The 72089-nt window shown below is 46.8% G+C and overlaps 2 protein-coding genes across 3 annotated transcripts in view; one reads left to right on the forward strand and one right to left on the reverse strand.

Moving 5' to 3' along the window:
* Positions 1-30491: 30491 nt before the first annotated feature.
* Positions 30492-50015, reverse strand: LOC146197335 (peptidyl-prolyl cis-trans isomerase NIMA-interacting 1-like). 2 transcript variants are annotated; one of them, XM_084599162.1, is made up of 2 exons: positions 49308-50015; positions 30492-30821 (listed from the first exon to the last, which is right to left on the reverse strand). In XM_084599162.1, exons 1-2 carry the CDS (start codon positions 49752-49754, stop codon positions 30675-30677), a joined length of 594 nt encoding a protein of 197 aa, XP_084455288.1. In that variant the 5' UTR covers positions 49755-50015; the 3' UTR covers positions 30492-30674. The 2 variants fall into 2 exon arrangements, with proteins under 2 accessions (XP_084455288.1, XP_084455289.1); XM_084599163.1 differs by lacking the exon at positions 30492-30821 and having other exon boundaries at positions 47917-49829.
* Positions 50016-67068: 17053 nt separating this feature from the next.
* The window catches only part of LOC146197336 (kelch-like protein 20), a 6183-nt gene continuing 1162 nt past the window's right edge, over positions 67069-72089 (forward strand). Inside the window, exons 1-2 of the mRNA XM_084597168.1 lie at positions 67069-67299; positions 70710-70916. Of these exons, the coding sequence (XP_084453294.1) occupies positions 67069-67299; positions 70710-70916 (438 nt within the window). The remainder of the gene's footprint in view (positions 67300-70709; positions 70917-72089) is intronic.

The following is a 72089-nucleotide window of genomic DNA, read 5'->3' on the forward strand; positions in this document are numbered from 1 at the left end:
GGTGAGTCAACTTCGCACTCTAAGGCGACAGCGAAGTGGTATCAGCATTCGCTTCTGGAGCATGGTACTCCAAGAAAGGAGCTATACGTTCGGGAGGTCATCCTTACTGTCTGAAGAGACCGCTGTGGCTGCATGGTGCGCGGTAGAATCAGCATGGAAATGAGAGTGGCCAGGAAAAGCAATCGTGTCAGCCATGGTAGTTCGAGCAACTGTCAGGCCTAACCAGGCTGCCAGCTGAGCCCTGAAGGCTGCAAAGTATCGCTTCAGAGTGATAGGACACCAATAGAAGTTCCCCGGAGGGTCTCTGATAGAATCCAGGAGTCCTCCGAGCAAACTTTATTGAGAAAGGACCCTGGGGATGCGAAAAAAAAAAAAAAAAAAAGATTCAGCGGCACCAAAAGCTGCTTCCTTCTTCTTTTGTCTTCTCGCGTTTTTCGCTATCTGAAAAACGTCCCCAGGGCAGCTGGGAATAGAATATCGTGATTTGGAGCGGGGTTGGTCATTATCAAGTTGCCTGCCAATTGGCCGATCTATGGTACCTGGCCAGACACAAGGAAACTTTCCATAGAAGTCATAAGCAATCACAAGGCCGCGGTTCCCCTATTGTTGTACAAAAGCAGTTGACTAAACCTGTTGCATGAGGGTATGGCATCTGTTAATATGAAGAATTTCTTGTGCCCTAGAATATCTACAAGCACCCTGCAGAGAACAAAAATCTCATCTCCGGAAAGCGCAAATACATCACTTCGCGAAATCTCCGTGTAAAGTTGCCAATTACATTGCTACTATACAAATGAAGGGTTGTATTTGGCGCTAGCAACGTAGGAAATATTTTACTTCCAGTAAACCGAGGGAGCTAGCGGTTACTATTGAATTCTGACGCTTTGTTTCCCGAAGGAGGCGCTCGACAAAAGAAGCAGCCTATAAAGTCGAACCGTCTCTTACGCATCTTCATCCGTAGCCAGTCCAGCATGAATTCTAGCAAGAAATACAAAGCAGAGCACTTCATTCGCGCTCAAATGAGTTTTCCTCAAGATTCTTTTCAAATGCCCTCTTCTGAACCGCTTTCACTTCGTTTGTCCCCCTTTCTTTTCTTTTTTTTGGTGCTTCTTTTTTTTTTTTTTTTTTTTTGTGAGCACCACATAGACGATTCTGCACGACATTAAACCAGTCATGCCGGTCGAGAGATAGAAGATATACGTGACCGCCAGCCTTCATTATAACCGCCGAGAGTAAAACTATTAATAGAGAGAATCGACAGAAATGACAATGCGAGTGCAAGCATTGTCCCGAGTCATTAATGTAGTTGCATAACTACAGGGTACATTTTTGCCCTTTTTCGGTTCTTACACTTTTCGAGGGCGCGACTGTGGTTAATACGAAAAATGACAACGCACTTATCATCTCTAGTAGAATAAAACGTGCCCCAAGAGAGAACTACTTCACGGTTCTTGCACAGTAGATGCCCCCCAGTAATGTAGATTTGTTGAAAAGCATCTATGGAAAGGATTTTGTTTTGTTCTTGATGATACTGGGAGCTAATAAAGAAGCTCCCTGCCATAGAAAGTAATAGCGTGGGTAGGGACCTTCTATTTAGTATTATTTTGCCTCCAAATTCAACGTGTGGCTTTAATAGAGCTTTCTAGTCAGAAAATGCAGGTTTTATCTTGCAGCTGTATTCATTTGCTCATTTTCCGTAAATTAGTCAATGTTTTCGCGCAATACCGTGTGTGTAGTAAGGACATTAAAAGAAAGAAAATGGAGACACAACCACTACTAGTCTAGTGAAACAAAGCCTTCAGATTAAGAGTGTTAAAATTGGGGTGTTTCATCAAGATTTCGGCGATTATTGCATGCTTCAGACTGTTCAGCTTGCTGAAGCTTCTTCTTTGGCATATATTTCGCACGGCGTCGAAATAGCGCTGGTGACAGGAAGCAAAACGACAAGAAAGGGCTCAATTTAGTGCCTCCTCCCTTATTTCTTCTGATTGCATTCCCGACTCATCACCCTAATTGTTGAACCGCCATCATATAATTCCAGATTAGCACGACTTCAACTGCCGCTTTAGCGTTCCGTACGGAACCATTATTGAGTTACACAAAGGAAGAAAGGGAACATCTACTGACATCCTAATGGTGCCTTGGCGAAAGGTCGAATAATGCGAGGGACTGCATTAGCTGCAATCGAATTAATGGAAGCTCAGATCTCTTCTCATTGTATTTGTTCTTCTCCTCCTTGTGATGTGAGTGGCGGGCCCGTTCTTGTGCACGAGCGAGCTTCGTAGTACGAAAATCGTGGCTCACCGGTAGCACAGGAACAGCAAACGAGGAACGGTCGAACGTGCAGGCGACCGGACGTGCTCTCACGGCCGCTAACCAGGTACCCGGTGTATACGATGTTGTTCGATACGAATCTCTTGGGCTTCTGAAGCAGTGACTCCTTCAGAAACGTGCAACTGTCGCAGAGGAATCACTTGCGATATATTAGTGATGCTGATAAGGTTTTCTTCTGTATCTACAACTACCGTATTTGTCATACGCGGGAACATCCTAGTGGTTCGCCTTGCCTCCGTCGTACTGAATTGTCGCTGTTATAGCTATTGTTATCAATACAGCACTTGCGCGACTACGGTCGATCATCTATTAGAACATGCCCCGCCCTTTCCAAATATGTTCGCATTACCGAAACCAAAATGATTCATTCTTGTTGTGCTGGCTTGTCTCCACAGTAAGCACGGAGACGGGCCGACAACCTCATTCTGGCTCTTACTGTCTCTACCTGAAGAAACGATGTTCTGGAAGAATATTTGTTTGCTCTAGGTATTCTTTTTCTATTAGATTATTGCGTGGACGCAAACAACGAATGAGATATATATAAACCAAAGCTTGTGCGAAGCTAGCGAATAAACTCTACAAGGGAACGCTTTAGGGGTTCCTCAACAGTGGATGTATCGCTATCCACCCAGGCAAACGTTGTTCCTGAATTCCGGATCATAACACAGTTCATCGCAATGCGCCACAAAGTTACAGAAGACTATGATTTTTATCGTACTACTGTAATTTATTTATATGGACTTGAAGATAAATTTAGCGCTACCGTTTATTTTTATTCCATGCAGCATGAATTACCAGCACTATTAAACGACGCATGTCTTTTCTCCCTCCAATCAACGAATCGCGCATTTGGAACAATCGCCCACTGTCGCTCGAAAACGGTCGCCAAGCGTTTTCTGACCTACATGCTCTCACTTCTCGATAACGTCAAAGCGAGCATCAGTTGCTTCTCATTAGTCCCGTACGCAATTATTTCTCCGAAATACAATTGAGCAACTATTGGCCAATTTTTGTGCATATTATTGACTAATGCTAATGTGTATTTATCCTATTTTAACTACCCTTATGTTAATGAATTTTCACTAATGTGATCGATGTAAACTGCCATTGCTTGCCTTCAATGGTGACCACTCACTTTCTAGATTTGTAGCTCGAGTCAACGCAAAGTCCGTCATGACGATGTGTCTGACATCTTGCAAAGGCACGGCTCTGACCAGTAGTAGTTGGCAGGTGACCTCGTCAAGCGCTAATCTGTCGATGGGCTATGTGACTTAGCGATACCACGTGCTGTTACAAAGTTGACAGGAGCTCCGAACTCGGGTAGTTATACTATTTATTTTGGCTGATGACATAGCTATCAACCTTGATTACAGGCTCCTTTGATGCCTAGCAAGGCATTTTACTTCTATGCCATGCAGGCACGTTCGCACACCTTGGCTGAAGTGAGCACCTTTGTGTCGACTGGATACACTCGATTGGTTGTGAGACTTTATCCTCTATAACAGGTGGACAATAAAAGTTTAAGCCAAGTCCTCACTGTTGCGTAGTCTTTTCCGCCGTGGCATCACTACCATCAACACCATCTATATTAAAAGCATTTTCCAGTTCTCAAGGCAACTGTCTCACCCCCTTACACAACATATCTCAAGGATAAGGTGTGTGATATAGCGATACCACATACTGTTACAAAGTCGGGAGAGGTTATACAACTGAGATTCTCGTTTAAGTAGAATTATAGGATAAAAAGCATTCATTCACATCCCATTGTTCTCAGGTAAGGCAAGCTGTACCTAAGCCATGCATTCACGTTCTTATGTATTGATTAAAAGGCGATTATATATCTATGGCGGGTATTTCAGCATAGCGACTGGCAGCTGAATAACGTGGTAGCATAGGACTGTATGCCGAAAAAAATGTGGGAGGTGTTCTAGGCAAAAGTCAGATGGTCGGTTACTAGTAGAGTTGGAACTACATGTTCGTTAACGAGAAAATTTTAAACCGTTAGCGTCGCCAACGCTGCTGTGAGCAACAGCTGATAAAACTAGATTTAGGCATTAGTTAAACCTTTTTATTTTTTGCAGCTTCTGATAGCAAGAAAAATATTTTTTCCCTATATATTTTTCGAACTTCCTCTTTTTACTTCATTCGAATTTCTCCTTCCGTCTAATTTCAATTGCTTTCATACTAACACAAAGCAAGCCAGAATGAGCAGCAAGGATGAAAAAACAAGCGAGAGCCTGTGAGATTTACGCATGCGAAAAGGTTTCTCTCTTTACGGCTAAGTGATAAGCATTCTCTTGGTAAACATTCATTCATTGCCTATTTTTCCCAGGTTAAGCAGTGACCTAGGAAGAGCGACGACTGATGTCATCTAAGGTCTGCTTCTAATATTCCTTCCTGTGCATGAAAAATGAGAAAAGACGGAAAAGATCCATCTGAAGACTTATGCGTGCTATGGAACTGTCAGCTTTAATAATGGAAAGTTCACGCGAAAATAAAGAGGCGGTGCAAGATGGCACTCACCTATATGTTTATAAAAAAATAAGAACAATTGGGAAGAACTGGAGCACATAAACGGTATACAAAGCCTGGAATAACACAATGAAGCAGGTCTTGTGGTTTTGAAAAGAAAAAAAAATGGTTATTCGCGTAAAATGCGGAAGGTAGTGCGGAGCTCTCGGAAGTTCGAAATGAAAAAGTGCTTCAAGCGATGGGGCAGCTGTTGTCAAAATATTTGCTGAAGAAATCAGTCTTTTCTTCTTAATAGCTAAAAGTGGGGCGGCGTAAGCCATGCGTAAATTTTGTTCTTGCTGAGAAAATAATCGATTTCCACTTTGGAGAAAGCGAGGCCGTAAAGAACTACGGAAGAAACAAAGTGTGATGCGTACGTGGTGGATTCGCGGGAAAGAGATTGTAAGAAGCACACACCAAAGCAAGATAAATTATGTGAGGGAAAAGTAAACACCAATCATACAACGCATGTCGGAGCAGCGGAAACGTAAAAGAGGGGTACGTGAATGGAAAAATCTGTCTTGGCAAGACTCTTTTACCCTGCTCAAACCGAAATTGCTCGCGCGTGAGGAGGTTGATTGCACTAGAACACGGCGAAACCACCTTTTGAGCAGTCAGAGAAACCAGTCACACGCACACACATGAACACAGACATCCACAAACGCGCGCGCGCGCACACGGACACACGCGCGAACGTGCGAACGTACGTACGTACGTACGTACATACATACATACATACATACATACATACATACATACATACATACATACATACATACATACATACATACATACATACATACATACATACATACATACATACATACATACATACATACATACATACATACATACATACATACATACATACATACATACATACATACATACATACATACATACATACATACATACATACATACATACATACATACATACATACATACATACATACATACATACATACATACATACATACATACATACATACATACATACATACATACATACATACATACATACATACATACATACATACATACATACATACATACATACATACATACATACATACATACATACATACATACATACATACATACATACATACATACTGTTTCCAAGAAAGGCTGAATGCATGGTTCCGCAATGGGTCAAATGTGGAGATCTTTCAGAAGCGGAAAGAAAACACAATTTTGGTACGAGAAATGTTCATACAGCCTTTTTGTAAGGAAAAAAATAAAGAGCAAGGACTTAAATAACAGAATTCTGAAGTCGTACAACCAAATATTAAGGATTACATCTCCAACCCGCGAGTACCGAGAAATCAGGAACTTTTTCGCGTTGGAGTTCGATGTGGGGGATATATACTCTGCCCAATGGTCTTTTACATATATATATATATGACCTACTCCTTTTCACAAATTCATAGAAACCACTTTGTCTTACCATATACAGTTCAACAAAATGTAGCATATGCGCTACTACATAACATTGAACAAACAGAAACATAACAACAAAGTACAAGCATCAGGAAACGTAACATTGATGAGCGATATAAACTCTGTAAATGTGTGCAGATGTGCGTCAGTGTATAACTCTGTGGCGATCAGTACGTAATGCAATATACGTAAGAGATCAGAATAAAAGAAAAAAAGAATAAAAAATAAGCTCTTTCGCAGTATGCGCAGCAAAATAAATCACAAAGCATATCTAAGAGCTCTGTGATTGACTATGCCACATCAACTGAGTTGGTAGTTCCCAAGGATTTCATTGTCCTCCAGGAATGTTACAAATGCCCCAAGTGCTCGTTTCTGCAGTGCATACGTCGGCTATGGGCCTAATAGCTTTTCTAGAGTTAAACGTCTTCTGTCAAGAGCGCTCAACTCTCTCTTCAATCACGACCTAAAGTTGTCATGCGCCCGGAAATCCAATAATAATTGAGCCACAGACTCATTTTCATGACCACACACACACACACACACACACACACACACACACACACACACACACACACACACACACACACACACACACACACACACACACACACACACACACACACACACACACACACACACACACACACACACACACACACACACACACACACACACACACACACACACACACACACACACACACACACACACACACACACACACACACACACACACACACACACACACACACACACACACACACACACACACACACACACACACACACACACACACACACACACACACACACACACACACACACACACACACACACACACACACACACACACACACACACACACACACACACACACACACACACACACACACACACACACACACACACACACACACACACACACACACACACACACACACACACACACACACACACACACACACACACACACACACACACACACACACACACACACACACACACACACACACACACACACACACACACACACACACACACACACACACACTCACACGCACACACAGTGCTGTGTGCGTGGCCAATTCTTTGACGAAAGTGCTTCTTGTAAGCCGGCCAAACCCAATATAAACCGTAGCAGCGGATCGATGCAATGTAGATCAAAACTTTTATCGTTTGGCTCAAACCACATGTTTTCATTTCATTATTAATCGACGTAAAAATGCACCGCAATAAACGTCTCAATCACTGAAGGCCAGAAGTGAGGGCATTGGACCGCGCTTGCACAGCCGCCGCATCCGCCTCTATATTTGAAGGAATAAGGCAATGTGCGGGTATCCACTGCAAAACTATACTGTGCTTCTTTTTGGAAGCCTTGGAACAATTTTTTCAGAACCTCTTACCGCAGTCTAGCCTTCCATGGTATGCAACTAGCGCTGACAAGAAATTTCACTGCGGACTGAGTCGCTAAAATTACCCACATACGAGGTTCACGGACTGGCGTGATGAACTGGAGAGCCAAATGAATAGAGTAAATGAAATGGTCTTTTTTACGTGATAGCTTATAAAACTCCATCGGTCGAAAAGGCACCGCAGTCGGCTTAGTCATAAGCTGCAATTGAGAAAAACGTCTCGGAAAAATGTGAACGTGATTTCTTACCCCAATTGTGGCGCACGTGTTCTTTGTGCAGAGTTCAGGGTGGCTTCATACCATTTCGTTTTCATTTGGCATCCATTTTGTAATAGTTGGAGGCTAGTTCTGTCATACGAATTCGAACTCGCAACATGTGTGCATCCAACTGTAGGCTGGTAATTGTAAGTCTCCACCGAGAAGTGTAACAGGTCTCCACCGAGAAGTGTAACCTTCTCGGATAGACATGCGCACAATCGCGTCAACGCCTATATAGGGTTCGGTGCCTAATCGTATCCCAAGATGTTTTTTTGCGTTGCTGATTTTATCCCAAGCTGTTTTTTGCAGAAATGAGGCCTAGAGATGCATAAACGGTTGTCTCGACTTGACAGCGCCCTCTCCTTGTCAGCTTCTGCAGCCTCTCGTTGAAAAGCGTGGCGCATGAAATAACGTGCAATTTTTTTATTTTAGAAATATTTTTTTTTTTTTTACGCTGCCGAGGTGTTGCATAAGTCTTGCCAAAAATAGCTGTGAGGTTACAGTTGAAGAACAAACCTTATATCTGGTATTTGAATCTTCGTTGATTTTTGCACTAAGCGAGAAGAAGGAATTCTCCCAGGGTTCAAGATGCTGCATTTCATGCATTGTCCTCGTCCGTTTTCAAACACTGAAGACGACATCGAGCCTAGTTACCGTTGTTTACAAGGGCCACACTTAAGCGCGAATGGAGCTCCTAAAAACCAGTCCGTTTTTTTTTGTTGTTTTTTCAAAGGGGGTATTTTCCCAGAAGTGAAATTGAAAACCACACGCCTTAGTTTGCTCCTTGCAGCTTTGTTTTCAACCTCCGCTTGCTTTTAAGCCTAAAAATCAAGTGGACGCTTTGGCAGCGCAAAATATTCTTCTTTAGCTCTTAATAGTTCTTAAAATTTCTTTAAAGAAATTCAGTTTGGGATCACCCATAATATTTGTTGTTTACCATCATCAGCCGTGAGGCTGCTCTTTCTGTGGCATGCAAGTGGCAGCCTTCAACAGAGTGTTCCTGCGATACCGACGTGGTGTATTCCATTCCCCTCTCATGCGGAATGAAGTATGTCGGCCAAACGGGCCATTGGGTAAACAAAAGGCTAAGTGAGCACGCCAAAACCTTCACTCCATCACGCATCCAAAAAGGCTAGTGACGCATTGTCAGCACTGCAAATGCCAGCCTCAGTTCGAAAAAACCGCAATAATCTCGCATTCTAACAAAACAAATTTCACAAGCGTTTAAAATCAAATCCGCCGGTGCCGATATGTGCATGTACCGCTGTCATCTGTGAAAGAAGACCTGCATAGGCTCTCGCGATGTGTATCCAGCAGTATGCCTTTAATGCCTACGATAATTGATTTCCTCACGTTTCCTTGTGTCTATGTTGCTCTGAGGACGATCACGTTTCTGTGTTAAAATGACTTCCGTTTCTTTAATTAAAGACCAGTTGTAAGTTCGCGCTCTGTGTGTGTTTTTGTCATTCTAGGTGTTAGTGCGGTGAACCAGCACTTGTAGTTAGTAGCCGTTATTAGGCAAATCTGCCTGACCGCTTTATAGGACCATCTAAAATAAATTCTCCTTTGCGGCTATGAGTAGAGCGGAGGAACGCGTATTTTTTCGCCTCCTTACGAATATCATGATGCGCCCGGCGTAACTTAAACACTTTGACAGTGCCTTCTCCGGGGAGTGCCCGCACTGCGGGGAAATGTCCTCGGACCTTTTCCACATGGTGTGGGCGTGCCCCTCCAACCCTGCCTTCGCAGCTAACGCAAACACCACCCGGGAGGACTGGGAGGCGACCCTACTCGCCTGCTCCGACCTGAAAGCCCAAAAGGCCTTGGTCAAACGAGCAATGGAGGCAGCGGAAGCCACTGGGGTCCTGTACTAGGAACTCCACCTAGTGTTTGTGAGGGGAAGGGCACTAAGCCTGACGCCAGAGCAACCTTCACGTAACTCTATATTTTATTAAGCGTTTTCACCACCACCACCATCGCCAATAATGTATAAATGCTCCCCTTTTTCCCCGGAGATAATCAGTTTAATAAAATCGACATTAGCAGCGATAAAATAATGCCGTCAATAGACGGCCGAAGAAGAGCAGAGCGGTATCATCTCCGCTCGCTGAAGATGACACTCCATACTCCAGGAGATCCAACAAGAGCTCCAAGGATCTGTACAGACTGCAGCTCAACACAGCATGAGTGGTGATCCAGTCATGCCAGTCCTCGTGGATGCAGCGGGAGAACCAGCTGACTTCCCTAAGGGCAGCGATCGTGGAGGAGATCGTGGAGCGTGCTCCACGATCTCGAACGACGGCACCTGGACATTGCAGCCTCTCCCGGCATTCCACCTCTTTATCTGCAACAGCAAAAGAGAGGAAAACATGTGGTTTACTTTACAGAGAATGACGCATCCAGTGGAAAAGCAAGCCTTTCCACGCGCTGCGAATAATTTGTTTGCATTTATTTCATTATATTGAGCCTTGAGATACGGTATTTGGTAATCTGGTATCCTTTATTGTTAAATGGGTCTCCCCGAAGTAAAAGAAATTCTTGTGTCATTTGAGAAGTTAAAGCACATATGTGGCTCGGAGGTCACATGAGAATTTATGACATAATTAACCTGCAACCAGCTTTGAGAACATGGAAAGTGAGAGCTAAAAACTGAGCACACAAGCCTTGTCAGTGGCGACTGGATCCGTGGAAAGGTTATAGGGGACACTAAAACTCGGTATTGTAAATACGTGAGAGACCTGTGTTTGTGGGTACTATCTGCGGCTTTTCTTTCGGTTCATCATTCAAGTGCAATATTCTCAGCTCACTTGATTACCAATCATCTACTTGTGCCTCTGATATCTCAGGTATTTCTATAAGCATAGATTCCGAAACTTCTATGTTATCCAGCTACGGGGCGTAAGCGACTACCATTACGGCGCTCTATACTATAGTGTGCGCCTGCATGGCCTAGGGTTCCCGACACTGCATCCAAGAGCCCTGGGAAGTGATTCCTATCTACAAATGAGTCTCAAATGAGCAACCTGTATTGGTAGCTCCGCCGAACTTTGAGACTGCGTGAAGTTGTTACGTCACACAACCCTCTGATGGATCAGTGCTCGACCGTATCACCTCCCAACTACCACATGCCAAAGCCATTCATTTCCGTGATTTTTCGCTCGCGACGTCGACAACCCCAACGCCATATTTTCTGCAGAACGGGGGCTTTAATGCTGTGCCGTTTATAGAAACAGCCAGTGCTGATCACGTGTTGCCTCCTTTTCAAATTGCTGCCTTTGCACTGATGCTACCACGAATGAATGCGTGACGATGACTGTGCCTTTGCTGAGCTACAACGAGCGCTTTATATTGTGAGAAAACTTTGGTATAATTTCTTTTATTATTTTGACGTTCTAAGGTGGCTCGGGCAAGAAGCGGCGCAGCGGTGGGCAGTGCAATACTTTCGACCACTTCAGTATCTTTACTATACACTGACATCGCACAGCACACGGGGGCCTTTTGGTTTAGATATCGAAACGCGGCCGCCGTGATTGTGTTCCAGCCCGCGCCCTCCGGATCGTTAGCCTAGGGGCCTAACCACTGACCCACCGCGGCAGATTACGAGAAACGTTTTGCCAGAGACATGAGCATCATATCGTAAGGCAGTAAGGTTGCATTCGTACACTCACCACGAAGATAGAAAATTACCCTAACTCGGCGCACGCTTAGGGTTGCGCGCTCCCGCATGCGCGCCTCAACTGCATTCATGAATATTTCCCGCGCGACTGGCAGTTCACAGAACCACCGGCAGCTTTGTATAAAAACTGCAGCGGCTCGTACCGCACAGGCCCGCATGATGCCTCGCCATCTAGTCACTATGACGGGGAATTTATTATCAGTCGTGGGGTGCTGAATACGTCATCATAACCCACATTTCTGGCGCTCGGTTCCGCTCAATCCTACGGAGCACTTATCAGCAATGGCCTAACGAATGTGTCTCTAACCTTTTATTTTATAATGTCAACCGAAAATTGTATCTTGTGCGTGCTTTCTGTAGAATGACATTTCAGGTTTCATGGAGCCCTCATAAATCATGAAATTAGTAGATGAAAACGCATATCTACTGTGCCAAATCTTACAATGTAAGTCCTCAAAATCTAATTTTCCTCAGAATAAATTATTAAACGAGCAAGTTAGATTCGCGATATGCTGATCGCGTCTATCCCTTTCTTCGCAACCTCGTGCGACTGAGTAAAAGTTGGTTGGAATTAATCCAAAGCCCGGAGCTATGCGGTATCGTTTTCTCGGTTGTGTGATCAACCGAGTATGGCAGTTACTGCACCTTTCGTTCGACTAGCACCAATGTATTAAACGAGAGTCACGCGTGAGCGCAACGTGCACGAGTGTTGCCATGAACTTCTTGGGGCCGGGTTCTATGAGGAGGAATTATCTAGTTCTCATTCAATTTGTCCGGACGTCAGCTTGACGGCGAAATGAGAAGAAAGCAGGTAGCAGACAGGAATGAAAATTATAATACAGCATGCTTCGCCGTCATCGAAGCACTCCTTTTCACAAGTCATTTGCTTCACTACTAGAGGTAAGTGCGATCTGGACCAATCAGGGTGACGCACACTACATGACTGCGCTTCCACGCTTCTGTCAGTGACAGTGGCACAAGAGAAGCGGAGCACAATAGCACAATCATGTAGTGCGCGCAGCCTTAATTAGTTGCGCGCACTACTAAGATTGCTCTTACACCTTTAGCAGTACTGCAAACAGCTTTTGAAAAGCAGCATAGTCGCACGTGCTAGCTAACCACTGACACAGTCATGCAGCAGGGACAGCCAGGCCATATGGTTACTCATCGGCTGCTGTTCGGAGTGCCCGATTCTAAACCGGGCCGCGTTTCGATAGGAGGGAAATGCAAAAGATGTCCGTGTGCTCTGTGATAGCAGAATATGTTGGTCTCCACGGGAGGTATCAGAAATCGAAAATTGGTTAATAGAAAATGAAAGGTGCTGTAGTATCACACTTTTCGAGAACACATGAACCGAGCTGGGATTGAAGGGAGCAAGGTGAAGTGACAACAGAAAGAGAGAAAGAGGGGCCGTAGTGGAGGGCTACAGAGTAATTTTGAACATCCAGGGATCTCTAGCGTGCAGTAACAGCGCACAGCAGACGTATGCCTCCCGGGCCGTTTCGCCTCCGTCAAAACGCAGCTTCCGGTGGTCTGGTTCCAAACCAGCTACTCCGGAACAGTAGTCAGGCATCTTAACCTGTGGGCCACCGCGGAGGGCTCATATATGAAGTTAGGTTCTGCGGAAAGGAAAGCGCATTACACTTTTGGGTGGACACAGCGGAATTGTGAACACACACACATAACTGCGTCAACGTCACAATTTAAACATATTTGAAGAACAAACTTGCGGCCACTGTGATCTTGGCTTTACCTAGCGTAGTGAAGTTTTCAGTTCAAAAGAAGTTTCGCACATGATAAATTTTCAATCTCGTTTGTTTTGGTTTGTGAGTTTTTACCTACAAAATTGACTCAGGCTATGAGGGACGCCGTAGTGGATGGTTCCGGAAACTTCGAACGCCTGGGGTTTTATAATATGTAAGCGTCAGAGTGTGAGCCAGTGTCATCACGGGTACCGACGGTGCGTGCATGAGGGACGCAGCCAGCAATGCGAGTGAGCACTCAGCAAAAACGCCATGTCAGACCAAGGTGAAGTGGATGCCTTAAATATGGAAACCGCGCTAACCAATCCTACTAATGCGCTTGCGTGACCTGTACGGGCAATGTGTCTGACTTGGAATGCAAATGTTCCTAAATGCGGATTCTATCCGACCAAATGTAAATTTCCCTGTCCTTAAAAACTGATTGTATCACGTGACCACTTGACACGTGCAAATTCACGATTGCCCGGCAATGCCAGCCGATAACTACCCCCTACCAGAGCCATGTGCATACTTTTTCACCAGAAAAAAATAAAAAACACGAACGCTGAAGCCACATTTCCTGGAGGAGGAGGAGAAAAGGAGGGTGAAAGGCAGGGATGTTAATCGGAAATAATTCCGGTTGGCTACCCTGCACTGGGGAAAGGGAATGAAGGGATTAAAGGGGAGAGTAGAAGAGGAGAAAAGGTGAGAAAGTCACAGTCTGTCAATCAGCCTAGCCTCTCCTAAAAAGCGAAGTGTCTTGTAGGCTTTGAACGCAGATGACTTTTGTGGCCAGGTTCCCAAGATCTTCGCTTCCGTTAAGGGTGAGCGTCCAGGCGATCCAATGCAGTACGCCAAGTATGTCTTTCAGATGCAAAAACAGGGCATTCACAAAGGAGGTGCTCAATCGTTTCGTCAACGCTACATCGTTCACAAGCAGGGCTGGGCATTTAACGTTATCACGTTAATGCATGGCTATCAATCAGGTTTATTTCATTATGCTTCCCTTTGAGGCCTACTGCAGATGTTACTAAGCGACTGCTGCAGATGAATTAGTATTGCTATTTGCCGCTTAGACGAAAAAGCAAAAGCAGCGTTAAAGTGGCGACGGCGTTGATTGTTTCTGGTGTAAAGTGTGCAAACGTTTAAGCGACGCGCTAACTGGTTTAGATTAAAACTGCAATATATGTCGAAATCCCCGCTGAGCAGCTGAACGACACTGTATACGGGAAGGGAGGAAAGTGAAATTGCAAGGATTAAATAAAAACAGTACCGTAGTATAAGGCTCCAGGATAGTTAAGAGGACCTGGGGATATTGAACATGCACCAATGTCACCCAGCAGGCCGATGGCTCTGCGTCTCGCCCCTAGTATTTGTAAGGACCGGATCTTCAAAGATCCGGTCCTTACAAATACAAGAGGATATCTCCCAAGAGGATATCTCCCAAGATGGTTCTGCACCCCTTAACCACCGCACATGTGTTCTTTCACTCCCACCTACATATAGAGTGCCTTTCCTTTCCTCAAAACAATGTAAATTTATTGTTCGGTCGCTTACCACAGACGCGCAAAAGCCGCAGATTCGTCACCTTGCAATTGCCTAATGTCAAACCACCAAGTTGATACCAAGTAAAAGATCTGAGGTGCACTGATGTTCTGCCTATGCGTTACAATGCGGTAGAGAAGTTTTTTTTTTTTTTTTCGTTTAATTCCGCAGCTGATGTGATAATCATAGCGCTCAAATCGGATTTCCCCGGAACGCCAACTGCGATTGCTAGTCCTGCGTTGCAAGGGAGTTTTAGCGCTATCACGTTAAAATAGGTACTTATAGCATGCGCCCCCGTGTTCATGACGTCTTCCCCCTGCTCACTGCAGCCGTAAGTTTACGCTGGCGCCTGTGAAGTGTCAACGTCGTGTCACTTTTTTTTCTTGTCTATGTATTACTCAATTGATGCGTCTGACGATGACAATGAAGAATACAACGACTAAAACCGTTTTTCCCACTCATACAACTTGTAGCAGTTTGAAAACGCAAGTTACATCTGAAGACACTGATACGCATTGAAAGTTGGTTGACACGTTCTGCTGAGCTATCGTCAGAGAGTGGGCACCTTAAACGCGCATGACCATACAACTGTGGCAATGGCCCACCACAGTAGTCGTGTAACGTTTCATTGAATTTTCCGTAGTTCCTTGCGGTCTTGCAAAATAGTCGCCAAACAAAGCTACATCTCAAAATCTCACAAACCGGTCAATATGCCTCCGCTCCAAATGGTTGGTTTGGTTTGTGGGGTTTAACGTCCCAAAGCGACTCAGGCTATGAGAGACGCCGTAGTGGAAGACTCCGGAAATTTAGACCAACTGGGGTTCTTTAACGTGCACTGACATCGCACAGCACACGGACGCCTTGCTTTTTGCCTCCATCGAAAAGCGGCCGCCGAAGCCGGGAATCGATCCCGCGTCCTTCGGAACAGTAGTCGAGCGCCGTAACCACTGCGCCACCCGGTGGTCGACATGCCCACCGGTCAAATCTACGAATAAAAGCGGGGCTAACCGCTAGTTTGTGACACATTTGTGATAGTTTTTAAGGCGAAAGCCTTCAATGGCTCATACTGTCGTGGACAAAGTGCCTCCCGCTTTTGCGGCGGCTGTCGCGTGGCGTTCCTTGGCATGCGTTCAAATGTGGGATTGCAGATAGCAGGAACGCTAGACAAGATGAGACTTTTCGAGCAAAGGCGCAGTATCTGTCACACACTCTCTGACAAGTCTACGTTTGGATGGTGCGCCATCGCTCCTGTCACGTGGCGTTCCTTGGTGCGCGTTCAAGTGTGGGATTGCAGATGGCAGGAACGCTAGACAAGAGGAGACTTATCAGGCTTTCGCCTTTCACTACTTTAGTCGCTAAAGCCCCTCTAATATATTGTAATGTCACTATAGAGTAATTCGGCCCCAGTAACACAGATGACTTTGCTTTGCTGGTCTGCCCACTGCGCTTAATGAGGCCGCAGACTTTCACCCTATGCATACTGGCCCGACCACCACTACAATGAGCTGCGGTCCCGCGTCTCACTGTCCCCGGACGCAGGCTTTGTTCCCCACGCACAGCAATGAAGCTGATCCGTTGATCGCAGTTTCTGGCGGCTGAAATGGTTCTGAGTACGGCCGATTAGATTTAGTTGTGGCACATCTGGAGGTAAGAACGTCTGTATTTATTCTGACTGTGGCGGTGTGAATATAGGTGGCGGTTACGGCGTAACGAAATAAAACACCCGTTGTGCACGCTTAGGTGTTACTACATCGAAGTCGTTATATTATTTCATATACGGAGCACGAACTGCACAATGATACAGACAGAAAATAAGGAGGCCATAACATGGGCGTTAACACATTCCCCGTGCATCTTTTGTCTCATCCTTTGTGGGATACTTAATCACGTTCTCCTTTTAAAGCAGCTGCTCACAAGTGTCGTAATTACCACTCTGATTAATTGCTTCATTAAGCGATGTGTCCGTATTAAAAGAAGAATCGGCGCTCACTTACGTGCCGTGCGGCCTGATCCTGGTTGGAGTCATGGCTGTCAAAACGCAAGCGCAGTTCCGCTCGGTACAGTGGGCGTAGCCGGAAACATTGGCCTGTGCAAGACCACTTGGCTGCAATAAATGCAGTAGTGGTTCGGAGGCAGGGGCTCGGCGCAGATGACGTGGCAGCGGGAGAGCGTCACCATGTCCGAGCACAAAACGCCGTAATGGGTGCAGTAGTCGCTCCGAGGTAAGGCCTCGACGCAGATGGTGAGGCATGAAGGCATCATCAACAAGTCGGAAGACAAAACGCCGCAATAGGTGCGGTACTGGCTCTGCGACAGGTACTCGGCGCAGATGACGTGACAGCAGTGGAGCATCCCTATGTGCCAGCACAATTGATCGCAGTAGACTCTTGAAGACTGTGGCCTTAAAAAGCGCGTCCGATAATAGTCCACATCATTGGCGATCCCATAGAAAGCATTAGGCCTAAGGTCTACAGCTCTTCCTGCCACCGATGCCATATCTGAGCTTCCCCAAACAATGTTTTCTCTGCCGCCTCAAAGCACCAAAATGCTGATACAGTAAACAGCCCACCAGCTTAGCGACCGCCCTCACAATAGGTAGTAGACACCGCCTAATGCTCGAGTATCCCAAAGCGCGAAGAACGCGCGGCCAATGGTTGAACGTTGATTACGCTTCTGAATAAGCATGCGCGCATGCTGGAAATAAGCGCTGGCGTGAGCTGATGGAGCGCCACCTTGGTGGCACTGGCCGATGTCGATCAGCGTGCAAAACGTTTCACTTGGCCCGCTTGGCCCTCATAGCTGACGGATGCTTCTTTAGCCGCCCGCTATCTCTAATTCTAAACCCGGAACTTATAACAGAGTTCTTGTGCTCAACTGACATCGGCAGCAATCCCGGGTATGTTTTAGACGGCTTTTTACATATACAGCCACACGCTCGAAAAAGACGACGCTAGGCCTGTTAGGCCTAGCAGCCCTCGCTACAACGCTATGCCGGATGTCTCGGCTGATGCCGAGTTCACTGACCCGATGGACACTGACGCCCAGCAACCCCCCTGTGCCAGTACGAACGCCAGCTACTTGACGCCCGAGAACCTGCAAACAGTTACCACCTACCGCACCGATCTACAGGCGAAATGGAGTTCCTACGTGGATGACGACACACAGGCCAACAACCCGCACCAGTGGCAGACTGTGCCCGGCAAGAAACGTCTTCTGCAGCAACGTAAGCAAGCCAATTTTTAAATGTTGAGAGACATGCCTTACCATGTGGTAGTTATTAAACCCACGGAACGCCGAGACATCTCATCATTCCCACGTGCCCGACTAGCAACATTACTCAACCAGCACGCCATAGACCCCAGCCTTGCCAAACTTGCAGTGTACCGACCTGACAGTCGCAGCAATACAATAACGGCAATCGTGAAAGAATCGGAGCATGCTGTAAACATAACCCGCCATCTTCGGACGCTTTGCGACCCCACATGGGGCTCAGTTGGAGTTACCAGCTACATGGCACCGCCTAAAAACACTGTACGCTTTGTGTTGCATTCCATCGAGCCAGGCAGCTCCAGCAAAGATTTGATTGCCAATATTTTTTCGCCGCATGGAACCATACTTGCCGCACGCATGCTTGGGAAATCGAACACTGCCCTAATTACAATGGAAGCCCCGAGCATACCGAAACGTGTTTATTATTACAACTGTCCTGTAAAGGCATACCCGTTCGAACATCGACCTGTTGTGTGCCTTCATTGTCACGAAGCAGGACACATGCAAGCGTTCTGTCCGAACGCCGCTGTATGCGGCCGTTGTGGAACTGCACATATTGGAGACGCGGCCTGCACCTTGCCATACTGTGTTAGGTGTAAAGTACAGGGTCATCTTGCTACCAGCACAACATGCCCCTCTAAGAAATCGTCAGTCCCGCCGCCGACGCAGGCCCGGTCACACAGCAATAACCTCGGCAATGACACCGGCTCATCTGAGATTACCTGTTCTACATCACAACTACAACTCACCCTAAAAAACTCTCAAAGAGTCACATAACAGTAAAAAAAAAAAACAGCGAAGAATCCGCCTCAAGCAACTCGCAACAGAAATTACAACCATTGGATCTACAGGTCGCGTCTGATCTAGACAAGGCACTCGCCAAAGCACAAGCTGATCTCGAACGCGCGCGTTCCCTCATGCTGGACAAGCAGTTAGCGTTCCAACAGCTCCTCGAGGCCAAACAGGTCAAAGACAATGAGGCGAAACTTCGTCAAGCCTCAGTATGGTTTAAAAAATCTGCCCCTTTGACTGGCACATCCCCACCTTCTAAGTTTTCTTCAACAGCCTCTCCAGTGCCAGACGCCCCGCGAAATCAGACAGCGCCTCCTAGCGCACCGCAAAACCCTCTTTCCGCAACGCAGATCAATTGTGATTCGCCCACCACCACATCAGTCGACACAGTATCTGCAGCACTGGCCGCTCTCACGAAACGAGTTGACGCTTACGAAGCACAGCAAGTCGCACAAGAAAAGATTTTAGCACAACTTGCAACTGTCATGACGCAGCTTACCGTCCTCGACACTATTAGCAGCCAACTTAAGCAACTGAATAATGCCCAAACGCAACTCACAGCCGAACAACAGCTTATACGGAATGACCAGGCTCACCTCGCACAACGCCTAGACGCTCTAGAAAACGGCCCTCCCGCTCCAAAGCGTCCCAACATAGCTGCGGTCGATAAACATCCGCCTCGCCCCACCGATTAACATGGCTACCGCCTCAATCGAAACCGTACCTGATGTCCTTCACTGGAACTGCCGAAGCCTAGCAACCTGTGCGCACGAACTCAATCTCTTGTTTGAGCGCAAAGGCTGCCCCCCAATTCTCCTTCTTCAAGAAACAAACGGAACATCCCCTGGAATCCGTCACTACAAGGCACTTTATTCTCCAAGTATTATGCATACGCCTCGTTGCCAAAACGCCCCTGTAATCCGCGCTCAAGCTGCTATATTTATTCATAAAAATACTCCCCATGCCCAACTTGACACATCCGCGTTCTGCTCACCGCACCAAGAAATCGTAGCAGCGCGAGTGCGATACAACCGCAAACATCTTGTAGTTGTCAGCGCATACGTCAGACCCCACGCAAAGCCTCACGAAGTCAGTTTTGACTGGATACGGAAACTTCGCGACGCTCATCCTAAAGACGAGATGCTCATTGGCGGGGACTTCAACGCGCAGCATCAAACATGGGGTTACAGACGCTCCAGTCTTCTCGGAACGCGTCTGCACATCACATCCACAGAGGTAGCGGGACTATACCTTGGCAATGACACCGATTATCCGACACGACGAGGCATGCATCCTGGTCAACATGATACGTCTCCGGATCTGACCTGGCACTCCAACAACATTATCCAAGATTGGCGATGTGGCCCTGTAACAATGGGCAGTGATCATTACCCTATATGGATACAGCTCCAGTCCAATCTGCGCCGCCGCAAACGAAATACTCGTACCATCAATTGGAAAAACTTCCGACAGGCTTTAGACGATCATCTCGCCGAACTGCCAGTCGAAACACTCCTTCAACGCGCCCGTGATTCAGCCACTGCAATCACACAAGTAACAGAAGACGTTCCTGTGCCCGACCCTCACCTGCTTAATCTATGGGAAAGCAGAAAACAAGCCGAACTCGATTATCTCCAATCTGGAAGAGAATACAAAAAGCTTCTAAAACTTCGTCGCCTCACTGCTGAGGCACGCCGCTATAGCAAACGCCTTAGCAGAAGTCGATGGCTTGACTTTTGTAGCACTTTATCCTATAGGACCAACACCAGCAAGCTGTGGAGAGTATTCCGGGCCATGAACGGGAAGAGCAAATCCGCAAATACCAGAGAAACCCTTCTCCTCCGCACTAGTCAGACTGCTACCGAGCTTGAACAGGAGGCAGCCCGCACTTTCTTTCCGCAACCCGCCTCACCACCCCCACCTGACACCTATGCACCTGTTCCATCCACAGACTCTACTGGCATTAACGCCCCCTTTAACACATTTGAATTCGAATATGCTCTTTCACAAGTTAAAAAGAACAGCGCTCCCGGCAAAGATGGCATCACTTGGAGCATGCTCCGGAACTCCAGCACACCTACTAAGGAAAAATTGCTTGACCTCATCAACCAGCACTGGGATACGGGCTGCCTACCACCACATTGGAAACACTCGGTAGTCGTCCCCATTCCCAAGCCTGGAAAACACCCCACGCAACTTGCCAACTTGCGACCGATCTCTCTAACATCAACCGTCTGTAAGCTAATGGAACGCATGGTCACCAATCGACTTACACATTACCTTCAGACCTCAAATTACTTTCACCCGTTCCAGACTGGCTTCCGCCCTCAGCTAGGAACACAGGACAGCCTTTATCTTCTAAACACCAACCTGAACAGAGCACGCCGATGGTGCAAAGGCCGTCCTGACATACTCGTAGCTGTCGATTTACACAAGGCGTTCGATACCATCAGCCATCAAGCCATTGTCGACGCGCTAATCCACACTGGAGTTGGAGCCCGCGTCATCAACTTTGTGAAATCCTTCCTGAGTAATAGAACCTATGAAATTCAAATCGATACCAATCACACGGCACAACATTTTACAAACCGCACGGGTGTGCCTCAGGGCTCAGTCATTTCCCCCACCTTATTTAACATCGTCATGGCGAAAATCGCATGGCAACTAGACAAAATCGATGGCCTATGGTTCACAATATATGCGGACGACATCACGCTCTGGACCACGTACCGTAATACGGCTCGAGAACAAACGGAGACGCTGCATCTAGCACTAGATACAATCGAGATTGAACTTCATTCTACAGGCATGCGTCCATCCCCAGAAAAAACTAAATTTCTGTTCATACATCCACCGCCTGGCGGCGTGGACGTCAACCTTCACTTCGGCGGTCAAAACATCGCACAACCCCCCGAAGGTTATCTCCGGATACTTGGCGTTCCCATTAATCAGCATGGTACTGCTAAGGATTGGATCCTTCAGCTAAAATCTCCATGGAGGCCAACGCTCCACTTAATCAAACGGCTCAGCAGCAAGAGTGGGGGCGCAGGGACGGAGGTAGCGCGTCGCCTCACCGTCGCTATTCTGCTCGCTAAGCTCCGCTACGGTGCCCCTTACTTTGACTTGACCGCAGCCAATTACAAGACACTTGGCTTACTTTATAACTCTGCCTTGAGGGTTATAACTGGTCTACCCGTACACACGCGCATCACGGAGCTCCACAGATTCGCTCAGCTCCCACCAGTGGATGCACTTATTGCTACGCACCGAGCCAATCATGAAACTCGCCTGCGTCACACACCCAACGGGCATCGCCTCCTCACTCGAATCTTTGACGAAGCTAACCTACACCTGCCCATATTGGACCACCTTACAGCACCATGGACAGAAACATTGGTAACAGATCCAAAACCCATTCCAACCAACACCAAAGGACCGGAAAGAGATCACCGACAACGCCACATAATTGATACACAAGACCAGCACATCGGTCTCCGCATTTATACCGACGCCGCCCTATATCATGACGATGACACCGGCATCACGTTTGCAACCACTGCTTACTACCAAGAGGGTTCACAGCTGCACGCCACGAGCCACAGTGGTCGCAGGTACTGGTCCGCAACTGAACTCGAATTAACAGCCATCGACGAGGCCCTTCAACACTGCACCAAAGGAACAGATCGTTTCATCCACATCTACACCGACAGTCAAGAGGCTATAAAAACCCTGAAAGCCCGTTCTTACAAGACCTCGGTACAACACAGCATCAAAGAGCGCTGCCGATACCTGCGAGAGACCTCACAAGTCTCGGTACGAATACATTGGACACCTGGACATCACGCACAAGGGACTGGGAACAGAATGGCCCACGATGCCGCTGGCGCGCAGCTAGAGGAAGACCGCCGGCATAGCCTTGATGTGGGCCCGTCCCAACTCGGACCACCCTTACTGTTCTCCCGTCTCCTTCATAATACCGGACTCTGTCATCACGCGGCTTAAACATGAGCGGAGGGGTTTGTTGCGGGACCTTGTCCCCGGTATTAATCCTCCGATCCCTTCCGGCCTCTCTCGTCCAGCCCAAGTTCTAACTCACAAGGCGCTAGCCGGTGCAGCGTACACACCGGACATCCTGAGTCAATGGCGCCGAACCAAGATCAGCTGCCCCAACTGCCCTGCTGACTCCGTTGACCTGCAGCACTTGGTCTGGACCTGTCCTGGCACGGCTGGCCTCCGCGCACGCTACACATCTGCTCACCACATTCAGAGCTACGAAGACTGGACAGCCCCCAATACCAACGCCCAGCGCAAGCTTAGTGCCCTGCTAGACTTCATGTCGGAGTCTGGCGCCCTCAACCTCACCTAACCCACCCCCTTCCCCTCTAGGCCTCAGGTCATCCTCATGAATAAAGGTTTATGAATGAATGAATGAACGTTTCACAAAGCCCTTTAGCGAAATATAAACGATTTATGGCAAAAATTGTTGTTGTAGTGGCTGTAGGAAGAAGTAAAAGAAAATACACGGGCCTGCTACTGGCTCTGTAGCTGATCCACCTGATTGACTGATTTATAGGAAGGGAAAGGCGCGGTAACTGTCTCGCTTGTTTTTTGTGGACACCTCAATCGCGCCGTAAGGGAAGGGAGGAAGGTGGGAGTGAAAGTGGAAAGACAGAAAGAGGAGCCGTAGTGGAGGGCTACGGTGTAATTTCGACCACCTGAAGATTTTTAACGTGCGCTGACATCGCACAGCACACGGACGCCTCCTCGTGCAGTAGTCGGGCGTCTTACCACTGCACCACCCCGGCGGGGCCACCTCGGCTGCCTCGTGCGGACACAAGAGATAAAGCAAAGAAAGGAAAAAGAAGAGGGAGAGAAAGACGCGCTCCGCAACAACTGCCGTCGTCCACCACCTGAGCAGTGGCGGGTGCAGTGACGGTCTACAACAGATAAACATTCGGTGGCTGGCTAGCCCCCGCCGCAAGTGGCGTTGACCTACCGTCCCAGCCCCGTAGGGCTAGGAACAGCCACCCATCACCACCCCGGTAAAAATTCTAGGGGCAGTTTGGACCACTAAAGTGCGATTCCAAAGCCCTCCACTACGGTAATTCAGTCATTTTCCCTCCCACCGTCCTCCCTTCCATTAAGACACGGCTCGTGTCGATCCGGACAATTGTTACTGAGACTGCGCGTTTTCAGTCATGTAAACCAATTTCAAATGCCACTCATTCTGCTTGCCTTGTCACATGGGAAGAAGACTGCACCAGGTGAGCCCTGCTGTGAGGGTAAAGGAAGGAGGGGGTTGTTTCGGTGAGTGGGCTTTTCCTAGCCAAGGAGCTCTACAATCAGGCTTATCCCCTACGTGGCGGCGTCGCATTCCTAGTGCACCACGTCCGCACTACCCCGGCGGGTCCGCTTATCCCTCCTTCCCCCTCACAAGTCTCTATCTAAAATCGAGCAGAATACGTGGAGCCATTTACAGGACCACACTTTCCTCCCCCCTGCATGCCTTGCCCTCATTCACCCCGGTGCCTTATCGCCCAAATGCACGCTTTGCAGCTCTCCCCGAGCAGACTATGCTCACATTTTGTACTCTTGTCAGGCGCACTTTCCCCCCGTCTCCTGGCAAACAGCCCGCAGCTGTGTGAGTCTGCTTTGGCCAGCTCGGAGCCGCATATTCAACAGCGGCTTACGACCTGGGCAGCGGACGTCGCCGCCAGGCGTGACCTGGAGGCCACGACCAGCAGCCGGAAGACCACCCACGGAATGGCGGCAACATAGTTTTATTTTTTGGCCTTCACGAAATAATATTTTTACCACCACCACCACCACCCCGGCGGGTCAAAGCCAGACGCGAGTATACCTTCAAATATCTGACTTCGATGTTTCCAATTTATTCCTTGAAAATTGTCAAGTGATGTCCCCATTCTACGCAGACTTTTTTCTTGCCGACGGGGCGTCTTTCGCATTCAAGATGAAACCACAGCTCCTTCCTAATTTTCTTCTTCACATCGAGTAGTAAGTGTGTTTGCGCGCTGTAGACTACTCCGCATTTCGCGATCCAGATTTGATAATGTATTTCAACGAGAGTCAGGACGAGTCGCTTTCGTGCTTCGTTGGTGGTAGAAAACATTTATATAGGATACAAATACAGGAGATTATGCATGAGCTGACCCTGAAGGGGCCAACCCTCACAAACACTAGGTGGAGGTCCCTAGTTCGGGACCCCAGTGGCGTCTGCCGCCGCTGGGGCTCGCGCGACTAAGGCCCGTTGGGCCTTCAGGTCGGAGCAACCGAGCAGGGTCGCCTCCCAGTCCTCCCGGGTCGGGTTGGGGTGAGGAGGGATAGCCGGATTTGAGGGGCAAGCCCACACCATGTGGTAGATGTCCGAAGACACCACCCCACAGTGCAGGCAGCTGCCAGAGAAAGCAGGGTCGAAGAGTTTTACAGCTGCTGGGCACAGCAGTGTGTTGGTATAGAGGCGGAGTAAGAGCCGCTCATCCGCCTTTGAAAGGCCTTTACATGGGCGGGGGTAAAGGCTGCGGCTAGATTGGTAGTAATTTACAATATCTTTGAATGTATAAGCCTGATTAGGATCAGCGTCCTGGTCGGAGGGGGAGGAGGAGGAAACTTCCCGGAGAGAGAGCGCGCGGGCGGCGGCGTCGGCAGCCTCGTTTCCAGCCAGCCCCTGATGAGCAGGAGCCCAAATAATATATCGGGTAGCGGGGTCCCCAATGTAGGAGCTATGTTGAAGTATTCGGTAGGCTAGATAAGGGGTCCAGCCCTGTTCGACGTTCCGACAGGCCCCTCGCAAGTCGGAAATTATATCTTTGGAGTCAGAGTGGGAAGCAGCCAATGCTATGGCGACCTTCTCAGCATGAGTTATGTTGCGGGCCCTGAAGCACAGACCGTTGACTGTTTTCGCCTCGTGGACGACTGCGGCCGTGTACCACCCCCCTTGGTGCGGGCCAGAGGCGTCCACATAAAAAACGCCGGGTTTAGAACCATAATGGCGTGCCAGGGCTTCCGCCCGCGCCAGGCGTCTGCCATCATGGTCTTCACGTGCCATTTTGGCGGGAAGAGGGCGTGCGCGGAGGGCGCATCTCCACGGCGCTGGAATGCGTGCCCGTTCTTCCATAAGTGTCGTATGTTTGATGTGGAGCCGGGCAAGAAAGCGGCGGCCCGACTGCGTTCGACAAACGCGTATATTGATTTTTGAGGTGCGCTTCCCTCAATTCCCTGAAGGTGTTCACCATTCCCAGCGCCATGAGGCCCTGGTTTGAGGTATTCACCGGATTATCGAGGGCCCCCTTAATGATTTTGCGGAGAATGACCTCGAGGGCATCCTCATCTTGCTTCCGCAGGTGGAGATATGGAGTCGAATACAGGATTCAACTGGTTACGAAGGCGTTTGCCAGCCGTAAAGCATCCTTGCTTCGTAACCACCCGAGTTTATTGGAAACCCGGCGGACCATGCGGCCCACCTGGTCCCCCACCTTACGGAGTTTAGCCAGTGTGGTGTCTGGCTTGCGGTGTTGGTGAATGGAGAGTCCCAGTACTCGGACTTCTTGTGTTTTAGTAGTGCATTTGGGAGAGGGGTGGATGTGCACAAATTCCGATTTCTGTGGGGAGCATTGAAGGCCGCAGCGGCTAGCATAGCGGTCTACTATAGTCTCCGCCTGCTGCAGGCTGGCCTCAATGTCTCCAAGTGAGCCCTGTGTGGCCAGTTAAGATAGCGTACGATGGGGTGTGGTATTCCTGCTAGCTCAGACAGTTTTTTCCGGTGATCCAGGAGTGAGGTAGGGAGAATACACTAAAGAAAAATGTGCGCGGTGTTGTTATTGTGGCTGTAGGAAGAAGGAAAAGAAAATACACGGGCCTGCTACTGGCTCTGTAGCTGAGCCACATTTATAGGAAGGGAAGACGCGGTAACAGTCTCACTTGTTTTCTGTGGACACCTTAACCGCGCAGTAAAGGAAGGGAGAAAGGTGGGAGTGAAAGTGGAACGAGAGAAATAGGAGCCGTAGTGGAGGACTACGGAGTAATTTCGACCACCTGGGGATCTTTAACGTGCGCTGACATCGCACAGCACACGGACGCCTCTTCGTTTCGCCTCCGTCGAAACGCAGCCGCCAAGTTCGGGTTCGAACCCGGGTACTCCGGCACAGTAGTTGGGCGTCTTACCACTGCACCACCCCGGCGGGGCCGCCGCTTGCGCTGACAGCTTTTGGCTTTACAGTATGAGCCGGAGGGTGGTGAAGGGTGGCTGTTCCTGGCCCTGCGGGGCTAGGACGGTTGGTCCGCGCCGCTTGCGGCGGGGGCTGGCCAGCCACCAAATTGTTACATGTTGTAGGCCGTCATTGCACCCGCCACCGCTTAGGTGGTGGACGACGGCTGTTGTTGCGGTGCGCGCGTCTTTCTCTCCCTCTTCTTTTTCTTTCTTCTCTATTTTCTCTTCTGTCCGCGCCCCGCCGGGGTGGTACAGTGGTAAGACACCCGACTACTGTGCCGGAGTACCCGGGTTCGAACCCGACCTCGGCGGCTGCGTTTCGATGGAGGCGAAACGAAGAGGCGTCCGTGTGCTGTGCGATGTCATCGCACCTTAAATATCCCCAGGTTGTCGAAATTACTCCGTAGCCCTCCACTACGCCTCCTCTTTCCACTTTCACTCCCACCTTTCTCTCTTTCCTTACGGCGCGGTTGAGGTGTCCACAGAAAACAAGTGAGGCAGTTACCGCGCCTTTCCCTTCCTATAAATTCAAAATAAATCTTCCTCTGGCTTCGTTTTCAGCAGTAGCAATTCCTCCGCAGCCATACAATAAAAAGAGAGCGGCGTCCCAGCACGAGGAGAGTTATGCGACAGAGTTTACCTGGTAAAAGGCCGTGAGCCTGGTTGACAGTAAGTAGGTGGTGAACGTCCTTGTCCGTGGTATGTCGCACTTTACTGCTCTCGCTGTCCATCTGACGTGCAATGCTCCAGTCAGGACCATGAGGTCTGGGATGCCGAGGCCTCCTCTGTCTTCACTGGGGGACGACAGGACGCCTAAAATTGTCTTGGGCGCCCTACCACAGAAATCGAAAAATGGCGCTGAGCAGCCTCTTTTTGTACTGCGGGATGCTGGCAGTGACACTAATTGTGCGGATACGGAGGTAACAAATGATGGTTGCATATATCCTGTGAGAGGGCAACGTAGTAAACTCAAGTCCATGGCCTTACTGACGAGTTTGTCTTCGGTTGCTTTCCAGTTCGTTGTGGAGGGCCCTTTCTGGTCAAAGAACCCAAGCATTCTGGTTTCTCGTACTACTGTTATGCCTGCGACTGCGAAAGTGCCGCTGTTCAGGTGCATAGCAGAGGATTTGCGTTTGTTTAGGCGCGCCCCGCTAACAGTGCAGTAGCTGCTGATAATCTGCCGTACCCGCTCCGCAGAGTACGCGTCTGGGAAAATGGTTGTCACATCGTCGTCATAGCCGAAGAGGCACAACTGGTGGGCCGACTGGGAGCATGGTTGACGGGAGGAGATGTCGCCTCTGGTGTTCACGTGGGGGCGATGCTTTCTTTCGCTTCGTCGCCGCCGCATACGGTAAGAGCATCCGAATTCTTTTGATTGAATCATGCAGGTACCCCTAACAAATTTCGTGTTAAAAAATCCTAACGACAAAATTCCATTTCTGTGCGAAATTTGAAATGCGAGGATTCCGCGGTCTAGCTGGGAGAAGCATTCTACAGCGCACCTCTAATTGTGCAACGCGCTGTAGGTCGAGGCGCAACGCAAGGCGGCCGTGTACTGTGCAATGCCAGTTCACATTGAAGAACCCCAGGTGGTCGAAATTTCCAGATCCCTACACTACACTGCGTCTCTCATAGCCCGAGTCGGATTGGGATGTTAAACCCCAATACCAAATACCAGATAGTCTATCGTCAATTTTCACTCGACGCATTTATGTAATGCTTTGTTTTGTAGCGAGAGCTACATTGTCCACAGTTTCGCCGTTTTGTATACTTCCAACAGGTGCAGTTCTGCGCATGCGTGAGCCGAATGACGTCACAGCGCGCACGCACTTGGCGCAAGCCTCGCCGCCGGTCCTACAGCTTCGCTTCCCCAGCTTTGCGCATGGACGAGGAGCCGAGTGACGTCACTACACCATAGTCACAACGCGTGCCGCCGCCGCATCGCCAGCTGTGCGAATGCACGGTGCGCGCTACCTGGCATGCACAAGGAGGTTGCGTCGCCTTGCAAATGAAGGGTGATAGAGACGCGCAGTCGGGCCGCTGCCGAGTGACGCTGTAGAATGGAGAATCTCAACTCGTCCGCCCCCGAGGTTGCGGCCTGGCGGCTGGCCGCTGAAGACAGGAAGAACGAACGGTTCAAGGCCAAGCGAGAGGCGGAGACGCCGGAGCAGAGAGGAGCTCCTAACCACGAGACGGCGTCGGGACGCGGAGCGGCGTGCCCTGGCCTCGCAGGAAGACGATGCGGCGATGGAGGATGACGTGAAAGGCCGACGTGTAAAAGATCAAGTGATTAGACTGAGTGAAAGTTCGAGTGCGACTTGGACTTTCGAAGCGGACTTTACGAACAATCCCTTTGGCATTGCGTGTGACGTTTGTGAAAGGCTGTGGCAAAGAGACTATGCCAGTTAGTAAATAATATATGCTTCGCACTTTGCTCCATAACAAAATGTCTCGTCTTAATGTAACCACAATTAGACAATGGGGGAGAGAAGCCTAAGTGACCAATTAGCCGTAACCGGGGGGGGAGAAACCTAAGCTAAACGACATGGTGCAACCAAGTTAACCTCTACCTCTCGCTACGTACATCCTGGCATAGCTGAGCTAAGCCATTGCAAAGTTTTTTCAATTGGGCCAACAGCCGTTGTCTAGGCAAGGTGACCTGTACGCTACTCGCCTGTATCAGTCGGAAAATAAAATTTTTCCTGTCTGTCCGTCCGTCACTTAGAGTACCATAGAAAGCAAGCATAGATTTACTAACACTCTTTAAGCTGACAACCTTGTACCTGTGAGCACTCTGAAAACTAACCAGTTACTTTCTTACCAACTCACTTATTAGTACAAAACTTTTGACAGCAAATAAACATGCCCGCCTGGCACGGCTGCTTTGGATTCAAAACTCGAATGATTTCTAGGCATAAGCTGTACCTTCATGTTTGCTCCATTTATTCATTTATTTATTCAGGTTACCATTAAGGCCCTCCAAGTATTACATAAGGGTGATACAATTGTATTAAACATCATACAATGATCAAGTACAACAAGAAACATTAAATATTAAGCATGATATCAAAAGAAAGAAAAACAACAGCAAAATATTCTACACATTTCCGTCACAGAGAAGTAATTAATTGTTTATGTCAGTTTCTGTAGTGATGTGCGGGGGCAAGTTATTCCATTTAATCATAGTGCGAGGAAGGAATGAATTTGCATACGACGATGAAAGACATTTTGCGCGTTTAACTTTGAAGGCATGATCAAGTCGTTCTTGCAATAATTAAGTCTCCACTTTTCAAACGCAATGGTGTGTTTATTACACATGATCAAGTACGTACAAATAGCATTTCATGCCATTAGGCGGTCACAGGAAAAGCAGGACGGAATAAACCTCGCCCTTATAATTGCACCCTGGTGATGATTCGACCGCGCAAGCGCTTGAGCGAAATATACATCCTTATGCAGGTTACTGGCTTAGCCCCGACCATTCTGGGAGCGAGACCTTGACTGATACAGAATTTTCTGTTGATGTTCTTCAGCCAGCGCTTCTGGTAACCTTGCAAGGTCTGGAATAATGAACCCGAGATCTTGCCTGCAGCTCTCTGTGTTCCAGCAACATACCTGTAATGAAAAAATAGGAGAACTTATCAGTGATTTACAAAGTATGCTGCATTTAATCCTTAGGCAGTAGGAATCAGGACCCCCAAAGGGAGCACTCAGTTCCAGACTGTGACAATGAGATGACATAACTGCTTCACAGACGCCCACGGTGTGTACCCACTGTTGATTTGCGGCTCTACTCCCGAGGAATGGCTGGCGCAAGTGGCGACTAGCACTTCAGCTCTCTATATCATACAGATGAGGAGTCAGAAGGCCCACAGAAGCTCTAGTGCTGTCTTGACTTTGTTTTACGATGTATCTGGGGAAAAATGGTTAGGCAATTTGCAAAAAAATTTTCCGAGCTCTGCAGAATCTGCAGTGCAGCAATGCGGAAGTCTGAGCACTGCTGCTGCACATAGTGATACATCGTGCTACCCTTGTCGAATACAGCCAGCGTTCCGTTGAGCGCATTACAGAAAACGAATAATAACGTTTACAGAAAACGAATAATAATAATAATAATAATTGGTTCACTGGAAAGGGAAGGCGCGGTATCTGTCACACTTGTTTCTGTGGACATCTGAACCGCACCGTAAGGGAGGGGAGGATGGTGGGAGTGAAAGCGGAAAGAGAGAAAGAGGAGCCGTAGTGGAGGGCTGCGGGGTAGTTTCGACCACCTGGGGATCTTTAACGTGCGCTGACATCGCACAGCACACGGACACCTCCTCTTCGTTTCGCCCCCATCGAAACGCAGCCGCCGCGGTCGGGGTCCAACCCGGGTACTCCGGCACAGTAGGAAACGGAAGGCGCCATATCTGTCACTCGCGTGATTCCGCTGACACACCTCGTGGACAACACAGCAACGCTCAGGCTTAGGTATTTTCCCAGTGCAAATTTTGCAGTTATCTTGAAAAAATTTTGTTTTTCTGATGGCGTCATAAGGATGACTGGGAAGTGACACATCAGCGCACAGATCCGACGCACAGGTCTCGTGCACATCTCGCGCACGACTCTCGCACACGGGATTTGATTCCATGATACTAGAAAGGCTTTCACCTGAAAAGGCACAATTAAGGTGATTCCCCCGCAGGTGCGAATGAGACGCACCAGATGCTTCACCTTGTGTTTTCAGTGCGAATGCACTGTTTCACGAGGTGTAACCGGGCTTTCAAGGATGTGCACGACAGATACTGAGCCTTCCCTTTCTTTAAATCAGTTACTAATGAAAGCATTAATAGGGAATGTAAAAATAATTGTATTTACGGCAATACATAACAAATACTACTAAAATAAATATTCCATAATTATAATGAGATACAAGACTGAAATAAAAAATAAAAATAACAAGAAAAATAAATTTGAGGTAGAGAAAAAAGGGTAATGAAAACAGAAATGCCAAAATGGTAACAATAAAAATTACAAAAATGTCAGCCGGCTTCTTCAATAGGCGTGTCCACGGGCGCTGACAAAAGCCCTCTCCAGCCCTTCCCCCCGTCACACCTCGGGGCAGGGGTCATTATCGGATGAACCTGACAAGAGGATTATCTCGCTCGTATGGCACCGACAGTCACTGAGCCCCGACGCGATGCGACTGCCACCTTGCTGAGAGCCGTGGTTGCTTGCATAGACGCATAGCGCAATTGCTACGGCACACGTCAGACCACAACACCAGAATGGCGAGTGAGCCGGGTCCTTCTACTGTCTCGGCCGAAGAAGCACGTCATGTCCGGCGGCTGAGTTGGATCGGAACAGAAGACGCCGTACACGTGAACATTTTGCCTGATATGTGCACATTATAGAACCTAACCGAATCGCGCGACGTCAGTGCACGTTAAAGAACCCCAGGTGGTCGAAATTTCCGGAGTCCTCCACTACGGCGTCTCTCATAGCCTGAGTCGCTTTGGGACGTTAAACCCCACAAACCAAACCAAACCAAATCGAAATTTAGGGCAAGAAAAGCAAGTAAAAGAAACAAATATCAACCAACAGCTAAAGCACATTAAACAGTTCTTTCGCACGTCTAACTGGGTTTAAACTTAGTTGAAACACTGCTAATTTTTTTTTTTCACTTAAGGATTGTATCTGCACTGAGTACTGATGCCACGCATGCGATCTTGTCAAGTGTGCTCATTTGCTGGTCTATATCCTAAGCTTTATAGCTTGAGCAGGGTCTAATTTACATGAACCTTAGCATCATATGGCATAGCGCGTTTGAAAACAGTGTTCTTGCTCCGAACCACGGCAGTTCTTAAGGTGAGAACCTTTACATATGGGCGGGGTGGTGCAGTGGTAAGACGCCCGACTACTGTGCCGGAGTTCCCGGGTTCGAACCCGACCGCGGCGGCTGCGTTTCGATGGAGGCGAAAACGAAGTGGCGTCCGTGTGCTGTGCGATGTCAGCGCACGTTAAAGATCCCCGGGTGGTCAAAATTATTCCGTAGCCCTCCACTACGGCTCCTTTTTCTCTTTCCACTTTCATTCCCACCTTCCTCCCTTCCCTTACGGCGCGGTTCGGGTGTCCACAGAGCAAGTGTGACAGTTACTGCGCCTTTCCCTTCCTGTGAACCAATTATTATTATTGGGCTCATGAGTGTCTGAAAGAGAAGTGTCAAACTTCGAGAGATTCCACAGGATACCGCGACATTGTTACGTCGTCATATGGGTAAGCCATCCGTCCTGGCCGAATGTGACGTCAGGATGACGCCAGTTCCGGTTTTATGTATAACTGATGACGTCCCGTCTGACCAGGACTAATGGCTTCATCACCAGGCGGTTCACGCGTATACGAAGCTGGCCCCACCAGACGGCCGATCCAGGCGTCCACGCTGCGCCTTTCATTTGCTGCCTCCTCGAACGCCGCCCCACACAGCATAAAAAAGTAGACACAGTAAAGCAGGAATAAGCGGCGTTTAAAACAAAGGTGTACCTCATTGCGCTTTAATGGTCCAAAGTGCCCCTAGAATATTTTCCTGTGGCCTCCTGCGCACGTACTGTATGGTGGTGGTTAACAGATTTAAGAACCATTAACTGGTTACAGAGAGGTGATTGGGTTAGAGCCTTATTGGCCTCCTCCGCTTACCGTTCACAGTACCAGTCCCGGCCTCGACTGCATGCACGGAATTTACACGATGCGACTGCTATTATACGAAACAGCTGCAACTGCGGAGGCTGCTCTCACGCAGGCGTTCAGTATATGCCGCGCAATTCCTCGCTCAACCAAGTATTATAAGCTAGCTTGTACAGCAATAGTCTTCATTCCTGGCACCCAGTTACGTTAGAATGCAATAGCTATAGGCTAGAATGTTCTATAGAGCACCTCAAAATGCCTTTATTGTGTGCCTGTCTTGTAAGAGCACTACTTCTGGACTAGCACTTCACAGGAATGCGCATGCATATCTAATCTTCACAACTTTCTTGGTTAAGCCCATTGTACCAGAAAACATTTTTTAGCCGAGTAAAGGAAAGCCTAAGTAGTTGGTTTGGTTTCTGGTGTGTGTGTCAGGTCCGAAGGGGACTCATGCCATAAGACATGGCGTAATGCAGGGTCCGGAAATTTCAACCATCCGGGATTCTCTCACAGCACGAATGCCTTGCTGTTCGTCTTTATCGGAAAGCTACCGCAGCGGCCGGGATGGATAGGCAAAGGGATTGCGCATATAGCAGTTGCCGCCATTAGCCCCGCTAAGTGCGCCAAATACCAGGGCACAAAGCACGAAGTCAGTTGGGATGCCAAATTTCTAGTTTTAATCATAGTCTAAGCATCTCGGCAACAAGAAACGAAGGGGCAATAAATATTTTATTTGGGCGTTAAAACTGCACTTGCACAGTCAGAAAAAGATGAGAAAAAAATCACTGCTATATGAGTCCATTACCTGCACGCCACAGATTTAAGGCAGGTTTCACCTCAACATACTTATATACACGAAACTTGGAATCATCCGCAATGTTTTTTTAATGAAGCTACGATCCCGGCTGCTCTGGTCGCTTTTCGAGGAAGGCGAAAAGCAAGGTCCTCCGGGTTCACTGCGCGATGTCAATGCAGATTAAGAAGTTTTCCCCAGTCCTACCCTACTCTGTTCCACAAACTGAAGTTTGGTTTGGTTTGTGGGGTTTAACGTCCCAAAGCGACTCAGGCTATGAGAGACGCCGTAGTGGAGGACTCCTGAAATTTCGACCACCTGGGGATCTTCAACGTGCACTGACATCGCACAGCACCCGGACGCCTCTTCGTTTCGCCTCGATCGAAACGCAGCCGCTGCGGTCGGGCTGCGTTTCGCATGTTACCTCTATTGCGTAAAAATATCAACGGCATGAGTACCGTGGACGGGCATCACTATTCAAACGTAGCAACGGCTCACTGCGATAATGACATACCATGCGTAGATTCATTGTATTTCCATCCAAGCCGAACGCAGGGTTCGTACGCCGCACACAAGAATGCATGACGCCGGTAGTCTGATCGTTGACATCACCAGCTAAAGTGGCAATGAGCGAATATACGGTAGATATAGTTGCGCCAGATCCCCGATAAAGGAACGTTCTTGATCGTTATCAGCTAGGATTTATGAATGTGAGCGCACACGGAAGGAACGCCGAAACGATATATTGGCATGGAACGCCCGCGGCACTCAGCACAGCTCACTGAAGTCGACGTAATTCTATGCGTAATGTAAATGGTCATAATGAGTGCGCTTAACTAAGAACTTAAAAGTGACCAAATATTTGCCATGTATAGTCTTTGCCTCAGCTTTCGTTCAACAGTTTGTCAGCTCTCCCTTAGAGGATGTGCAAAGGTAACATTTAGGTTGTTATTAGAGTGGATGAAATGTTCACCTTGGAAACTTACAAGCGTTCGGTTATCTCCGCTTACGTGTTGTGCAGACAAGCCGTCGCTAGAGTAGACCATTATGGCAACGTCAATGTGGCGGGAGTAGTGCACCTCCAACAGGTATGCACAGCTTCTTTTTGTGCACTGGCCGTAGCAGCTGGCATAAACGATGGGGCAGCAGGGGAGCATCACCTTGTGTGAGCACACTCGGTCGCTGTACATACGTTCGTGCAATAGTAGCTCGGGGGCAGTGGCTCGGCGCAGATGATGTGGCAGCAAGTGAACGCTACCATACGTGAGCATACTTGGCCACAGCACGTGCAGTACCAGCTCAGAGGCGCAGACAGTTTGCATTCGAGATGGCAACAGTGAATTCACCATGTACAAGCGCACTAGATATAGAGGGCGCTCGGAGACAATTGTCGCAGAAAGCCCGTCCGCCGACGATCCACGTGACCGCCGATCTCGCACAGATCATGAGAAGCTACCCCTCATCCCAGTGAAGATGGTATCTGAGCCGCAGAAGCCCCAGTTCCCCTATTCTGTACCTGAGACTCTAGTCTAGAGCACTGGACTGTAGGTGCTGAAGTCAGTCCACCAAACTTAGCAATCACATAGGCAGTCTCTGCGAACTATTCGCCACAGCTTGATAGTCGAGTTCTTTAGACAAATCACAATCGACACCGTGACAGGAACTGCGACCCGCCCCCACTACAACAGCGACAACACCAACGGAGGCGCTTTTGACAGCACTCGGTCTACAGTCGACGTCACTACCCGAAGAGACTAGGGTAATCATGAGGGCAGTGGAGACGACAAAGCGCCGCCTCGAGGACTGGTGGCGCAACAGAGAAGACTTAAATTTCTCTCCTGGCCTGATCCAGAACTTTGTGATCCCCCGATAGAAAGGGGAATGGCCGCATCAGCATCAGCATCATCATCATCAGCAGAATGCGGCTTGCAATTCGTGTGTATTATATGGTATTATATAACCACAATTCCAACCTTAAATCACAAAGATAGACTCTCACTGACGTATTCCTTTCAGTGCAGCTAACTTTTCTTCAATTTGAAATTTACAGTGTTCGCGGAATCTTCCGAAAGCTATTCAATTAAACAATACAAATGTATATCGCATGTAAAGATTTGCTAACTCTACAGCTGTTCCCAATTCAAGCCAAATCTGCCAATTCGAGGCGTTTTTTTTTTTTTCTGCCACAAAAGAAATCAAACTACAAACTCTGATCAAACCGTTATTTTATGTTTCCAAGTGTCCACAGACGCTCCCGAAGAAACAAAGAGTTGGCTGAATACGAGGCGCTAAACGCCTTGCACTTTTCTCCGCTGAAAAAAAAAAAAAAAAATACACGAGTTACTGTCCTTGGTGCGGTGCAAGCCCCACACTCTATCACATCTCTTGGGAATGCCAGGACGAACCTGACCCAACGTTACTAGTGCCATGCCCGACACACGAGCAGTGGGAGGCGGCCCTGACCAGCGACAACCTGGACCAGCAAGCCTGGATTATCCAGCTAGCCCGCAAGTCAGCTGCTGCCAGTGGAGCCCTGGACTAGGGGCACCGACCGCCCAGCTCCTGCGAATTCTTACCGATTATTATGCTCATTAAAAGTTTTTCTCTCTCTCTCTCTCTCTCTCTCTCTCTCTCTCTCTCTCTCTCTCTCTCTCTCTCTCTCTCTCTCTCTCTCTCTCTCTCTCTCTCTCTCTCTCTCTTCTCTCTCTCTCTCTCTCTCTCTCTCTCTCTCTCTCTCTCTCTCTCTCTCTCTCCGCTGAAGAAGATGCACAGCTATTTCAGAGGAAGAAGTGGCGTGCCACACGCGCACATGTGTTGTTGTTGTAGTGGGTATTTTATTATATATACAAATTTATTATTTATTATATATATTTTATTACATATACAAAATATATACAAATACATATATACAAAGAGAAAGAAATATATTCTATTATATTTTATTATATATGCAAAATATATACAAATACATATATACAAAGGGAAAGAAAGATACCGGGGCTGGCAAACAGCTTTTTCTTCCTTTTGCATATATAACAAAATAACCACTGAAACAACAAAATATGTGCGCGTGTGGTACGCCAATTCTTCCTCTGAAATAGCGCAGCTAAATGTATCGCATAACAACAACAACAACAACAACAACAAAATGAAACAGCAGCAAACCTCACTCAAACGAACAAGGACAGAGCCATATATATATTCGAAGCGTTTCCACTGTCTTGCTGCACTTAGACGTTCACGAGAAGGAACACCGCGAATAGAAAACAAAATGACAATGGAACGTAACTCCAAGTGGCGGTTCTGTCGGCTGATATCTCTCGTTCTTTAAGCTCAGTCTACCCGAGAAAGCCTTTTTACTGGCCCGCTTTTAGAGCGGAGAACTCTCGCCCCTTTTTTTTTTTTTTTTTTGCGTTTATATTTCCATTTCACGTCCCCTTCACTTGAGCAAAAGCTTTGTTCAAGGCGTCACTGATGGAAATCTACCGTAAAATTTACTTTTCACGCTCGAACTCTTTGCATGTAGGTGTAAATACGGAAGGAGCGTGAATATCAGACCAAACGCCAATCCTGTGAGCCTCTTTTACGCTGTACCGCATTGGGGGCGTTTGTGTGTATATGTTTGTCAGAAGGAATACTGAGAGGCAGGGTGGCAGACAAAAGCACCGCATGTTTACTTTATCTGCTAGGATTCTGTTTTCTTCATCGCATTTTTCTTTTCATAAATTTGTAGGAGCGCAAAGGGGGTACATAAACAGTCGTTTGACGAGAGAGAGATAAACAAAACTTTATTTGTCAGTGATTCATATGGTCGCGGTCTTGGGTTGCACAAGTTGCTCAAGCTGCTTGTGGCAGTTTAAATCTGTCGGCGACCTCTTGCGCTCTTGTCGAGGGCCGGGACTGGACGTCCGGGTCCTGGCTGGCGAGAACAGCTTCCCATTGTTCTAGCGAGGGATATTGTACTAGATATGCCAGAGGCCGATCTTTTATATGGTCTAAGGTTGCAGGCTCGCCGCACATGGCAGTACGGGTCGCGCAGACGATGGTGTCCATTCTTTCATGATTGTGACAATACGACAGTTTCTCCGGCCGCAAGTTCATTAGGATTAGAACGCAGACAATTAAAGTAATATAATTTGAACGTTATTAGGTTCGTGAATTATATGCGTACTGAGGCGGAATTTCGCTTTAGTCGATTCGCTCAGCATTTTTCAGCCTTTCAGCAAAAACAACACTATTTCTCCAGAATGAACCTTGTGCGGCGCATATTATTCTGATCCGCTGCGGCGTATAAAATAATTACCTTAGCATACACCATTCTTAAGAACGTCTTCAAATTATTTTACAATGCCGTGCTACTCTAGAAGTGGAAAAGAGTCGGGCTTAAAATTGTTCACAGCGATTACGACGGTGAGACAGTCCATTTCTCTCACTTTGCACTTGTGTTCGGCTTTAGTTAGCGTGGGGTTGGTGCATGCGATAACATCCTCAACGTTATCATGAAACTGGACGAGCACTACGTTTATGCCCGCTCCTCTGTCATCGAAATGGTACTCGATGGGAGAAGCAGAATTGAAAGTGAGAAAAATAGGGCCAGAGATTCTCAAGTAGCTCAGATAGTGAACTGATAAGACAAATTCGGACAACCAAATAAACGATAAGCCTTTACGCAGCGGGAGGCAATGCAACGGATGATCAATTTGAGTGAATCCTTGAATGAAACTGCAAAAATAACAATTCACAGACCTTAAAAACTTCTTAAATGCTTCAGCATCATGGGCTTTGAGACGTCGCAAATTGCGTCAGTCTTTTTTTTTTTCTTTTTTTGCAAATAGAGTCAAATGCCAGCATGGTCGGCGAGATCTGCGAAGAACATTGTTTTCCGCACACCAAAACGGCTCGGTTTAAAATTTAAAATTAAAACGGCCTGTTAAATGGAGCCGAGAACCGAACCAAGATATCCTTTATGACCGCAAAGCGTCGTCTAAGAAATGATCATGTCATCCAGGTAGCACATGCATAGCCGTCACCTGAGGTTATACGCAGGACAGCATACGTAAATCGTTCGAATGTCGTTGTAAGATTGCACAATCAAAAGGGGGTGACATTAAATTCGTAAATACCGTAGTGGGTCATATTCTGTCTGCCCTCTCCAGCAAATTTATGAGAATATATTCCTCTCGAGACCACAGGCCCACCAACGAAAAACAGATAGCGCAATGATGATGATATACGGAGTCATTAAAGCGCGGAGGGTGCTAGACGTCCTTCTTCTTTTTTCGACTTTATATTTTGAACGTGAACATGAAAACGATTTATCAATTAAAGCACCCATATAGATTTATGACCACTCATTATGCATCCGCTCTATTTGTAAGGAGCATAATAATTTTTTAAAAGCTATTTTCAAACACCTTCGCTAAATTTACAAAAATGCATTTAAGTCACCATGAGTTTATGAAAAAACCTGAAGGCAGAAAAACACGTGTATATTCGATAATCACTACACTCCTACGGCTGTTTGCAAACAACAGCATTTTACTACTGGCTTAATCACTAATCTCTTAATTTCTGCCTCTATTAATTTGACATGCTCATTAGTATACAGTCGTTAGCTGCCACATTATGCGAGAGACCACCGGGAATAAAGTCTCGCTCTAACCAAGCAGTACAAGCCTGCCTGCGTGGTCCAATGGTAAAGCTGCTCCGCCGTGGTGGTGCAATGGTTATGGCGCAGGTGTAACCTAACTTTGATGCCTCTTCGCACATTAGCAGGAAGAAACCATTGCAGGACGAAATATACACAAAAGATATTTTATCCTCTGGTACTATCTGAGGCAGCACAGAAAGCATGAAAGGAAGACGCCAATGTGACGTCGGGGAAAAGTTAGGAAGTGGTATAGATTAAAATGACGAAACAAAAATATTTCACTAGAGCTTATGAGTGCTTGGCCCCCCTCACCACACCTATAGCATATATAGCAAACGGTTGGCCAAACAGGCACATCTGTACCATTGGCTCATTGGCTATATGTCGTGAATTAGACCAGGTGGGCCTTGTGTGACCCCCAGGTGCGAGCGACATCCTGGGCCCACGAAATAAGTGCAAGTTGTGTGTTCTTGTCTGGCTTGGTAAGGAGTTGGTGCCAGCTTTCCGCAGAGGGAGCTGGCAGGAGGGCCCTTTAGGACGGGTTATTTTCGCATTCCCAATGTTCCCCTTCATTCGGCTTTCCATAGTACTCAAAGCAACAGCACCATAAAACTGCAAACATGCACGTTCAGGTAAACAAATACCAGCGTCAAAACAGTGGAGAGCAAAAAAAGAAAATTTCGAACAGTAGCCTTAAATAGCGCCAAACAAAAAAAAAAAGTCTCTCTCATCTCCTAAAGAAAAAGTAAAAGCATGAGAAATAGCCAGCACGGCTGCCGCGCGCACTTGTATACTCTACTGATTCGCTCACACATCACCGTCTCTCGGCCCCACCAGGCAGCAGTGTTACATTTTTCAGCCACGCCGCGGCCTCTTGACTCTCTGGAGACTGAATGCAGGCAGAAGTACGGCTGGGGAAAACTCCTGAGCAGAAAGGCAAAGCACTGTTATGACGATCCATTTGGAGCTTCGCAGCCTTCAGCCAACAACGTGGCGGCAGGCCATCGTTGAAAGCAGGCAGTCACACACGCGCGTAGAGCTAGTATTTCATGGTTCATGACCCACTCTCAAAGCTAACGGGAGCGACCTCGAAAACACCGGCTTCCGACATAACAGCAATGAGATAAATAAGAGAGAAAAAGTCAAAATAGCCTTCTGCGCAAAGCGGACGTGCCATGGCTTTATTGTATATTCTTTGCCTCTTTTTGCGTCGCTTCCCCGACCCAAGAACCCAACCTGCACTTATTTCGCTCCATGTTCTGCCAGCATCGTTCCGGCGGATTGCCTATATCTCTTGCAGCGACCTTCTACCACCGATTGTGTACAAAAGTTGTCGACCTATTACGCAGGCCGGACATATGTTTTGCTGAATATTGCCAAATTTCAGTCTTATTTTCTTCCTTCGGTTTTCTCTAAAACATGTTAACCAGTGAACGGTAGGCTATAAATTTGCAGCTGTAGTGAACAAAGAGCGGATTCACGAAGACGAGGAAGAGGACGAGGAAGGGCCGCTGCACTGCTCGAGCTCTCTGGTTGTTTGCCTTGACGGACTGTGTATTTGTGCTGTTTGCCGTGCAGCTTACAGAAGGTTATATTCCCTGTTTAACCCTCAGTAAAACCCCTTTCACTTGGTGGAGGTGAGGATTTCCGTCCGGCCTGGAGCTTCGCAGCCGCACACTACCAGCAACAGCCATAACCGACGCTACCACACCTAGTACAACCAGCTCCTCGTCCCTTTTACAGCCTCTAACATGAGAACCAAAAAAAAAATCGCTTTTTACCGGGCATCCATCCTCTACCTGTATCCGACAGTTCTGAAGCTATAGCTTCACTCGCGATATAAAGTCAAGGTCTCCGTGCGCAGGAATATCACCTTCAAGCTAGCCAGAGGTCAACCCACGAAACACTTGTGGTGTTGATATGGTGCCTACCCTATGTCAACAAAGGTCAAGGTCAAAGGTCAGAGTTCAAAGCCATGAATTGTGACGTGTGCATATGGTTCATTGTCACACGATAATTGACGTCACATTGTGATACTGAGCGTCGTGCCGGGCTGTTGCGGCAGCGTGGAACATGAGGACGATGAACGCGAATGAAGCTATTGCGTACACACTGGGTTTAACAGGAGCTAAACAATCAGCATTTTGTTTTCTTTTTGTGAGTGCCACAACCATTTCAGCCCGGGATATGCGATAGGCTAAATCTTAGGTTACAAAGGTAGTGTATTGTACTGGTTAGTGTTTTAGCTTATGGTATGGTTTGTACGCACCAAATCGACGCAGACTATTGCGGGACGGTAGTGGAGGGCTCAGTAGGTTATCTTCCTAGTAGGAATATTGGAAAGATCAGCGTGAAAATAAAATTTGGACAGAGATGTCTAAGATTGCTAATGTCTATAAATGGGACAACTATAGCCAAGCTAGTAAAATGTGTTTGAGAAGAGATTTTCGACATGTATTTTTAGTTCTTTCCGCTAGTGTAGCATTCGGTGAGTGTGTTTAAATATTCCACATAGTCTGTCATGCGTCACGAAATATCTGAGAGCAGCAATCACTGAAAACTCGCATTGAATGCCTGCAATTGCAGGTAGAAATTTAAGTTCGAATCCGTGTCTCTAGCTAGCCTTCCATTTGATAAGCATATGTATGCTATGTGCAATGATAAATCGTGTGACATCAGCCGGAATGTTGAATCGTAAACGATTAATGTTAAGGAGAACATGCTGCTGAGCATGGCAAACTCTTCGCCTAAGTTGCTCCCAAAGCCCACAACGGCACCCAAATAATCTACTCCCTGTGGTTCCACTTGCAACTAAGACAGTGTGTGTGTGTGTGTGTGTGTGTGTGTGTGTGTGTGTGTGTGTGTGTGTGTGTGTGTGTGTGTGTGTGTGTGTGTGTGTGTGTGTGTGTGTGTGTGTGTGTGTGTGTGTGTGTGTGTGTGTGTGTGTGTGTGTGTGTGTGTGTGTGTGTGTGTGTGTGTGTGTGTGTGTGTGTGTGTGTGTGTGTGTGTGTGTGTGTGTGTGTGTGTGTGTGTGTGTGTGTGTGTGTGTGTGTGTGTGTGTGTGTGTGTGTGTGTGTGTGTGTGTGTGTGTGTGTGTGTGTGTGTGTGTGTGTGTGTGTGTGTGTGTGTGTGTGTGTGTGTGTGTGTGTGTGTGTGTGTGTGTGTGTGTGTGTGTGTGTGTGTGTGTGTGTGTGTGTGTGTGTGTGTGTGTGTGTGTGTGTGTGTGTGTGTGTGTGTGTGTGTGTGTGTGTGTGTGTGTGTGTGTGTGTGTGTGTGTGTGTGTGTGTGTGTGTGTGTGTGTGTGTGTGTGTGTGTGTGTGTGTGTGTGTGTGTGTGTGTGTGTGTGTGTGTGTGTGTGTGTGTGTGTGTGTGTGTGTGTGTGTGTGTGTGTGTGTGTGTGTGTGTGTGTGTGTGTGTGTGTGTGTGTGTGTGTGTGTGTGTGTGTGTGTGTGTGTGTGTGTGTGTGTGTGTGTGTGTGTGTGTGTGTGTGTGTGTGTGTGTGTGTGTGTGTGTGTGTGTGTGTGTGTGTGTGTGTGTGTGTGTGTGTGTGTGTGTGTGTGTGTGTGTGTGTGTGTGTGTGTGTGTGTGTGTGTGTGTGTGTGTGTGTGTGTGTGTGTGTGTGTGTGTGTGTGTGTGTGTGTGTGTGTGTGTGTGTGTGTGTGTGTGTGTGTGTGTGTGTGTGTGTGTGTGTGTGTGTGTGTGTGTGTGTGTGTGTGTGTGTGTGTGTGTGTGTGTGTGTGTGTGTGTGTGTGTGTGTGTGTGTGTGTGTGTGTGTGTGTGTGTGTGTGTGTGTGTGTGTGTGTGTGTGTGTGTGTGTGTGTGTGTGTGTGTGTGTGTGTGTGTGTGTGTGTGTGTGTGTGTGTGTGTGTGTGTGTGTGTGTGTGTGTGTGTGTGTGTGTGTGTGTGTGTGTGTGTGTGTGTGTGTGTGTGTGTGTGTGTGTGTGTGTGTGTGCGTGCGTGCGCGCGCGCGCGTGTACGTGCGTGCTCAATATCAATTCTCAGCAAAGCACAAGGCATGGATTGTAGCGTGGAAATGCACTGGAAATCGAATTCGTATACGGCGACAAAGTTATCCCTCAATTCTAATGGAAGCGATTAGGCTGAGCAACCCTTAATTTTTTCTAGGAAACAAACACTGTAAATAATCCGAACGACGCTGTCGGAAAGCGTTATAAAGACAATACAAAGCTCCGTGTTGTGTTTGCGCACCAAAACGTACACAGTTCAAGGAAAAGATTTCTTCTGGCGTCTTTCGAAAAGTAGGCCGCGCAATCTATGTATTGTTGTCTTTGCTGTAAGCCCCAGATGCTCACTGTGCAGACGCTTCGCGTTTCTTTCCAATTTTATTCTGCAATGAGAATACATGCATTCTAATGCTTAATGAAACCGGTTAAATGTTGCCTGAAATGGTTTGTATCTCGGCACTTTTTGTCGTGTACATGGCTTCATCTGAGTATAAATTACTTGGCACCATTTCTTCGATCCATTGATGTCGTTATCGTGTCTAGAAACTTTTTGTAATGCTTTGTTCTTTTTTACTGGCGAAGAGAAAGGGTAGTTTCTTGCTGCAGTGACCCTGGCCGACCTGGGAGCGTTATATAAAACCCTGAAAGCAAACAGTTCGTTGATATTTTTCGTCGCCGTTGTCATCTGAGGTGAAATGAAATTGGAACTCTGTAAAAATTCCTCAAACGAAAGGAGATTGATATATATATTGTAACAAAAAAATTGAATATGCCAGCCGCAATTCACATTTTGAATTGTAGTCGCGCTGCTAAGCAAAAGAAAACTATCTATTTTGTCTTTATCATTATTTCACCTGGGTGTTCAGTGTCACTGCGGACATGAAAACTAGACGACGCGATAGTAATTTGTTAGAAGAAAAAATAAAACTTTTTTTGTAGCGGGCTGTAGCTAAGCGGGCTTTGGCAGGGAAGAGAGATAAGTAGGCAGGGCGCCGTCAGAGCAGTAGGTGAAGTCCAGGAGGCATATGGGTATCGGTGGCGCACCAAAATGGGAGAAGCATGGAAATCGGGAATTGCGACTGCGCATCGGGCTAGAGAGCTTCCCCTTTCATAGATGTAAGCGCCAAAATCTATCTGCTGAATGTTTTTGTACTACCTTGTTTTTCATCTCAGTTTATGCCAACGAAGACTGTTTTCGAACATTTGTTTTATTGTAGTACTTCTATTGCTGAAACTACGGCTGCCCAAAGCACGGTGTCCAGGTTTGCAGGGGTGTCCAATAAAAAGAAATTGTCGTACATAAATGCTTAGCAGAGCCCCTGCGCTCTGTACATGTACAGTACCAACAAATCTGCAGATCAACAACTTAAATTGCTGGGATAGTCTGTTCATGATACACAAAAGTGGAGCGAGCTGGAACAGACGTAGTGCAAGAGAGAGGAGGCGATGTTGCATGTGGGCAACCTTTGTCTTGCCCTGTTATTTTTTTGCTGGTTCCATCGTATGCGCAAATCTACAGATAACATTATGATTAAGTAAGAACTGTACGCTTCTCACATATGTGGGCGCGTATTAGAAAATGTGCACTTTTGGCATCACCCTCTTCTTTTGCTCGGTCAGTTTGTCTTCCCGCTCTACGCTAACGTTTCTAAGTTGTGCCGCATTTTGACGGCACCCTAGTTTTTCTCGGTCAACATCACTCACATGGGTTATATGTATAATTTATATAATATATAAGAGGTACCATATAATTTATCAGTTTGGATATCGAGCACAGGCAGTCTTCTATGTTGCATTTGCTATACTAACCAATCTTACATAAATTTAATTAAAAGCGTTTTGACAGTGCAAGACGACCGAATGTTTTAGCTAAAATGACACGCAGGGCCTCAGATGAAGACATCTTCGCTGGACGCATCAATAATGCGCTGGCAAACGTCGCTTCTAGCGTGCAGTATGAAAGACGGTATGGTTTTTGCTTGTTCCCAGGCGACTGAATCACAAGCGCCCCTGCCGAGGCTCTTTTTTTTTTTTTTTTTGCTAGAATAATTTTACATATCGCTTCATTTTTTTCTTATTTCTCGCGAATAAAGGCCTGCGAGAAATCCCCGTTAAAATGAATACTGGCCGAAAGCGTGTTGATAAAAGAGACAAAAGAAGCAAGTGAGATCAAATTATGATTTCTTCGACGGATAATGCTCACATGTCGAACTTCTGGAGGCGTACGTGAGTCACACTGTAATGCCTTCTATTGGGATGAAAGGGATTACACGAAGCGTGGATATCGACTTCTGAAGAAGGAAGAAGGCGATAAGACACCCTGCAGCCCTGCCTTGGATCCGTTTTCTTTCTTTTCTCTTGCTTTGATTTTCTTTCTTTCATTTTCTTGCTTATTCACTCTCTCGCCAGGGAGCCTTAAGCGAGATTTCGTCGCCAAGGGTGAAAAGATGGCAGACTTGCCTTCGAAGTAGATTTTCGCGTATTTCATTTCCTCTGCCTATTTTTTCGTTTATTTTTCCCAGCCCTCAATGCGTTGCAATTTTGTTGCCAGTATGGTTGTTTGGCTAGCCCTGTTTATTCGTATTTTTACTAATTTGCGAATACATGTTTGTGTTTCTCCTTTCCACTTCGCTAACGCTGACACTGTCATCGTGAGATCGCTTAAGGCACTGGTCAAATTATCATTTGGCGTCCTGATCTGTATAATATAGCAGGTGCCGTCCTGCGTCTCACGCGCCAGACATAATCACTAATTGCTGCAGAGCTGAAAAATTTGCAGAGCGCTTAAGCGTCGCCTTTTATGTTAGAAGACAGCGCTAATGGCTCCCGCCTGCTGCTCCGTTTTCATATTTTGGTTCGCCACTATGCAAGTTGCTACTCAGTTAATTATTAATCCCTTAATTTGTGCCCTCATACAATCATACTGTAGACAAGCGCCCTAACCACTGCGCCACCCCGGCAGGATGGATCTAAAACATTGGCTTCGGTTCTAACTTATCGACAAATGCTGCCTACACAACAACGTCATATTGTCTGGTGACGTCAAATAACCAGCCAACCAATCAGTGCTAGCCGTGCCTGCCAGAGGCTTGCTCGTGGTTTTGATAATGGCTGTGATGAACCTTTTGTGACTGGCTCGTTGCCCGTTGCGAATTGTTTAACGGGTGTAAGTATTTCTCTTTGCAAGTGATTTGCTTTCAAGCACAGAAGTTTATTTTTCAATAAATTTGTGATTTTATTGCACAAATGGCACCAAATGATCACAAAAACAATATTGCAGAAAGTAGAAAAAAAATATGTATTGCTCTTTAGAACATATGAGGTGGTCAGTGGTGCTGACCACCATATGCTGGAAGAGTCTCTTTATGGCACACCATCACTCTGTTTATCTCTGAATATCCTGGAAATGAAATATCCTCATATTCAACATCTGAAAGGCAGGTTTGAAGGTGAAATTTACATTCATGTTGAATTTGGATGATAAAATATAGTCTCCTACCTTTATAACGCCATTCATGCATGGTGGTCACTGTAGCAGACCACCATGCAGGGACTGATATGGCGGGTACGAAACTGCGTTTTTCACAACACTAACATCCTTACAGACATCTCCCGCCATCTGGCGTGTGCTCAGAAAACACTACAGAACAAGTCGGCATTTAATTTTTCCCATAAACACGGTTTCTTCTACAACCAAAGCATCCCCGTTGAGAAATGGGCTGATGTGTGCTACGCATATTTGACGCGATTGTGGTGATGTTAAAGGAATTATGTCAAACCCATAAACATTGACAATTGAGGACCCGCATGGCCCTATAATGGTGAGCGGAATATGTAATTTTGTGCTAACTGGGTTTTATGCTATTCCCAAATGAATGAACAAAAGTACCTTCAGATTTACAAAGCCAGGAACTAGAAAACATTCAGCGGGAAGGCTACCAAAGCCTTACCTTCACATCGTAACTAGCCAGTGAGAAGAAGCAAACAAAGAAATGTGCAGGAAGACAGGCTGGTGCAGAATTCGAAATACGCTCCTTTATTCAGTGCAACATGTGCAGTAAATGAAGAGATTGCAATTTGGGGGAAATGTCAAAAACACGTGTAATTCAATGGACGTTTTCAAAATACCCACTATCTGTCATGGGTCTAGGCTGAACTTCCCCAAGCGATCGCAGTGCCTTGACGCAGCATGTAATCAGCCATAGAAGAAGCGTAGATAACAACGCCAGCGGCCATGCTCGACGTAGAGCACTTTCACTTCTTAACAGTGTTAATATAGCTCGAGTCATGATTATCTGCTGTTTGGCAGTCATACGCAGCGTGTGATGGTTCAATAGGCCTTCTAAGCGCGTCATTATCACAAAAGCATTCAGATAGGCAGGCATCTCAAAAATGTTTAAAATGCGGTCTTGATTTTGTTTCACTTCGCAAGCGGCTGCCTGTGCAAAGTCTTTTATTGCGCAGTGAAGCAGAACCATTACCGTTTAGAAAATGCAGTTTCACTAAGGTAAATCGCATCATAAAACGGCCAAGATTTTTTCGCTGGTCAAAAGTGATTCGCAGTCGTGCGTAACTTATGGAAGTTAAAATATAAAAGATACCGACACCACGGTGTGGTGCTTGTAAATTTACTGCACTTGTTTCAGGTAATTTTATTCCCATTTTCTGACCTCTTCATGTCTCAACAAAAAAAAAATAAGGGTGTAGCTAAAGAAGATTAACCGAAAACGCAAGATGCAAGCTCGAACCGAATTATTGTAGCTTTATTTAACGACAGTGTCCAGTTTGGAACAAGGTTGGAATAACTGCAAGACACGTAGAAGCGAACGAGATAATCTTATACTGTCGGCTGCAAAATTTTCATGTAGAAAGGAGTACCAGAACTAATTGGCCCAGGGAACCAGTGTCCACCATGAAACCAGTAGAAAGGTTCCCGCCAAGGCCACACACCCGGCAGCAAGAATTATTCAGGCAGTTCTCAGTATGATGTGGACGCCCGATTCGGTGAAAACAGGCTCGGACAGTTCACCTACTTGAAGTGCGAAGGCAGCGTCTTCGAAAGGTTTCTGCGTTGCACCGCGGCCGAATATACCAAGGTCACCCCTCTTTTTCGCCGAGCTGCAGTCGCTGTAGTATCTGGCCAGCTCGTCGAAGGTCGCCTTGCCGGCTACAACGTACTTTCGGTAGATTTTGGCCAGGGTGAGTGCTTCCTCTCTGGTCCGGGTGATCACAGATTCGCGCCAGGAAGAAGGCCGACGCGAGTCACGGTGCTTGACGAGCAGGTGGGAGCACTGCACCGTTTCCTGAGGCTGCCGTTCCAAAGGTGCATCCTGTGCGGCTTCGGTTGGAACTTCCCACTGCGTTTCATTTGTCACAAGGTTGACGTAGTAAGGCTGACCTGTAGACCGGCTCACTTCGCGTTCCCAGCCATGTGGCAAATCTCCTGCCATCTCAGCAACTGTGTACGGCTCCAAAGGCATACGGTGGGCGAAATGAACTAACCTGGCGACGGTAGTTCTAAAAATTATGAACGCAGGTGGCGCTGCAATTGCAAGCTGTCATGTTCGTGCTTTTCTTGGCACCTAACCGCAAATTTTTTGGTGTCCTCTTTTCTATCCTAGATGTTTTCCCCGTAGAGAGAATCACTTTTTCTGTATTTAATTGACCTTCGACCATTTTTATTTCTTTTTGCTTTTACTAATATTAGCAGGACTTTTATCATCGTATTCGCACTTCACCTCGAGTTGCTCATCCAAGCATGGGCCATTCGCACATTCACGATGCGTTGTGCACTTCGCACTGCTTTTGTATTTCCTTTCTTATCCAAGTTCTTGGCTTATATTGTTCGCTTCGGGAAACAGATGTCGAGGTGATAGCGCCTACCTGTCATCCCACCCTTCGCTCACAGATCCGCAAGTGGCCGCAGAGCAGCAAGTCTGACTTCGTACGCCTACGTCACTGCTCTCATCCGCTTCAGCACGCTGTAATCGGTAAATATGATCGCTTTTTCGATCTGGCGAATACCAATAGTAAATGCTGGAGTATCTGTGTGCAATGATTTTTGGGTAAGACATCCGTTGTTCACAGTCATTTTTTTTTTTTTTTTCAGAAACCAGCCAGCTTGGAAACGAGTGATAAGTGATTGGCAAGGATAAAATATGGTAAATGCATCCACCCTTAGCACTGGCGCAATGTATCCAAAAGTGAATTACAATTCGCCTGCCCAAATTTATTTCTTAACTCAAGCTTACCAGTTGGTGTTTCAATAGCACCAAGAGCGTTCAGAGATCAAGCAAGCTGGAGTCAAAAATGTCGCATTTTGCTTTGAACTTGTTTTGACTTCGTTTCCCTAGATTCCTGGGAAATGAACATGCTGTAAGATGGACTTCTCTTAGTTTTCCATTACACACCACTTCATTTTTATCTATTTTAATGTAGCAGAACGAGTAAAATGTAGCGAACAAAACTACAGTAATTTCCATAGTTGCTTGTATGAAACAAAAACTCAAAAGCGGAATTCGCTTTCGGGGTGACGCTTTCCAATTTGATGCTTTTTCTGTTCTGCATTCATTTTACTAAGCGGAGCGTCAATCAATGTATCGCGCCAATATTATTATACTTTAAAACTGCTGTATTTTTCTTTGCTTCATTTTGACTTCGTTATCTTGACTTTCTATTTGTTGCATCATATATTTTTCGCTTTACATGGAGCGCTGCGCACATCAACCGATGACACACGCTCGGTTTAGCTACCGCACCTTCTTAAATTGCACTTACCGTTGAGATTTAGTGTTTCGCTGCTTGTCCCCCTCCACAAATGTAGATTTTATTTAGCATCTTTCGTCGATGGACGGTTGTTGCCCTTGCCTTACTGCAGGTGCCCGAAGCTTCGCTCGGTGGCCAAGCATATATATACCAGGAGGAATTTTCTCCTAAACAGTAAAACAAAACGCCGCCGTTTTAACAAGATTGCGTTAAAGATCCGGTCCCTAGAAAATCTCGTGTCCGCGTTACACGTGATGTTAAAAAAAAACTCACAAGCAAACCCCTGGTAAGTTGTAGTTCGCAGGAGACATAGCTTGGGCGCTAACTGGTCAGAGAATTTATGACGTCACGACACCGCATCCAGGACAAACTGGCCGGAGCTGCCAATTTTCGTATAGCTACGCAGCTATTTTGAGATGGGAGAGTGAAGTGGGTATCCAATTCTCCAGATCCCTTGTATCCCAATTCAGTCATGCTAGTTCAGGGCCATATAATCACCTTCGTAAGTTATGATTGAACAAAGCCTTCATATTGACAACGGCAGGCTTTAAACAAAATGTGACAGCTTGCACCTGTATACCATGGAGTATGTGTGAGATAGAGATGATCAAATCAATAATTAATGATTAATCGATTGCCAAAGTTAATGTGCGCGAATAAGCATCCTTAAGGAGATCTGCAGACAGGCGCTATCAAGGCTGTTGCATCAAACGCTTAAAGGGACTGCCTACTGAGTATTTCAACCATTTTTTTTTTCGTGCTTCGTTTTAAAGCTCCATTCAAAAATAACGAATATCCGGCTGTAGAGCTGAGAAACACTGCATAATCATTTAAAGGCACACTAAAGACACCCAAATATGCTATCAAAATCTAATAAACGGTATTTCGTGACATTGTCGCCGCATATCCGGCAGAAAAAAAATCGAATTATTGCTGAGATAAAGCGATAAGAAGTTGAGGTTTTTTGTTTTCTGTTTCCACCGATCGAATTCAAACTGGTTTTCTCCTACTACGTAGTTGGGTAGAATGACGCCAGAGAGGACTCCATGATTGCTGGCGTTCGGAGAGCAGAGAATACTTCGCAGGTGCGTGCCTAGCATGGAGGAAGAAGGGAGCGTTTGACTAACACGCGCATATAACAGAAAGTCAGGAGGTGCCGCTTCGTTAAAAAGTTGTGTCTGCTCCTCTAATCGCAAGTTATTCTATCGCGTCAACGTATGCTTGTTTGCGATTTCCAGTTGAGGACCGAAAAAGCGACGGGCAATAGATCAGCAATCAGGAGCACAACATTAACTCCCCCCCCCCCCTCCCGTCTTTCTCCGCACGCACTTCGGAAGAAAACGTTGGACATACGCCTCATTATATGCGGGAGCGCTTGTAGTTAAACAAGCTAACTCTCATAACGTAAGTATAATATGCTTGTGATTTTATGCTTAAACATTACGGCGTGAGCCTATCGGTTTCGGCCTCCGCGACAATCTCAATACGAAGCCCAGGGCAAGTTCCAGCTAGGATCACTAAGGTCGCATATTGTAGTGAAGGCTTATCAAAGAAAAAAGCATATGTGTATAAAATATATTTGCTGAAGAAGAAAACAAATCCCACAGTGACCACCGTCCAAGGCGTGCATGCAAGTGTGCAGCCGACACTGCGAATAACAGAGGACATGGCGATGATAATCAGTTGCGACGTTAGCGGCCAATGGTTGCTAGACCAAGAAGATGTTTTCGATATTAATAATAAAAATTCATCTTAAAATTATCTACTGCCCCGAATGATCTCAAACTTCGAGGATTTATAACTTAACGTGTGTGGAGTGAAATGCAATAATCCGTTTATGCTCGAACATCGGCTGTCATAACCCCTTTAAGTCAGCGCTGATGAATCAGCGGGAAGTGACTTTTTTTTCTTTTTAGTTTTTTGCTCGCTTTCAGCAGGCCAGTAAATGCTTAGGCCGCCAGAGGTAAACGGCAATTACACAGGCGTGTAAATTGTACAGAAAACATGCTAACGTATGTGCTAGTGGTTCCCACTACCGGTGTACGTGGATTGCCTGAAAAGGTACCGATCCTGAAAGCATCATTATTGACATATCACCCGTGGGTATTAGTATCAAGGTGTACTTACTTAAGCGATACCAGAAGCCTCCAGCGTGCTCAAACGTTGACGGACGCGACGCAGAAACATGCTGCCCTTGAATAGGTGAAAAGAATTGATTCATGTTCTGGCGGTCGTATAATATTTGCATAATGTCATGGCTGCTCGAGGTTACCGCCACTCAGGGCAATTAATAAGATGAACCACTCTCCTCGTGCATTCGGGACGTTTCGTTTATCCTGCATGTCCCAGCCTGCAACCGAATCGGGTGAAGTCAAAACCAAAACGTCGCGAAAGCAAAAAAGGTAACAGAAAGTAACAGGTAAAGACGTTTGACGTTGCAATGAAACAATACTATGGCATAATCAATTCTGAGCAAAACACCCGCAAAAGAATGTCACAACGAAGACAGAACGACGGCTAAAATTACGCTCTGTGTTTGCATCCCGTCGCTCTGGGCGACACAAATTACCACCCATAAATATACTGCCAAGAAAGGACACAGATTTTTTTCAAATTCGTGGTACCTCTGGTTTTGGGGTGCATTGTCTTCTCCACGTTTTTATTCTGCTGCTGAATTCTAACAATAAAGGGAGAGTGGGTTGTCTGAAGTTACGATGTCATCGTCTCCGCTAACACTTCTTAGTGGAACAAAAAAGCGATTGGTAAGGTAACAAGTTTTCATTTACGCAACTACTCTAAAAATTACGGAACGTATTAGGAATACATGCAATACTAGAAGATAATATGTGGAGAGTATTTATCGGCTCCTTATTTAAGTTTGCTACTGTATACTGTCTCATGTTCGCAGTTCGCAGGGGTCAAGTGGATGCAGCTAGCACAGAACCGGGTTAAGTGGAGAGATATGGGAGAGGCCTTCGCCCTGCAGTGGGTATAATCAGGCTGATGATGATGATGATGATGATGACTGTCTCATGTAATTCCTACACACTACACACTCAAAGTGCGTAAGCGCGAAAAGCGAAAATAAATAGAGTTTCACACGAATCTGCACACTTTGAAAATCTCTGAACATAAAGGAAAAAAATAAGAACAGTGCAAAAATGCCCAGTGAGCCTCATAACGTTCCGCTCTCCTTTTCAAAGTGAAAATCTCCAGCGTCAAACTCATCGTCAAATATATGTCAGAGCCAAGCGACCATAAGAGGAAACCTAATGTTTAGACTACACACAAACACTTAACTAAAGCGTCCCCACATCAACAACACAGCATTCTTAAATAAACAAATTTTAGCCTAAACAACTTTTAAGGAATAAATTTCCAAGAATATGAAAGCATGAAATTTCCATCGAAATGCTTTCGTATCCAACCAGCATCGAGTATTGGGCGCCGGTATTAAATTCTTGCCGGTGACGCTGGCGGTCCATCAAACGTGCATACAATATTCCGACCAGGCTGAGGTCTCGTCAGCTACGTTGGCACCGACTTTCGCAAACTATAAACAGGCAAGCACGAACTCTGGGAACGAGCCGTCTCTGGGATATGAGCCATGTGGGAAAGTTTGGCGCGTTTACTCAGCGAGAAACGTAAACCTCGTCATAAACTTTTCGCATTTTCATAGGGTTAGACGTCAAGGCATTTTCCTCTCCAAAAGCCTAAAAGCGAAATCCTGAGTGAAACCGCCAGGCTGCTCGCCTTCAAGCGTATAAAAAAAAACGGCTATAAAAACTCGCAATGGCGCGGAATGGGGGAGAAAAAGCAGATGTTGAAATAGTTATTTATTTCTGTGATGTGGAGCTCAGTGGAGTAAGGCGTGTTTCTGCTAACTTCATATATTACCAGCACAAATCTGACCATTCTAAAACTATCTTTCTTTTTTTTATTTTTCCTCGAAAGGTAGGTTAAAACTATAACGGTGGAATCAACAGAGGTATCGCGGAGACAAAAAAAAAAAAAAAGTAATATTTCACACAAGCTCTTCTCTCTGAAGTATACTGAAGATGAATAGAACAGAACAAAACCTAAAGACATGCTTTTAAGCATAAAAGCAAATATAAACTCGAAAGTGCTGTCTCTGCACCCCTGTGCGCCCGTTTTTTTTTTTTTTCGCTAATGAGTTTGTATAAATTACAACTCTCGACTGTAAGACAAGGGGTTTACTTCCGAGCCATATCGTATGGCTCGTAATGCATTCCCAGTGTTTCAAATTTCCTTAAGTAAAGAATATTTGCGTTTTGACCTCCTCAACGGGAATCATTTCCATGAAGGCTAAATGAGCGCCCCTACACTGCTTAGAAGTATACAACCTGGCTTCTAAACTTCTCATAAAGATTGTACGCCTTGATTTCTATTATTGATATTATATTTTTATACTAGCATGCAACGCTGTAACTGAAACAATTATATGGATCGCATACACTGTCCGGGCTGCTGCCTCTGTTTTCACCATCGAGGAAACATATCCCAATTCGATAGGTTAAACTGTTTAACCTTACCGTAGGACATGAGTGTAGGCCCCTAAACTGGTGAAGGTTTACCGCTCGGACACCGTTTCCTAAGCTGCTGATAAATGACGGTGCGATTGCCGCTTTCGTATTTTGCCGCGCATCCTGTAATTCAAGCTTTCAATATCCTTTCAGCTATTTCTTGGACAAGTGGCGGAAGCCAGTTTCTTTTTCTTTGTACTTTCGCAACCTGTTTGTTTTCTGGCATATTTTGTAATTTATTGCGTACGCGCAATCTTAATTCCTTTTTCTAGGTTTCGTCTATGAGTTATTTCGTTTGGTTATTTGAGGCAATCAGTAACAAATAATGGAAACATGAACCTTGACATTAGAAAGCTTACTTTTCTTGCAACATGGTTCCGGTTGTCTCGAAACGCCGACAGCCGCGATGTCGGCGTTACCGACACCAGCCGACAAGCGCTCCGTGCGCCAATTTTCGGGCCTTTGTTCATACTACCGGCGTTTTGTCCCCACTTTCTCTAAACTAGCAGAACCCTTAACCCGCCTCACCAAGGATGTAGTTCCTTTTGCCTGGGGCAAAGAACAACACGATGCATATCGCGACATTCAAAGACGTCTCCAGTCGTCACCGATATTAGCCCACTTCGACGAGAACGCCCCCATTGAAGTCCACACAGACGCGAGCAACTTTGGACTTGGCGCCGTACTATTGCAGTGGTAGGACGGCAATGAGCGCCTAATCACCTACGCCAGCTGCACACTCTCTTCGTGAAAAGAACTGTTTGAAAACAGAAAAAAAAAATGTCTCGCGGTGGTACCTTTATGGACGACCGTTCTGGGTCATCAGTGACCATCATTACTTGAGCTAGTTGGCGAACCTCAAGGCCTTTTCTGGACGCCTTGCCCGGTGGAGTTCGCGGCTCCAAGAGTTTGACGTTAGTGTGGTATATAATTGTGGCCAAAAGCACACCGACGCAGACTGTCTCTCGCGCGCACCACTACCTCTCGACATGGCTGACGCTGATTTGGATGACGAGTGAGTGAGTGAAAAACGTTTATTTCTGATATGGCGATTACATAATGAGAGACGAGGAGTGGTACCCTCAGTCTAGGGTCCCAACGCCTTGCTAGGAGCAGTCACTACGTCGACCCTTGCTCAAGTGCAAAGTGAAGACCCTGACTTTTTTCCGCTTATTATTACCTTGAAGGTCGCACGCCATTACAACATTGCCGTTTCTCGCGTGCGCTGGCCTCGTTTTCTATACGCAACTAAGTCTTGTCCAAATGCACGTTTGTAGCCTCTCGGTCCATGCACATATTAGTCGTTGCTGTTGCTCTTCAGGCCGAATTTCTGTGCGCCTCTCACAATGAACCATCGTCTGGGCATCTTGGCTTCAATCGCACATTTGCATGAATGCGTCGGTAGTACTATACTGGCTCAAACTTGCTGCCACAAGTGACAGTATGTGAAATCATTTCGCAACTGTCAGCGCTCTGAGGCTTGTCGGTTTGTTCCAACTTGTTCCTTCACCGAAACCTCCGTTTCATCAAGTCGGTATCGACTTATTGGGGCGTTTCCTGCGTCATTTCGGGAATACAAGTGGATTGTTGTAGCCACCGATAATCTATCATGTTACATGGAAACAAAAGCTGTCTAGAGTGGAACTGCTGACGAAATGGCTCAGGCTTTTTTGTCGTTAACATTGCGTTTCGCAGTGGCGCTCCAGCTGCTGTTATCACAGGCCGCGGAACCGAATTTAATGCACAGCTGTAGTGAAGGAAGTAGTGCGGCTCAGTTGGACAGCTCACTTGAGGAGTTCTGCGCTTCCAAAATGTGCACTGAATCGAGAAAAGATGACGATCGTGGTCTTTTTCTTCGCACCTCTTGATGAAAGAAAACAAGCAATTATATAGATGACCAAAGGGGTTCTTTAAGAATGCGTATGGCACCAACAATTGCATCAGCAGAAGAATCAGAAAGTTAATACCGTTCTCGAAAAGATGTAAAAGAAATGCGTTGCCGTGAAAATTGCTCCTTTCTGGTACATGGCTATTTTGAGGCGACTGTTGAATATTGAAAAATGCTATCAGGAACATATTGGCATGAACGGACTGATCATAATAATGCGTATGAAGATTTCGCTTGTAGCGTGTGTTTTTCGCTCACAACTCACAGTCACAACCGCCACAGAAAATAAATAGTGCGCTTCTTTTATAATATAGACGACGCAATTACAAAACCTTCGGATGAGGGATCTGGGGATATAGTGATCACTGTGTTGCAATCTTAGGACATTTAAAAAAATACTATACCTTTATAAAATTTATATTTGAATAATAATATCGCTTCTCCAGAGATTCTGAGCATTATTTCAAAACTGGAAAAACGAAAGAAAGCTTAAAGCGCATACGAAACAGGAGGCGGCGACAAGCGATGAAGAATTACGGGTGTCGTGGCTTCACGAAGAAAAAGAAAGGTTAGAGAATGAGAGACAGAGAGTTTCGCTTAGAGGATGGAGATAAAAACGCGCCTCGAGCGATTCAGAATATGTTGGAGAAACGTTTGCGGAAGACAATCTCGCGTTTCCAGGATTCAAAAGAGGTACGGCGTACGTCGGGCGCGCTCTTTGGTATGGTTGGGCAAACAGAATTGATCGCCGAGATACATAAAGGGGCGCTACTGATGGAAGAAAATAAGGTTTATGCAGGTTCGTGAAAAAAAATGAGATAATAGCAGCACGCACAAGGAAAAGAGGAAGCATTTCTGAGCAAAAGCAGGCACAACTAAAAAATATGGAAAGGAGAGTTATAGCAAGGAACCCAAACGAGATCGATGCGTGAGTGGAATACCTGTCTCTGCAAGATGATTTTACGTATGGGCGAGTGGAGAAGACCAGTGCGCGTAGACGCTGAGTGTGTCAGAAACATGCCACAACCCCTATACGTAATATGTGGACGGATGGGAAACGAGAAAGTGAACTCTATAAAACCACAAACGGAGATAAAACGGGGAAATAAAAATATGTGAATGATATAAAATAATAAGAGCTGATAAGTACTAGGCATGACAAATCGTATCGAGAAATCATGCTAAGTATTTCGTAATACAACATAGACAAAAATGAGGCTGACGGCGTGAGGGAGGAAAGGAAAATATGAGGATGCATGTATTAAAGCCGCGAAGATAGCAGACGACAAAGCGGCACTCAACCACGCGAGCGATACCGAATATTCCTTGTGTCCTCTGTGTTGGAACTTGCGGCAGTTACCTCGATCGACATACCATTCGGGACTGCGGTCACTTGATCTGTTTTGGAGGGATGTGGCGTAGAGATGCGTTCATATATTACACATGAATGCGCGTTCTCTTTGGTAGAATATGCAATAGGTTGCACTGGAAAGTAGGGCATGCAAAATACCGTATATTCACAGGCGTGTGTACGCGGTTACATTTAACATCGCTTAAATCCTGTCGTAAATCTAGATGCATTCGTCCACGTCTTCACGTATGTAACTACGACGGAATGATAAACATAAAAAGCGTGTTCTTGTTTCTGCTTGTTCTCGTACAAGCACAGGGATGCTGCATTACTGCCGAATAATTAATTGTCAGTGGCGGTCATGTGACGATCAGGAGAGATGAAAGAAAAAGAAAGGCTAGCGCCGACGGTTCGAGCATCTCCCATCACGCTCCGTCTCCGGCGCAGTAAGGAAAAGGACGAAAAGCGGCTCACTCTTTTCGTTTCCAATGAGACGACAGCCACCAAGCCATTCCACCTTCAGTGAACCTGACTGTATTCCCAAGTACGCATATGAAAGTTCACTATGAAGCCAGCCTTAACACTACAATCAACCCTAATCAAAGTTGAGCACCCCATAGCTCTCTGGAGAACTCGGAGAATGCTTTTTCTACCCTCTGAAACGCGCTTCTCTGAAGGAGAGCCATTTATCTATCGCTGGAAGTTAGACTGTGTAATAATAATTATGTTCTTTTCATGGGGCCTTCTACGTTGAGTCACTTTCTACCTCATTCTAGCCGATTTATTCAAATTTAGTAAGCATGACTAAACTAAAATTTTAGCAAACATCGCGCTTATGACTTCACTGCCATATGAAAGATCCCCCTTGCTTACACATTCTTAGGCCATGATTTCTTACCCGAGCATAACTTTCATCACTTTTGCCTTTATTCAGTTGATATTGAAGAAAATAGTGTGTTTCTTTAAATGGAATTAGGTTAAACACAAAAGAGTTACCCTTGCCCGCTCCAGAACAAAAAGATAAGGCTATAGTGTGCGCGCGCGCAGGGCTTTTGGAGGAACCCGCTGTTTTTCTCCTCTATGGTAAAGACGCAAACCTCTAAGCGCACAGTCGATTTGCCGCACAGAAGATAAACTGAGGGATAGCGACGCACATGCGGTCACCAATGGCACCGTGTTTAATGCTCTATGCGCGGTGATGTGGTAAAGCTTTATTTCTAGTGCCTTTCCATTAAAGATGCCCGCTGTTCTAACCGTGTTCTTCTTGATGAATAGGACCTGCCCGCCACATGAAAAGCATTATCCAGCAGAAACGGACTCGCCGCTGCACCACAGCAGTCTCCAGTGGTCCCTCAGCTTCCACGTGCTGTCAATATCCGCGGCAGCTTCCTGGTGAAACTCTCAAGCTTCCAGCAGTCCTCGTTGCAATCTGCTGTAGCGTATACTAACATGCTCTGTCTGGCCTCCCGAGCCGTCACAGCTCTCGGACTACTGTCGATCGGCCTCCTGCCCGCCACAGCGTGCCCTACATCGGAGCCGCCATAGTGACGTTCTTGCGACGACACCCACGACCAATCAATGGTCTTCACATACCACTGAATTATGTCTGAGCGCCTCCACCCTGTCGGTTCATTCCAGGCTATCCTCTTGATCCAGGCCAGTAACTTTTCCATCCACTCCAAATCTCGTCCTTCCCCTCTCCTCTGGTCGCCTAGAGTGATGTCGCAGACAAATGACCGAAGTAACCTGCTACCAGTATCATCTCCTCAGAAAAAAGCCAAAAGCAACAAGTCTAGTTCCAGGTGACAATAGTCGATCTTGTAGCGGCCATTTCAACACACTAACCGCAGTTATTTAATCACGCTGTTCCTAACACAGACCAAAGTTCATTATACCTCGTTGGATAGGAAAGCAGCGCATAAGAAGCTGAAGGTGGAGCATCTCTAAGAATAAGATACTTTGTTCTTACTGAAAGAGTACACTGAAATAGCATGGCCATAATCCGAGGTGAATTCGGTTGTAACAAGCAAAGTGCGGCGTAGGATCTAATTTGTTTAAAAAAAAAAAGGGCATACAGATATTAATCAGAATAAGTTTACTGACGCTGAACAAACCCTTACGGGCGAAAGCAAACCACCGTCACAACACCAACCGCGACAAATTCGGTTATTTCACAGGCGATAAATTTTATATCGCTTCGAGCAGCACATGGAGAGCGATGATTGCAAGAACTGCTGGAAACGATGAAATGCCGATCCGTAGTCCGGCTTTGATTAGCACCGACAGTAGCCGTGGGTGGTCTTTGCCTGAATGTATTTGAATCTCAAACTATATCTTTCCAATGGGGAATTGTACTTTAGAAATGCCTATAGAGCGCACAGAATTAGCAGTACTCATATTTTTGTTACTTCGCCTTTGTTTCATGCCCGTCATTCTATTCTAGTAAATTTGTCAGGGTACCTTATTTCTGATACCTCTTTAGAGACAACGCTGTCATCCCCGACAAACGAAGGACCATAAACTTTCTGAAAAATTGCCCATTGGATGCGAATCACTTGTAATAGACCCTTGATTGGCTCGTTCAGGCTCCACAAGAAAGATACAGGATTAGTTAAAAGTGATTCACCGCTTTTTTCCGTGAGTACCATATGCAGGGAGTGACTCATACTTCAATGAAATGCTGTTGTGACAATTGTTTCCAGTATCTCATTCATTAAATGAAGATTGAAGCTGATTTTTTCCGTGCTTGCGCACGGGACAATGCCCGCGTGTGCAACTTCTCGTCTTCAACCTCTGCTTCTCATCTTCACAGCTGATATTGACACGTCGCAATTGGAAGATTTACGTTAACGTTTTTTCCTCCTAAATGCTATTATTTTGCTCGATTGCCTTTAAGCTTTAATCAATATACTTTACCTTTACCGCCCTCGTATTTTACACGCCAAAAAAATCATAGGTGCTCATGGCGGCATTTTATTCCATAGATTAGAAATACTCACACTAATGGTTTGCGCTTCAGGAATCGCTTATTGAGGCATGCTCCTTCCAAATAGGAAGAGACGCGGCCGAACACAAGCTACTACGGTCACATTTCCATGGCACCGCACGTTACAACATCAGTGAAGGCTAAAGAATCCCAGATGGTCGGCTGTATTTCTCGGTAATACATTCGTAAGCATCATCATACCGTGCCGTACCGGAACGTACGGTACGTAGGGTATGGTGATGCATACTAAAGTATTGCTCGGAAATACAGCCAACCTTCTGACGTGCGGATACATACAAATCTTGAGGTAACAGCCCAAGCTGCTATTGTGGCTAACCATAAAAATGGGACCGCGCAATATTATGCCATATCATACCATACCATAACGGTCACATGATAGTTACGGCCGGGTATAGCATACTATACCATGCTGCCCTGTTCTGTAACGTACCGAACCATACTATGCCATTACGTACAGAAAGTGCTCCTATTTTCTGTGGATGGGGCGATACCGACGTTAGAAAATGGAGGCGGCTGAAAGCAACTTGAATCTATCGCCCCGCTTGCTTAACAACTCCTAATACTGGCCCAAAATAGTTGATGTGCAAAGTATCGCCTTGGGAATGCTATCGGTAGCGGCATTGTTCGCTCAATTCCCTCTCAAACTCTGCTCAAGTGGCTTCTTCAGAAGGGCACGAGATCTCATTAAGATAAGTGGTTTTGCGGCTACCGCTTCTGCAGGTTTCGTTTCTTCTGCAGTTTGGCTGTTTTACCCGTGGCCAACTGTGCCGCCACTTGGGTCGTGTTAATTAAACTCAGGGCCGACTGCTAACCAAGGCTTCTGATTGGGGACAACGTACGTACTAGGCAGAAACTTCGGCCCCTTTTTCGGCTGCAGCACGCAAAAGCGGAAAGATAGCAATAAAATCGCCGCCTATATTTTTTCTTCAATCTTCTGAGTGCTTAATAAAAGTAATCTTGAAGAAATGTGACAGAGCAGGCTCCTAATGTCCTAAATTTAGCTGTCATTTTTTGCCCGCAGAAACCAACTCCTGGAACGTTCGTCCTCTCCGAAAGCAAATTATCTCTGGCACGAGCTTTAAGAGACGGAAAACAAACAAACTAAACAAAGAAAACAATGAGCTAAATCTTTCCTGCTTTGTCTCTTCCTCGTAAAAAAAATATACCTTGTAGCTAGTGCTCTCGGTGTTAAAACTACTCACACTATGACGTGAGGCCGCAACAGCAACAGGTGGAGGCAACAATAAATCGACTTGAGAAAAATAATACGCCCTAATGTACTCGACGATAGCCGCAAAAATCTTTAAATGTTCACAAGATCAACATTATCAGCACTTGCAACAACGACCGCCCATGCTTCCCAGTGTCTTGATTTTGTGTCCCTCTGTATTTAAACCACGTGCATGCCAATGATTTAAAATTCATCAACCAACATCCGTGCTATTTAAGATTGAAGGCTGTTTGGTGCCTTTGGCCCATCTAGGACAACGCACCTGATGCTTGAAACAAAGCTTGTAGATCACGCCGCGTTTGGAGGTATTTTTTGGTGCGTGGTTCGGAATACACACAAGGTACGCTCATATTTCGCGTGAAAATGAGAAAACAAATGGTCTCGAATTTGCGGGCGGAGCAAAGTCAATCGAGGCGGTGCGCTGTGTTACGTAGACACCGGAGTTTCTGGTGTTATGCTTTGGAGTCTCCGTGTTTGTTTCCTGGCACACGCGTTTGTACGTATCTTCAAGAAAAGAAATATTTTCTGTGGGATTCTGGATAACAAATTTCACTCTCTCCTCTCTTAAAAGGAACTTTCATGGTGCATGTGTTCAAGAAAACAATTTCTCTCAAATGGCACGCACCCTGCTCCCTGCACAAAGTTATAAATGAGCGCGAATTTTCTCTGGCTGGACGTGACCTGAAAAGCCGGGTTTTCGTTTGTTAACAGCATAAATTTACAAGCACAACTAAACCGCAAAATACTCGTTGCCGTCTTCCTGACAATCTTTAGCGCAATGTTGGTTCCATATTCATAAAAGTGAGCGTTGGATAAGCAGCCGCCTGGCTGGAATGAAGTTGAATGGGGAATCAATAAAAACCATGCGACAAATAAGACCACAGAACCACTTCCTCAGATACGTGTATCGTAGATACGCTGTGCACTTTTTCAGTTAGACAGGTCGTATTTTTTCCTAGGGTGTTCTCTTTATCGACACATCTCGTTCGTTATAAAGCCCATTCACCGTGCTCCGATGCGTTTCAAATGAAGGTTAACGTAGTCTTGTGCTTTTCTGAACCAGGAAATTATGTCGACGTCAGCACCTAATGCGACGTCTTGGTCGGGAAAATTATTTTGACAGCAGAACCTATTGTGATGTCTAACAGACTCATCTCGCGCAATATCACGGAGTGTCACGAACGCATGGCGCGAAAGAATTTCGCGAAATCTCGTGAGCGCGAGTTTCTCATCATAGGTCTAGAAAGGGTCTCGCCACAATAACTTCGACTGCTTCCGCGGTGAACGCGGAAAAATGCGTACCGGAACTAGCTCGTACGCCCCCCCCCCCCCCCCCCCCTGCATCGGCGTCAAAATTTCCCTAATGCTCTTCGCTCGCAGAGTATCCCTGCACGTTATAAATGAGCTCGATCTCTGCATACTACGTTCTCTGTGTTGCCATCGTAATGCTTGCATTTACCTTTGGTTTGCAGTATGAACTGCTCACTATGCAGAAAAAACTACCCACGTCACTTTCCAGTTATTGTGTGTCCTATTTCGTTTCCACAGAGAAAACCTTACTCATTCCATTCAATCATCCTGCGTTCTCAATCTGGCACTTCTTTGTCGTTACCTGTTATTTCCAGCCATGCCATGAAATGGCGGGCTCGGAGGCAGGACTGCAAAAGTTGATAGATATCTGCACAGCGCATGCGGAGCAGTTGGGTCTACAGTTCAGCATGAGGAAGAGGGCAGTACAGTGCTGGTCTAATGTCAGGATGGCTGTGGAACCGAGACTACTGCTACAAGGGCGCGAAATCCCGTGGGATTCAACCTACAGGTACCTCGGGATAGACCTCATGACACAGCGTGCCTACCTGGTAGACTACGAGAGCAGCCTCCGTGCGAAAGCGGTGCGCAGCCAGAATGTCCTCAGAGCCAAGTCGTTGTGGTCGTTTAAACGAATGGAGGTCCTACGCACCACATGGAAGGCGGTGATGTTGCCAGGTCTGACATATGCAAATGCAGTGTTGTGTACCACGTCCTCGACGCGGGAATTTATGGAGCGAAGACAGAGAGAGGTGGGAAGATGAACACTGGGAGCCCATCGTTCATCCCCCAACGAGGGCGGTGCAGGGTGAAGTTGGGTGGTCCTCCTTCGATGCCCGGGAGGCAGTGGCCAAGATTAGTTTTGAAATGCTTTCGTGGACTCTGGAGGCGGACCGCTGGGTTCATCGAGTACAACGCTGCCTTTTGTACTGCGGAGTATGCACACGCTGGAAGAGGAGGGTACGTGAACGGAGTGCAAGGTATAAGGTACCACTGCCAACCGTGACAAACACCTGCTGGACTACTTCGAAGGTGCGTGAACACGTGGCAGCGGCGGAGACCGGGCGGTGGCGAACTGGTGCAGCGGCCAAGCCGGCTCTTGGTGTGTACTCCACGCACAAGAGGAACATCACTCAGGAGCGGTTCTATGACAACTCCCTGGGGACCGCCCTGCTTTTTGAGGCCCGTGCGGTAGTGCTGCGCACGAAGAAATGGCACGCGCAGATCGAGGGCAAGGACAACGCGGATGTCTTGTGTGCGGTGTGCGGGCGGGAGACAGAGACGATCGAACATATTGTGTTGACTTGCCAAGTGCTGATGCCATGTCAGCCTAGCGGGTCAACTTTGCCGCAGGTGCTGGGGTTCACGTCTGGACAGGCGCAAGGAGACCCTGCGGTGGACAGTGATGCGACACAGCGGGATGAGAGGGCTGTGGCTCTGGAGGCAACCAAACGACGCCTTGAGAACTGGGTAAGGCATACTAGATAAATAGTGTTGCTGGCGTTGCGCCATGGCGGAACAGACTCCGTCACAGTAGAAAATTGACTTGGCTAGGACCTTTCTGGTCCACCTGGTAGAAAAGGGAAGCCTGAGTACCAATCCAATCTACTTGCTTGTAATGTTGTGCTAAGCCTTGTGCTCCCTGTACTACCTACAGCTTTTATCTCTCCGCTTTTTCTTCCTGTGTGGTGGCTCTGTCCCCAGGTGCGATATTCAATTTTCTTGTCGCTGGCTTTACCGGACTTATCAGTGTTTATGGCTTTCTACATTATCTCCATCGCTCGGTCTTAATGGCGTCTTTCAGGACGATTGTTTTTCGATTCTGCACCTTTTCTTAAGAATGCTTGTTGGTAGCAATTGTACTCTTTTTGGACTATGGTGTCAATACTGTTCCCAAGGATGCGGGATCGAATCCCGGCCTCGGCGGCCGCTTTTCGATGGAGGCGAAAAGCAAAAAGCGCCCGTGTGCTGTGCGATGTCAGCGCACGTTAAAGAACCCCAGGTGGTCGAAATTTCCGGAGTCCTCCACTACGGCGTCTCTCATAGCCTGAGTTGCTTTGGGACGTTAAACCCCACAAACCAACCTGGACTATGGTGTCAACTACGGGACTGAACAAAATATGTGCCTGGCCTGGAAGCACTCCACGTTTCTGCGCACTCAATATAATGCCAGTACCTCGCACCTAATACGGTGAATGATGGGTACGCGAGACGATTTGAGTCAAGTTTATGTCCCACATCAACAAGTCGCTTGATGAAGAAATCGTCACATGGGCTACTTCAAAACTTTACACTTTTCATACGATATCTGTGTTTCTGCTAAACTGCAGTTTCTAATTTCGAGAAGTAGAGGTTTGCTCAGAAAGCAGAAAAATCGTCGTGCCACCATGCGATCCCAAACTAGCGGAACGTGTACACAAATACTGTGTCACTATTTTGGAATAGCCCAAGGCCACTTCCTGTTCATCAGGTAATAATTATGACCTAGCCCTAACCTTGCGCAGTCATAATGCAGTATTTTTGCTCCCTCGGTTATCAGTACATGGCTTCACTGGCGAAGTTATCCTCGGACGGAATACAACAGTTTGGAGCCCAGATGAAGAAGACGTTAAATGTAGCACGCGAAGCTCGTGGACTTTGAGGAAAGAAGAAGACAGGGCATAGCTTTCTCAGTACGCGCCTTCACCTCGCTCGGGAGCCATGTCTGTCTTCTCGAGACTGCTTGGTCCCGGCGGTGACGCGCCCTGGGACTTCTTGATCCGCACGGTCGACGGCTCCGAGTTCAACACGCACCGATCATTCCTGTGCGGGGCAAGTCCTTTCTTTCGGGCAGCGCTTGGCCCGGAATACGATTCCAGCAAGTGGCTCCTGCTCAAGGGTGTCTCGGCAGCTGAGCTCGGCGTAATCCTTGAATATTACTACATGGGCGAGGTAAGTCTACGCGCCGGGAACAAGAGAGTAGAATCTGGGTGAAACCAGAGCCGAGGTTGAGCCGTTAGGTTTCCCCAACGGCTACCGTATAAAACTAGAGGGCGTGGAATTATTGGGCATTCCATCACTCCTGTGTGAAATGTAACAATAACAATACTAAAATGCTGCGTTCTCACAATTCATGTCAATACTTTCAGACTGTATTTGACTAAGCGCCAGATTCAGACTCACAAATTTCCTTGCCACCTCAATTATACAGCTATCCCTCCCTCCTCAGCTAGTCATTTCTTCCCTGTCAGAGCCAGCCTTGACCACATCATGTGGGGCTGCGTTTGCAATCCCCCACCAAAACCACTAAATATTCATTCAAAGGAGCAGCCCTGCCCTGCGCAGCCTAATTCGCTAGTCTTCAAGACCGACTCCAACTCAGCGTTGAACATCCCTCTCCACTGCCCTTTTCTCCTATGGAATAAAGTTGTTATTCACTCATCGGGCTTGGTAAAGAAGAAAGGGAGTCCTGCCTCTATAAGCATAAGTGTTCTCCCGAAGGCATACCAAGGGCTATGGTATTGATGAAGCAATGCGCCCTTAGGGCAGAAGCTGCACTCCCTCCGTGCCAACCCCAAGAAAACCTGGCGTAGAACGTTTCATCTTCAAGCGCTTCAGCGGAAGTATGTCCGTGACGTCATGCCAAGTGACACACCGCACCTGGCCCTCCAGGTGTTATGTGCGGAGCCGGCGGCGTGCGCGGTTTGACCATGGTCTAAATAAGAGTAAGTGCCTACCAAAAAGAGATATACTTCGGCTTCCTTTTCAGAGACATTGACCTAAAAATATATAAAATTCTTTAGGCACTTAAGGCCCCTTAAGAGCGATAAGGCGAAAGCCTTTGGAGCTGGGGCTACTGTAGTACTATTTTCACAGAACTCCGCTGTTCATACAGGGCGGGGCAGCAGCGTCTTCCCTGCCAGATTCGGAGTAGTTCCACTAGGCGGCGATGGTGCACTCTCTTGCCCCACTTAGTCTTCATAGCTGGCGGCAGCTGACATGCAATACGCTGCCTTCTGGAGACCGAGGTGACGTCGTCGTCGTAGTGCCTCTGCGTTGCCATGCAAACAGCGAAACGCTAGACAAGAACTAAGATATAGTTCTCACGTGCCAAGCATGGCATAGGCGGTTAACATGCTCGGCTGGTGATCAGAGGGGTAAGAGCTTGATTCCCAGTGGAGGAGAATTTTGAAGCGTTGGGGCAGTAGCTGTACTGTTGGAGGTCTCGGGCTTTTTTCGATGTGCGCTGCCGATGACCTGCAGGGTTCAGCCTAGGTCAAACTTAAAGTTATAAGCATGGATAACCGCTGGATAGGCAGTACCCAGAGCCAAATCATAGGTGAAGAATCAAGGTCAAAGTGAAAAGTGAAGGTCTTTTCAATGTCCAGCTCAGAACCTCAAAATAATTTCAAGGTCACTTCAAATTCAGCCAAAATCTCGTCAAGTGATCAACTTTGGGCGCGCCTAGGAATAAGTCGACATGCGGTGTTCACGTGCTCGGCCGTGACGTCATGACCTCCAGACAAAACCGACCACACCAGCCCGCGGCAAGCAGGCCTGGGAGACGTTGCCGCCGCGTTAAAAGGTGGCAGGCTGGCTTTGACCTATAGCAGCCTCCTTCGCCAGATGGACGATGTTCCGCTGGAGCTCAGGATCCGCAATTTGCAGTAGCGTCTCCTTGTTCTCTCTACTGGCTATATTTTGTCCCAGCCTGGAGAGTAGGGGCATTGTACCGTAGGAGTATGACCCGTAGCTCAACTCACCCATTTTGGATCGAGAGCTGCCTGCTCGCTTGGCGGTAGCGATGAAACCGAGTCAGCGTCGACGAGATGAGCGAAGATGTCTTAATACGGTATATACAGGGCGTTATTTACAGCATATCGGCCCAGGGGCGAGGACTACAAGCTAGGTGCAACTGCAGTCGCACAGCACCGGCTGGGGAGACTACAAAGCAACCCTTCCTTGCGAGCGGTACTGCACTCGACGAACGCTCGCGAATGCATCAGAATATACTTCAGGCTCCCGTATGGTCCTGGCTGTAGCCAGCCGACAATCAAGCAAAGCTGCTTACTTCCAGCTCGATAATCACCAATTCCACCACAGAGGCAGAAGAGGCAGCCATCGCGCTTGCTTTCGTCTATACATCTCCCACAGTAACTATCTCAGATTCCAAATCTACCATTCTAAATTATGCCAGCAGCTATATATCCCACACCGCTGCTCACTTATTACACCGCTGGCAGCCCCGGTGCCCCATAAGCCTCATCTAGACGCGAGCACGTGCTGGTCTCTCCGCCAACAAGGAGGTTAATTCCCTAGCCCGAGGTCTTACGTTCCGGCCTAGAGTAATCGAGCCCCCTCTACACGCCGAGGAGCGCCTGCTCTCCTTCTGTGAGATTCTCTCCTACTGCAGGACAAACGAAGCGAACATGCACCCCAGAACCAATCCCTCACCATAGTGCAGGCCGCCCACTGGCGAAGCTTGCAGGCTTGGACTACTCCAACCCTTAAACATGCTCAATACCCAGACCAATTCTCTTCATCATGTAGACTTTGCGGCAAACCAGGAGACTTTCTACACATCCATCTTACATGTCCCAGCTTTCCTCATCCCCCACCACCTAAGGTCGCAGAGCCTTACTGGGAGTCTCTTATGACCAACACTTCAAATCAAGAACAGCACAGGATCATCTCCAGTGTTATGGGGAGGATTGCGCTCCAAGGACTTTCTTTTGCCTTGTAAGGGTGTATCCTGTGTTGTAAGGAACCACCCAATCGCCACGTAGGAGGCTTTGCCCCCGTTACTTGCACATGCGGCAATAAATGTTTCTACCGCCACCACCTACTTGTCCTCTCCCCTGAATGGCCTTTCGTGCCAGCTCCAGTGATTAAGAACTGCTCGCGAAGTTGCATTAGCCACCATCGATTCACACAAATGTTATTAGTGGGGACTTCCGTGTAGACATAAAGACAAACTGGAATTGCTTACTATTTATGCGGGAGAACATCCCGTTTCACCCGCTCGTAACACCTCCACGGCTGTGGCAGCCTCGCGAAATACTTGCATAGACATAGTCTTTGAGAACCAGGCATTGGTGCAGGAAGTCGTGCATATGTTCATCTATTTCTCAGACCACAAAGCTTCCTTCATGACAATCAAGAGCTTTTAGTGGAAAGTTGCTTGAAGAAGGAACATGTCTGAAAAATAAAACATTATCTTTATTGACTCTTTGCTTCGATCTACTGATAAAGCTGAAACGGATGATGAGCGGTGCTGCAATTTCGCGTTAGGAAGTGGCGCAATTGTCGGTAATGTTTTTTTACGGACAGTACAACGAAGTCTATATTTATTATCGCTGAAGCTGCGCATTGACAACAACAATGTGACCGAGGTGCTGGCGGTGGCCGACATGCTGCTCATGGATGAGGCGCGCGACCTGTGCCTGGACTACCTGTGGAAGAACATCGACATCGACAACTGCCTCGGCATGGCGCAACTGGCGCAGGGTCACCATTGGCCGAGGTTCCACGACAACGTGTTCTCCTTCGTACGAGAGCACTTTGACGCGGTAAGCGAAGACTTGTTTTTTCGGTCTGTGATAGGTTGAGGTGTGGAAAATGGTGGACCGTAATTAAGTCGATACTACCATTAAGATTACTTCAGAACTATTCGCTGTATGTACTCATTGAAGGTGCACAACGCTGGGGAGGATATTCACATAGAGCTCTGCATTTAGTTGACAAAAGCAATGGCATTCTAGAAGCTATGCATTTCAAACTTACAACTAGAAATTCAGCACTTCAGGGCACCATGACCATTCACCGTTGTTTTAGTGCTGAAAGTGGCGTCAAAACGGTACGGGTTAGGAAGCGAGTGCATCCATCTCCTAAAGATCTGCTGGGGCAGGTTATTCTCACTTAGATACCCGGACGCGCTGTGAAGGCTTGCCATTGCATTATAAATTTGTGCTTTCTCCAGCGTCGCAACGAAAACACAGAACTAGTCTGGATGAAAAGAGGTGAACCCTTGATTCCTATCTTTCAATGTGCGAGTCTTGTGTACCTCAAAAGGCTGCAAAAAAATATTCTAAAACGTCAACCTCACCATGTCATTGTACATGGCTTAGCAACATTTTATACATTTAGTCTGTGATGCGATTGCGAAGGTGTACCTTTCCGAAGTATGAGATATATTTACTAAATGCATGCAACGAATTGTTCGTCAGCTCATGAACTTCGCTGCCAAAATTAAAGCTTTGACGCCTGCTGTACTGAATAATGTACAAAGCGAACTCGCAGCATTTTCCTGGGTTATGCTCAACCTTGTCGTTACATGTTTGTTTCACCTGAATTTCGCATTGTTCACGTCGGAAATAAGGGGAATGTTAATGCCATACATCGAAAGTAATTCAGTGTATTTTGCACAACAGAGACCAGAGTAATACATTGTCAGCCATATTTACATAGATATATTACGTCAACAGTAGAAAGGTTATCTCACTACGAAGGAATCATGATCAAAAGTTAGCGTTCACCGTCTATGGTACAAAATATTGATAACGTCACTACGCCGGCATACAATCCGATAGCGCATGTACATGTAGTCGTGAATAATTAAAGGAGACCTCTTGTGACATTTTAAGGCATAACTAAGTCATATCATGGCTCATATATTGCGACGGGTCATCCCTCAGCGCTTACAAAGCGCAGTTTTGTAAGGTAAGCCTGTAGAAAAAATACCT

This window comes from Amblyomma maculatum, chromosome 3 (assembly GCF_055883805.1).
Source record: "Amblyomma maculatum isolate TAMU_Amacu chromosome 3, ASM5588380v1, whole genome shotgun sequence".
NCBI classification, from domain to species: Eukaryota; Metazoa; Arthropoda; class Arachnida; order Ixodida; family Ixodidae; genus Amblyomma; species Amblyomma maculatum.

Excerpts from the sequence above, each read along its gene's own strand:
- LOC146197335 (XM_084599162.1), bottom strand. The coding sequence starts at position 49,754 with ATGCCTTTGGAGCCGTACACAGTTGCTGAGATGGCAGGAGATTTGCCA. Across the intron at positions 30,822-49,307 it reads ACGCTGCCTTCGCACTTCAA|GTATGTTGCTGGAACACAGA; the intron begins GTAGGTGAACTG and ends TTTTCATTACAG.